This window comes from Lotus japonicus, chromosome 1 (assembly GCF_012489685.1).
Source record: "Lotus japonicus ecotype B-129 chromosome 1, LjGifu_v1.2".
Classification (NCBI taxonomy): Eukaryota; Viridiplantae; Streptophyta; class Magnoliopsida; order Fabales; family Fabaceae; genus Lotus; species Lotus japonicus.
The window spans coordinates 109,131,342-109,192,289 of NC_080041.1; the positions used below are offsets into that span (position 1 = coordinate 109,131,342).

At 36.2% G+C, this 60,948-nt stretch overlaps 4 protein-coding genes and 1 pseudogene across 6 annotated transcripts; 2 read left to right on the top strand and 3 right to left on the bottom strand.

Moving 5' to 3' along the window:
- The first annotated feature begins 11,488 nt into the window (after nucleotides 1-11,488).
- LOC130729077 (beta-galactosidase 13-like) lies at nucleotides 11,489-15,850 on the top strand. The gene is made up of 15 exons (XM_057580705.1): nucleotides 11,489-11,854; nucleotides 11,957-12,165; nucleotides 12,275-12,341; nucleotides 12,453-12,689; nucleotides 12,792-12,886; nucleotides 13,014-13,119; nucleotides 13,209-13,412; nucleotides 13,652-13,819; nucleotides 13,947-14,125; nucleotides 14,221-14,330; nucleotides 14,430-14,539; nucleotides 14,636-14,743; nucleotides 14,842-14,946; nucleotides 15,055-15,200; nucleotides 15,271-15,850. Exons 1-15 carry the CDS (start codon nucleotides 11,624-11,626, stop codon nucleotides 15,737-15,739), a joined length of 2,544 nt encoding a protein of 847 aa, XP_057436688.1. The 5' UTR covers nucleotides 11,489-11,623; the 3' UTR covers nucleotides 15,740-15,850.
- A 3,368-nt stretch (nucleotides 15,851-19,218) lies between these two features.
- On the top strand, nucleotides 19,219-44,901 carry LOC130729078 (beta-galactosidase 13-like; annotated as a pseudogene).
- Nucleotides 34,933-36,899, bottom strand: LOC130718376 (uncharacterized). The gene is made up of 3 exons (XM_057568965.1): nucleotides 36,379-36,899; nucleotides 35,799-36,276; nucleotides 34,933-35,712 (listed from the first exon to the last, which is right to left on the bottom strand). Exons 1-3 carry the CDS (start codon nucleotides 36,897-36,899, stop codon nucleotides 34,933-34,935), a joined length of 1,779 nt encoding a protein of 592 aa, XP_057424948.1.
- LOC130718386 (uncharacterized) lies at nucleotides 37,448-38,275 on the bottom strand. Its single transcript, XM_057568973.1, has one exon. The coding sequence runs from the start codon at nucleotides 38,273-38,275 to the stop codon at nucleotides 37,448-37,450; it is 828 nt and encodes a 275-aa protein (XP_057424956.1).
- Nucleotides 44,902-49,734: 4,833 nt separating the features above from the next.
- LOC130729079 (E3 ubiquitin-protein ligase UPL3-like) lies at nucleotides 49,735-60,483 on the bottom strand. 3 transcript variants are annotated; one of them, XR_009015854.1, is made up of 18 exons: nucleotides 59,367-60,483; nucleotides 59,038-59,148; nucleotides 58,801-58,917; nucleotides 58,535-58,705; nucleotides 58,155-58,316; nucleotides 57,758-58,006; nucleotides 57,523-57,644; nucleotides 56,015-57,443; nucleotides 54,546-54,641; nucleotides 52,438-53,988; nucleotides 52,115-52,339; nucleotides 51,927-52,031; nucleotides 51,194-51,274; nucleotides 51,027-51,095; nucleotides 50,803-50,931; nucleotides 50,521-50,643; nucleotides 50,086-50,305; nucleotides 49,735-49,962 (listed from the first exon to the last, which is right to left on the bottom strand). XR_009015854.1 is itself a non-coding variant. In XM_057580706.1 (17 exons), the coding sequence occupies exons 1-17, from the start codon at nucleotides 60,150-60,152 to the stop codon at nucleotides 50,240-50,242; spliced, it is 5,592 nt and encodes a 1,863-aa protein (XP_057436689.1). In that variant the 5' UTR covers nucleotides 60,153-60,483; the 3' UTR covers nucleotides 49,735-50,239. The 3 variants fall into 3 exon arrangements, 1 of the variants encoding a protein (XP_057436689.1); XR_009015853.1 differs by having other exon boundaries at nucleotides 50,061-50,305; XM_057580706.1 differs by having other exon boundaries at nucleotides 49,735-50,305.
- Between the last annotated feature and the right edge of the window lie 465 nt (nucleotides 60,484-60,948).

A 60,948-nucleotide genomic window follows, 5' to 3' on the forward strand; every position in this document is an offset into this window, starting at 1 on the left:
TCTCATCTTCAAAACCTGGGAGTTGATGAACATAGACTTCCTCTGAAATATAACCATTTAGGAAGGCACTCTTCACGTCCATCTGATGTAGAACTATGTTGTGATTTACTGAAAAAGAAATCAACAGTCTGATTGCCTCCAGTCTTGCTACTGGAGCAAATGTTTCAGTGTAGTCTATTCCTTCCTGTTGGCTGTAGCCTTGAGCAACTAGCCTTGCCTTGTTTCTGACTACATCTCCTTTCTCATTCAGCTTGTTTCTGAATACCCATTTCGTTCCAATAAAATGGACACTCTCAGGCTTCTTCACTAAGCTCCAAACATCGTTCTTGGAGAATTGATTCAATTCTTCTTCCATGGCCAGAATCCAATCCTTGTCCTGAAGAGCTTCATCTATGGACTTGGGTTCAATTAAGGACACCAATCCTTTCAGACTGAGCAAGGTCTCTTCAGAGGGTCTGAAGGCAGATCTGGTTCTGACTGGTTCGTCTTTGTTGCCCAAAATCAATTCCTTAGGGTGAGCTGCAGTGATTCTGCTCTTCTTCAGAGTTTGTGAGTTAGGGGGACCAGCTTCTTCCTCTGGTTCATCTTCCTCTGGCTCAACTTCCTCTGGAGCTTTGCCTTTGTCAGAAACATTAATGCTTAAATCTGCAAACTTTTCAACTAGCTTTGACTGGTCAGAGTCAAGCTTATCGTCAAATCTAACATGAATAGATTCTTCAATAGTCTTAGCATCAGTATTATAAAATCTAAAACCTTTAGATCTCTCAGAATAACCAAGTAATAGACATTTAGAAGACTTAGCATCAAATTTATGCAATTTATCCTTAGTATTGAGAACATAACAAACACAGCCAAAAGGATGAAAATAAGAAATGTTGGGTTTTATGTTCTTCCACAATTCATAAGGAGTCTTATTCAGAATTGGTCTCACAGAGATTCTGTTCTGAATGTAACATGCTGTATTTACTGCCTCTGCCCAAAAGTGCTTAGCCATGCCAGTTTCTTGGAGCATGGTTCTAGCCATCTCCTGAAGAGTTCTGTTCTTCCTCTCAACAACACCATTTTGTTGAGGAGTTCTGGGACAAGAGAAATCATGTGCAATTCCATAGGAATCAAACAGACTCTCAAACTTGTCATTCTCAAACTCTCCACCATGGTCACTTCTGACACGCACAATCCTACAAGCCTTCTCGTTTTGCACTTGAGCAATGAAGGTAGAGAACACAGCATGAGACTCATCCTTGCGGGTTAGAAACTTTACCCATGTCCAGCGGCTATAGTCATCAACGATAACCATCCCATATCTCTTGCCACCTATAGACTCAGTTTTCAATGGTCCAAAAAGGTCGATATGCAGAAGTTCCAACGGCCTTGAGGTTGAGACAACATTCTTTGCCTTGAAAGGGACTTTTGTGAATTTGCCTTTCTGACATGCTTCACAAAGAGCGTCTGAAGCGAACTTCAGATTGGTAAGCCCCTGACAAGGTTTAGCTTGCTCAGCTGAGAAATCTTTCTCATACTGGCATGCCCTAACCGTCTATGCCATACCCACTGCTCTTCATTAACAGACAAAAGGCACTTCACATTCTGAGCCTCCAACTCAGATAATCTGATCTTATAAATGTTGTTCTTCCTCTTGCTGTTAAACAGAACAGAGCCATCGATTTGACTTACAGCCCGGCAGGACTTTTGATTGAATATAACATCATAACCCTTGTCAGCTAATTGACTTATAGACAATAAGTTATGTGTTAAGCCGTCTACCAATAACACATTATCAATGCATGGACTACTATCTACATAAATAGTACCAGTACCAACAATTTTACCCTTTTCATTTCCTCCAAAGCCAACTTCGCCTCCAGGCTTAAGTTTTAGCTCTTGGAACATACGCCTTTCTCCCGTCATGTGACGCGAGCATCCACTGTCCAGATACCATGATTGGTGTTTCAGTGGAGCTATCAAGGATATCTGCAACATAGATAATCTTGTCCTTAGGTACCCACTTTCTGGGTCCTTTCTTGTTAGTTACCCCAGAGGTTCTGATCACCTTGGGTGTCTCAACATGATATTTTAAAGGAATATTTGCATGATATTTAGACATAGAGAAAGATCCATTTTTAAGAGGGTTTTTAGCAACTTTAGCAGGTAAAGGATCAGGCAATATGGTACCAGAGGGAACAAAGCATTCATACAAGGATTTAGCTTTAGACACAGAGGGCTCATTTCTAATTGGTTTAGAATAGCCAATGCCATGCATTCCATTTCTGCTTACGCCATAGATCATTGAAGCCATTAAGCTTCTATCCACGCTTTTAGCTAGGAATCTTTGAAAAGACTTTTCATACTTAGACTCATTTCTACAATCAGAGGCATCACAAGCAACAATTTCTTCTAACTTAGCAATCTGGTTCTTAAGCACAGAGTTAGAATTGATCAAAGCATGATTATCATTTTTCAAATCAGAAATAATTTTCTCATGTTCAGAAGGAGTCTTGGAAATAGCAGATAAGTCCTTTTTCAGCTTCTTATGCTTAGACAATAAAGAGTTATACTTATCCATGATATCAGACAATGCATGTTTCAGTTCAGAGGTAGAGAAAGAAGCGAATACCTCATTTTCATCGTCTGAGTTAGGATCTCCTTCTGATTCTGAGTCAGAGTCAACAGCTCCCTTTGACTCTGCTTCTTTGTCTTTGACAATAGCCATGAGTCCTTGGACTTCACCATCAGAGTCAACATCCTCTGACTCTGATTCATCAAATGTCACCATCAGACTCTTCTTTGTCTTGAAGTGCTTCTTTAGCTTCTTGTCCTTCTTCAACTTTGGACAGTCACTTTTGTAGTGCCCTGATTCTTTGCACTCAAAGCATGTGACTTCCTTAAGTGAGGACTTCTTCTGACATGAGGATTCAGACTTTCCTTTTGCCTTTCCAGAGCCTTTGTATTTGCTCTGCCTGTGCTTCCAGATGCGATTGAGTCTCTTGGAGATCAGAGTCAGCTCATCTTCATCAGAATCTTCTGATGCTTCTTCAGATTCCTCTTCTTCAGCTTGAAGAGCTTTTGACTTCTCAGCCTTAGCCTTTTCAGATTTAGATTTCAAGGCTATGGACTTTTTCCTCAGATCTTGCATCTCTGAGCGCTTCAGCTCATGGCATTTCAAAATGCTGATGAGTTCTTCTAAACTCATATTCTCAACATCTCTCGTGAGCTCTATTGAAGTCACTAAAGGCATCCAACTTTCAGGAAGACACCTGATGACCCTTATGACATGATCTTTTGTTGTGTAGCTCTTGTTGAGAGGTCGTATGCCAGCTACAAGCAACTGAAATCTGGAGAACATTTCTTCAATGGACTCATTTGGCACCATGATGAAGGATTCATACTTTTGGATTAAAGACAATGCCTTTGATTCTTTGACTTTCTTGTTTCCTTCATGAGACATCTTCAGAGATTCGAAAATGCCTTTCGCAAACTCACAATCTGTAATCTTCTGGTACTCTTCATAGGAAATAGCACTTAGAAGAATTGCTCTTGCTTTGTGATGTTGTGAGTACAGCTTCTTTTGATCTGCAGTCATCTCTGACCTTGGGATCTTCTTGCCATCTGCATCAACTGGACGCTCGTAGCCATCCACAATAATATCCCAGAGATCTGCATCGAAACCCAGAAAGAAACTTTCCAGTCTATCTTTCCAATATTCGAACCTTTGACCGTCGAACATAGGAGGCTTTGCATTGTAACCATCTCTTTGAGTTTCACTGGTGGTGGCAGCCATTGTTTTTCACACCGGCCCGGATCACTGAACACTGTTAGGTGTGGTAATCAGAACTTGCGCTCTGATACCAATTGAAGGTATGAAAAACGGTAGAAAGGGGGGGGGGGGTTTGAATAACGTTTTCAAGATAAAGCTTCCACCTTAAAGATTTTGACAAATCTTTCGAGAACTTAAGTGCTAAAGATAAGAGATAGAAAAGCACACAAGGATTTTATCCTGGTTCACTTGATAAATCACTCAAGCTACTCCAGTCCACCCGTTAAGGTGATTTCTTCCTTCTTAGAATGAAGGCAATCCACTAATCAGGTAAGAGTTACAACTGCACTTGAAACCTACAAGTGACTAACAATTACACTGACTTAGCTCACACTAAGATTCACTCTCTTAGTCTTCTCTAGGATCCGATCAACCTTGATCTCCTAAAGGAACTAAACAAACTGTTTATCAAAGAATTGTTTACAAGAGATTTGCTTCTAAAAAGCTAATAGTAAACTCAATGAATTTCAGATGAAAGAAAGCTTAGAAGAATTTGAATTTGTCTTGCGCGTATGTGAATGCTTCTAGCCGCTTCTTTCAGTCTTCAGCCTCTTTATATACTCCAAGGATTAGGGTTGAGCGTTGCATGGGAAATGCTACCGTTGGAGGGCAGTTCTGGAAAATCCAGCTTCTGCTGTGTCTGAGACTGTTAGGTAGGTCGTCAGGAAGGTACAGTTGCTTTTGTACTTGGATAGCGACTTGACCTTTAAACCTAGGAGACTTCTGATCAGGAGAAAGCTTCATGTTGGAACTTGTGAAGCCGGTTGATCAGAGTCAGAGGGAAAGCCCAGATCCTCTGACCATTGTTTCTTCTGATTCTGAACTCAGAGGGAAGTACATGGTCTTCAGAGTATCTTGCTTCTGGACATCAGAATTTCACTAATCAGCTTCTGGATCTTCAGAGTCTTCTACACCATCAGAATATCTGAGCCTTCAGTGTTTCTTGGTTATCAGACTTTCTGGATCTTCAGAACTTCTAGTGACTGAGTCCACATCAGAGTTTGTATAACTTCAGAACTTCTGAAGCTTTTCCACTGTTCATACTGAACATGGTGAATGCGAAAGCGTTGCTTGGGTCGCTCTTTATACACAGTGCTTCTGATTTGTGTGAGATTGAGTTGAGGTCAGAGCCTGTAAATAGCACACTCAGAAAAACACGTTAGAGTACCACAATTGTTCATATCAAAAGGTTAACTTGTAATCATCAAAACATAGAGTTGTACTACTAGATCAAAACTTGATCTTACAGGTCGGACCCTCATCTGACGCTCAGTCATCTAAACCTCCTCGACACCCTCCAAAAGATCACCCACAGAAGAACAAACCGAAGAAGAGAGGAAGCCAGAATCCCCCACACAACCGCCAACCGAAGAGACATAAAGGAGCACCCCTGCACACATTTATTATTAATTTATTTTTTAAAAAGGAATCACTCATTAATTTTAATTCTCAATACTTGTTTATATATACAAATATGGGTTAATCGTCATATTGGTCCTTGTCTTTGTCTCTCCGTCTGAAGTAAGTTCCTCCTCGAAAAATTTGTAAATCTTAGTCCTCTTGTTTCCAATTTGTGTGGAGCAAGTCCTCGTCGAAGCCCGGAGCTTCAGCGAGTGATGAATTGGCTAGCTGACTGGGTTAAAAGCGCTGACGTGGATTTAAAAAAACAAAATAAAAAAACAAAATTTCTTAACACATCAGAATTTTAATTTAATTAATAAAATAAAATTAACAAAAAACCTTCTTAATGATTAACTAAAAAAACTCTTCATTCCAAAATCAATTCCAGAAACATGCCCGCCTCAAAAACTAAAAACCAAAATACAAGATGAATTCATACATCTCCAGAAGAACAAGTAACGTATGACACAACAACCTGATATCATTAAGCTTGCCACCACAGACAGAATCCAACATCTCCTTCATCTTCTTCCCACTTAAAAAACAACCCAAACCCAAATCTAATTTCAAAGCATCTTCATCTTCCTCCTCTTTTAACACTTCACCGATTCAAGGGAGGATTCAAAGCCCTCAGTTTCGTTCCTTGCAACATCAATTGGACAAAGGTTTGGAGTGCTCTCTGATGCATCTTCTTCTCTTGAACTGGGACGGAGCAGATCGATGGAGATCAAGATCCACGCCTTTGCGGAGACACCGCACCAGAATTGTTTCGTTCTCCCTCTGTTTCTGCCATGAGCTTGGCCTCACCCCAACACCAGGCACCTTCGCAGCCATTCCTTTTCCTTCACAAATGGGGAGGGAGAACCAAGAGGAGTTTCAAGAACCCTCTCTTGATCATTCAGAGAAAGGAGGAGATCCAGGTCATCTTCGTGATTTGACATCGTAATTCGTATCGCTTCTACACTGCACTGGTTAGGGTTTTAGCTTTTGATTTTCGAGGAAGAAGAGAAGAGAACACAACATCAAATTTTTGGAGGGAACTAATATTTCTTCTCTCTCTTTCCAAATAACATTCACATTCAATTGTCATTTTTTTAATTACACTTCTAGTCCTTTTAGCTTTATCTTTGGGTGATTTTGATACTCTTACTTTACATTGCTTTATTTTAGTCAAAAGAGGTTTTATAAGTGTCACCCCCTTCCCATTTGGGGGTTCCACCCATGTTGTTGCTCGATCGCCGCTGGAGCTTCCGTCAACTTGTCACCGCATGTCACCATCGTTCGATTGTCCAAACACCTCCGACCATTGTTTACAGGATTTTCCGCACCCTCCACCACCCACGTTTGGGTTATCTCCTCTGAATGTTATAATGCAAGGCTCGGTTAAACAAGGTGTTTCCATGAAGCGTACTAGTAGAGCTACGCGACGCTAGTTTATCTTTATCAAGACAAAATGAGAAAATTTGAAGGCTTAAAAGCGCTTTTGGTCCCCCACGAATGCGATATGTGCAAACATAGTCCCTAAACTATAAAAATAGCATTTTTAGTCCCCAACGTTACCCTCTGTTAACAGTTTTGGTCATTCTGTTAATTTTTAACGTTTTTACTCCCACATGGCACATTTTAAATGACGTGGCACACATTTGTCGGGTACTAAAATTGCTATTTTTATTAAGTTCTTCAACATCTTCATCCTTTATTTTTTTTTTGAATTCCTTCAACATCTTCATCCTTAACAAATTGTGAGGAGTGAAATATAAATTGCAAATGATGATGAAGTTTATCGATACCTCCCATGTCTATGCAGCACAAAAGATCTGTTTTGGCTTTCTCTGGTTAGTATAAACTTGTTCTTCCTGAAATCAATAGAATAATAAATGATTCACACTTTCATCACAACACCTCAATTCACGCCAAAAACTGAAATGGGGATCCCAAAGGCCAGATAAAGTTCAATTCAGAAACAAGAAATCAAGAGAAGTTTATAAAAATGAAAGCTTTATCCCCATCTTCCCCAAGAAAACCCTAACCACCACCCACCAACCCAGCATCCCAGTCGCCTTTTCTTCTCCCCCTCTTCATTCTTTTCAACCACCAAACCGAAACCTCCAGCCACCAGAACAAATCTTCAAGCAGAGACTCAGATTTGGTTGATGGGTAACCAAAACCACCTTTATGGAACGGGTAATTTTGACAGAGACGGTGATGGGTCATCGTTGCTACGGTGGTGTGGATGTTCGGAGTTGAGGGATTGGAGGAGGACGAAGTATTCAGATATTGGGCAAGTGTTCAGATCTAGGGGAAGTTATACGAATCTGGGAGAATGAAAGGCTACAAAGCAAGGAGTGTGGTAATGGTTTTATGGGAGATGAGTGGTACTGGATCTCTTTGGGGTGGAAGGTGATTTGTTGTCACCGTAATGGAATTGTTAAAAAATTGTGTTTTTTATCTTATTTGTTTTGGGTTTGTTTGTAATGAGTGGAAGAATATAGACGAAGATTAGGATGAAAGATTATGATTTTTTTTTTCTGGGTTGTTTGGAAATAATGATGAAGATGATGGAAGAATACTTCAAGATGGTGAATCTTTTCTGGGTTTTCCAGAAAACGTTAATTTTTTAACGGAGAAAGGAAAAGGGACCAAAACTGTTAACGGAGGGTAACGTCGGGGACTAGGAATGCTATTTTTATAATTAAGGGACCATGGTTGCACATATCGCGTTCGTGGGGGACCAAAAGTGCTTTTAAGCGAAATTTGAAATATGCCGGCTGAAGATTTGGAGCATTTATACGTATTAGTTTTATTGGTGTTTTGTTGTTTTTTTTTCTATTCGATGTTAGGATTACTGCCATTTTTCATGATTAACTAGTTAACTTAGTTTCCTCTCACTTTGTTAAGTGATGGGATATCCAACCCGCATGCTTAGATTGTTCATTGTTTTTACTAAAATAAGCTTACTGAGAAGTTTGTAACTCGCCTTCGTCCTTACTATTAGGTCGGTCCAACCTTTCAATGAATTGTTATTGATCTTTGACAAAAAAAAAAGTTTATTTTCGTGAATTATTCTATCATAATATAAAAAATTAAATCATTAATTAAAAATCAAACTAAAATTGAACCATTTAAAAATAAAAATGAATGTAATGACAAAAAATAATATTAAATTACATGAGAAGTAATTGTTCTCAAGAAAATAATTAATTTTAAATTCAAATCTACTCATATCCAAAGAGAGATACAAACTAGGGAGAGCAATGATGTGACTCAATGACGGATCCGAGAATATTATGGTGTGGGGGCAACATATACATAAGTTTGTAATATTTATTAAAAATATAATATATTATATTATAACTTCTTTCAAATCTCTCTTAGCTTTCGTTATGTGTCAAACAACACTTGGCTTTGAATGATAAATTTAAGGCAAAGATTGTTAGAGACTTATGTTTTCATGGTTCAACATGATTATTTTTATTTTTTTGGATGCTCTGGTAAATGAATGGGTTGACAAAGAAGGAGTTTTAGGTTTATGTTCTGATTTTCTGGATTTTTAAAATGAAGATAATCCCACTAATTAATCATATTTTCTTAATTAATCCTTAAATAACTAAATTTTGTTAATAAATTAATTACATGGCATCTATGTGGCACCAAGTTAGCTGCCATGTCAATTAATGAGAGCCATGTCAGCAATTTCCGTTAACAATTGGATGTCAATTTAACGGAAGGATCTAATTTTCACAAATTAAAAATTTAGGGATCAAAATCACTCGTTTTAAACATGAGGGAGTTAAATTGCACAACCGTGATAGATTAGGGAGCAAAAGTGCAATTAAGTCATTTATGAGTTATACTTAATATTCTAACTATTTCTTACTACTCCACCGGTCCAAAAATATAAGTTGTTTAATGTTATGAACATTGTTTAAGAACTCATCATTTAATAAATATTTTTGATTGAAATACCCCTATTTAAAGTTGTGTGTTATATTAAGTAGCGATAAGTGTTATTATTGGTTAAAAGCATAGTGATAGTTGTGATAGGTGAAAATTAAAGTGGTAATTAAGATATATAGTATTAAATGATGGTATATAAGGAAGTTAGAGAGAAAAAATTCTTTGGGTTTGCAAAACAACTTATATTTGGAACATAGTATAAATGCTAAAACAATTTATATTTTGTAACTGAGGGAGTATACTTAATAAAAAAATTGTATAAGAAACTGAATTGTTGATAATGAATAGTTAATATAATTAATAACATAAGATAGTTATTAATAACTAAGTACTAGAAATAATACCCGTGCGTTGCACGGGTTTATTTACACTATTTTTTTGATATAATATAAAAATTATTATAGTGTAATTAAATTTCTTTGTATTAGCATTGAATTAATTTTAAAAACTTTGGTTTTAACCTATTCTATTGATTTGGGTTCTGTGTTTTTAGGTTTATTATTGTGGTTTCAATTGCAGATGGGCTGATTTATCATATATATCTGGTTGTAATCATTGATACTCAATTAGGGGAAATATTGTCCCCGTGTTTTATTCTATTTTTCAATCATAACTAATCTTTAAAAACGAATTTAATAATTTGAAAAATCCTTAAGTGAATTTGAAATATTTCAAATCAAGTAATATGGTTTTAATATCATTTATAATAACATATTTTTCATACACTTTTATCAATAATGAAATAATTTTAACTTAAAAATTATAATAAGTTATAATTTTAGTATCGTAAAATATTATTTAGTAAATTTAAGTTTATTTAAATTTTTCTTGTCATTATTTTTCTCTGTCATGCTTCCTCAAGTTATTTTTACTTCTATATAATAGATCAAAAATTGTATTTAAAGATTTTTTTTCAAATAATATATACATTCGATATAGTAATAATTATATCTTATAGAGACATTTTTTTTTAATTTTCAACTATTTCTTTGACATTATTTATCAATAAATATTTTTTATAAGTAAAAAATAGTAATAAATTTTATTTGTTATTTTTGTTTTAAATTTATCAACTTATGATTAATAAATATAAGATTTATAATTATTATCAACAATTAGTAAAGAATATAAACTAATTATTATGAACAATCTATTATTGTCATTAATGTAAATGTAGTCAATTTCAATTATTATTATTTTTTAAAAATTCACCTCAATTTGTAATGAATAATTAAAATTTAAATAATTTAAATATTTCATTTTAAATAAGATAAATTGAAATTTTTTAAATTTTAATATTTACTTTTAAATATGTGAAATTGAAAAGTTTAACAATTAATAATTAATATAATGAATAATAAAGTGGATTAGTTTTTATTTTAGTTTTCAATTTTTTATTTAATATTTTTAATTCAAAAGAAACTTACTATTTTTATATTTTTTTAATGCTATTTTTTCAAGTGTGCTTTACATATGTATACAGAAGATAGATACTTGTTTTTGGAAAAACCAAATATATATATATAATTACTTTGGGAAATAAGAGCCCCAAGTACAATATAGATAGATATATATTGAGAGAAATTTTTTTATTTTAAAAGTATTTTATCTAAATTATTTATTAATAAATATTATTTTGTTTTTTATTTTGATTTTTTAAATTTGTCAAATGCAAAGCTCAAGTCAATTTTAAGCCTATGAATGTTGTTGTTTAATATAAGTAGTTGAATAGTTTTTTATAATAATTTTTTTTTCAGTTTTTAATTTATTAAATTTTTTTATTTTTTAATGTATTTAATATAAAGGTATGTGAGCTTTTATGGTTTAATACATTAATTGCATGAAAAAAACACAAGTGTGCTTTACATATATATATATATCGTTAGTTAAAAAAAAAGTTATAACTTATTAAGACAAAACTCAAGTGCATTTTTCTCTTATATAATACTCATGAATCACTTATATTTGTTCTCTTCCTATCTCATAGTGGAATTTCATTTTTTCAATCTTTCCTTAGTGCACTTTTTTGTTTTTCAACTAAATATGGGGGTGTGGAGGAAGAAGTATTTTCTGTCTCCGGATGAGATGGGTCTGCATTCTCATGCAATCCAAGTGTTTTGTTAATGTTATTTCCAATAATAGTTGATTCAAATGTACCTGCGTAATATACGCATCAAACATAGAGAGAAAAGACAGAGGAAAGCGTCAGAGACATGATAAAAACAACCTCCACCAATCAATGGTAATGGAAACCCGAGGTTTTCTACATGCCATGACACTATGTTTAGCTTTTCCCCCCTATATCAATGACCCCCATGGAATGACGGAACTAGCTTCGGGACACATCCTCCATCTAGAGAAGGAGTGTGTCCCTGTTCAGGCTCATTTCAACCTTGTCAACCTTCCTCTCACTTGGAACCCACCAACGGGTTCCTATCAGGCCAAACAAACATGACGATGACGACTCGCAAAACCAACATCCTCTTTATCACCCTCCTTGTTACCATCATAATTGCATCTTCCATTTATCCTGCTTCTGCTCATGGCAAGAAGAAGAGGCTTGCTCATAATCGCATTAAGAACTTTCAAAATGTCACTTATGATGGCAAGTCTCTCTTCGTCAATGGAAGACGTGAGCTCCTCTTCTCTGGTTCCGTCCATTACACAAGAAGCACCCCAGATGTATGTAAAAAGATCCATCATTTCTTTATCATCCATCATTACAAGAAAGTACTCAATTAATTAATGGCATATCATACATGTTGTGTTGTTTGTTACGTGCAGATGTGGCCAGTGATTCTTGATAGAGCCAGACACGGAGGCCTGAATGTCATTCAAACTTACGTGTTTTGGAATGCTCATGAGCCTGAGCAAGGCAAGTTCAACTTCGAGGGAAACTATGATCTTGTGAAGTTCATCAGGCTTGTTCAAGAGAAAGGAATGTATGTAACCCTCAGGGTTGGACCTTTCATCCAAGCAGAATGGAATCACGGGTATGACAAGGATTTATAAATTTCTAGCAAACATATCTCAATCCAAACACTCTACATATATTTTTCTTGTTTATACAATCTTTTAAGTAACATTATCCTTCATTCTCAGAGGACTTCCATATTGGTTAAGAGAGGTTCCAGACATCATATTCCGCTCTGACAATGAACCTTATAAGGTAATTAACCAACTCTCCATATTATAATTTGCTGCAAGATTTTAATTTTAGGAGATTAATTTTTAATATGTGATATAAGAAGACTAATAAATTGTCATTTCTATTCTAAAGCAACACATGCAAGCATTTGTGACAAAGATTGTGCAAATGATGAAAGATGAGAAGCTCTTTGCTCCCCAAGGAGGCCCCATCATCTTGGCACAGATTGAGAACGAGTACAACCATATCCAACTTGCTTATGAAGAGAAGGGAGACAACTATGTCCAGTGGGCTGCAAATATGGCAGTAAAACTGTATGATGGAGTTCCATGGATCATGTGCAAGCAAAAGGATGCCCCTGATCCAGTTGTAAGTTTTAGGCATAACCTTTCAAATGACACATTTTATTTGAAGGTACCTTTTGTTGTGTTGTGTTATATATAGCTTGACTCTGGATGCTTGGTTTGGTAGATCAATGCATGCAATGGAAGACACTGTGGTGATACATTCTCAGGCCCAAACAAACCATACAAGCCTACCCTATGGACTGAGAACTGGACTGCTCAGTAAGTATACTTACTTTAGCATTCCTTAATGCCTAAAACTCGGTGAAAAGTTAATTATTTGGGTCCTAGCTAGATCAGAACAAACAAATCTAATGCATATATTTGTTGGTAATATTTGAAATTACAGGTACAGAGTATTTGGAGATCCAGTTTCCATTAGATCTGCAGAAGATATTGCTTTCTCAATTGCTCGCTTTTTCTCTAAGAATGGAAATTTAGTCAACTATTACATGGTATTGTCCTTATCATTCAAATTTATAAATAATGTAGCTGGTGGTTGCAGTTGTTTAACTTTATCTAACTCATTGTGATACTATTGTAGTACCATGGTGGAACAAATTTTGGAAGAACAAGCTCAGCCTTCACAACAACCCGTTATTACGATGAGGCACCTCTTGATGAGTATGGTCTGGAAAAAGAACCAAAATGGAGTCACTTGAGGGACGCTCACAAGGCATTGCTCTTGTGTAGGAGGGCTATACTAGGTGGTAAACCCAGTGTCACAAAGCTCAACCATTTTCATGAGGTAAGCATCTGACAACGAATCAAGTGTGGATAAATTTATTTACTTAGAATCAAGTATGGAGCTCAGAAGTTACATAATTAGTCTATTTATATAATTGATTTTAACTTTAGAACCAACTATAGAACAATTTTCAAAGATGCTACAATATTATTTACAACTTACAAGGACATTAGATTGCCTGTAAAAAAAAAACAAGGACATTAGATTAAACTATGCTGCTATTTTTATCTACTGTGCAGATTAGAATGTTTAAGAAGCCCGGAACTAAAATTTGTGCCGCTTTCATCACTAACAACCACACCAATGAGGCAGCTACCATTAATTTCAGAGGAAGGAACTACTTTTTGCCAGCACATTCCATCAGTGTCCTTCCCGATTGCAAGACTGTAGTCTACAACACTCAAAGCGTAATTTGTTAATCCCTTATATTCCAATCAACTACCAGAAAATTCACCTTATAGGGTTAATCCTTACTCCTTATAGTTATCTACCTCACATTGCCTCTAAATTGTTTTTTTCTTCAATAAAAAATAGATTGTTTCACAACACAATGCAAGGAAATATGTGAGGTCAGCTGTTGCGAACAATCACAAGTGGGAGGTGTTTTATGAGGCTATTCCATCATCCAAGAAATTGCAAACAAATGAAAAAACTCCTGCAGAGCTTTATAAGTTGCTTAAAGACACCACAGATTATGCATGGTACACCACCAGGTGTGTATACCTTATGGCAATTTGTGAGAAAAAGAGCATTCAGTTATTTTTATTTTCTTTGTTTTCTCATGTATCTTATACAATATTTACTGCAGCTTCGTGTTGAAGAAAGGAGACTTGCCAAAGAGGGGTGGGGCAACCCCAATTCTTCGTATTATGAGTCTCGGACATTCACTCCTTGCATTTGTAAATGGAAAATACGTTGGTAAGAACAAAATTTTCAATAATATTTCATTAGCCTTGTATGATTAGTGAAAAGCAAGGAAGGTATTAACTTTATTGTAATTCTCTTCATTATTGGAAGGAACTGCTCATGGTACCCACGAAGAGAAATCCTTTGAATTCGAGAAAGCTGTAAACTTTAAGGTTGGAACCAACCATATATCCATCTTGGCTAGCACAGTTGGACTACCGGTAAGAGGGACAATCTTCTTCTTCCAAGTTTGAAGAGCCTCAAGTTTTAATGGGGATAATAACATTTTGTAATCCCTTTATACGTTAAATATACAGGACAGTGGAGCCTACATGGAACACAGGTACGCAGGACCCAAGTCCATCAACATCCTTGGCCTCAGACGTGGAGAGCTTGATCTCACTCACAATGGTTGGGCTAACCGGGTAAACATCTGTCAACAAGACCTGCTTTGGATAAGAAACATGAAAGATGGCACGATAATGACTAACATGATTGAACTTATGCCTTTTTTAATTTGTAGGTTGGTCTCAAGGGTGAGGCCAATGGCATTTTCACTGAGGAGGGATCACAAAAGGTTAAATGGAGTCCACTTGCAGGACCTGGAAGGGCAATCTCCTGGTACAAGGTAAGAAATACTACCTATAAACCAAACCAGTTGACAAATATTGGAAACTTAAGAACTTCCAAGTTGTTTCCTTTTTCTTTTGTATGTTCTGAATTCAATTTTTCACAGACAAGATTTACCACCCCAGAGGGAAGAGGTCCGGTTGCCATCCGTATGACTGGTATGGGGAAGGGAATGATTTGGGTGAATGGTCGTAGCATTGGTCGACACTGGGTCAGCTTCCTCTCTCCTCTTGGACTACCTACCCAGGCAGAGTAAGCCAATCACTCACTCACTATGATTGTTGGCCTTGAAATCCAAGTTATTAATCTTTGTTTGTACCAGGTACCATATCCCAAGAGCTTACCTCAACCCAAAAGACAACTTGCTTGTTATATTGGAGGAGGACCAAGGAACTCCAGAGAAGATTGAGATCATGAATGTTAATAGAGATACAGTGTGCAGTATCATTGAGGAGAGCGATCCCCCCAATGTCAATTCATGGGTGTCTTCCCATGGACAGTTCCGTCCCAGAGTGAGCAATGTTGCAACACAAGCTTCCCTCAGCTGTGGAAGTGGCAAGAAGATTGTGGCGGTGGAGTTTGCAAGCTTTGGTAACCCTTCAGGTTCATGCGGAAAGTTGGTTTTGGGCGACTGTAATGCAGCTGCTACACAGCAGATTGTTGAGCAGCAATGCTTGGGAAAAGGATCTTGCAATGTCGATTTGAACCGTGCAACCTTCATCAAGAATGGCAAGGATGCTTGTCCTGGTTTAGTAAAGAAACTTGCTATCCAAGTCAAGTGCTCATACTAGAGTTGGTTGTTTCATTGATTGACCTTGTTATGTCCATAAACTCAAAATGTCATTGGTTTTTTTGTAAAGAATGATTTTGCTTTTGAATCAATGCTACATTTGAAAAGCTCATTTTTTCCCTTCTACTTCTATTTCTCTACACACACATACACGCATGGCAAGTTGGCAACAAGAGGGCTCTACATATTGATGTTGTTTGGATCATACTTACTCTTCATGGAAAGAACTGAGTATGGAGAACTGAAAGAGCATGTTAACGAGGAAGAGAGTGAATTTCGCCAATTTTGATAATTGAAAGTTTCAGAAATTTCATTAACTTCATTATTAATTTACTTAAAATATTAGAAAATGTTATCCTAATCATCTCAAATTCTCGATTAACTTCCATGTCAACAAATAAAAAAACACCTTATCAAAAACCATTAAGGGGAGTAAAATTAACAAATTATTAAATTAGGGATAAAAAGTGCAATTAAGCATTTTTTATTATTATATCTCAGTTGTTTTATTTCTTGTATTTTTTTACTGTATCCCGGTCGTTTTATATTTTTCCTTTTACATTGTAATGTAAGGAGTTATATCTTGGATAATATACTAAATAGCAATTACAATTTGATTAAAAATGAATTAGTAATAAATTTTGAAGTGATTTTTTTTTGAAAGCAAAAATAAAATTGATATATGTGGAAATAGTTAAAATATACACCATTCTCAAGGGAATTAAAAGTCAAAACAACCTAAAGAAGCCCTAAAAAGGGACCAAACCCAGTAAAAGGAAAACCAGCCCAGAAAAAAAAAATTAAGTGATATACCACATATGAGAATATATTAAATTTTATTAAAAAATCATTTGTAATTTCTTTCATTTTTTTATAGTTTTATATAATAAAAATTAGATATTTCCATGTCCTTTCCACCTTTTGACCATTACAAATGAATTACATTAAGCCATATGCAATTTTCTTAAAGAAAAGAATGCACAAAGAGAGAAGGTGATTGATTGGTTACCAGCTAAGGGGATACCTTGGTTAAGAAAAAAAATAAAGTGAAAAATAATGTTGTTATAAGAGATCGGAACGTGTTGATACGGTTGTTGTGGAGAAACCATAATACCTGATGAAGACACATATATAGGAGATGACCTCTTTAGTTGGTAATGATAGGCATAACAAATCCGCTAAATTATCACTTGAGCGAATTTATTGGATGTCTATGTCACCATTCTTTTGTAGATCGTGAGTGAAGAAGAGCTTTGGCAATATGTGCCCTTTGCTTTGGTCATCTTATTCATAAAACTTCCCCTGGATGACCATCTCTTAAGAATATGCCTCATTAAAACTTTACTAGGAAAATACCAGTGGGATAAAAACCTAAAAACCTAGTGAAGGAAAAAGAATATATCATTCTATAGCTCGTCTTTGTACATTGTCTCATTAAAAATCCTACCATGAAAAATCAAATGGAAAAAAAACATGGTTAAGGAAAAAAGAGTACAATGCATTTTAATTGAGATATTTCAGCCGACGAACTCCGATATTTCGCACAATTCTTTCAACAGTTGTTGCTGAAAAGAGCCTTCGTGAGTGATGAAGACTTCAAGTTGTATCATAACTCCTTTAAATATCTTTTTTTATCCTTGTGTTGTTTGCAAGGTGATGCATGAATCTCCGATGTAAAATTTCTCATATTCGTATTTGGGCAATGAAACCGAAACTGGTTAAATGCATTTCCATTTTGTCAATCAATGACCAATTCAGAACCAAACAACTATACAATATCCTTTTACACCTTTGAGATATAGACTTCAAGTCCAAAGACTCATATATTTTTTGCAAATGAATTGCTTCTTTCTTTTGTTAACATGCTCTAAATATCAATTTATTATAATATTATATCAAACAAAAGAAAACTTTGGAAAGCACATAGTCATTAGGGATGGCACCCGCGAGGGGCGGGGGCGGGGAGTGCCTCCCCCGTCCCCATCCCCGCGTCTCTTTCATGTCCCCATCCCCACTCCCCATCCCCGTGGCGGGGTGAATTTTCTCCCCATCCCCAATCCCCACCTCCCCACGGGTCCCCGCAGATCCCCATGGGGACCATTAACACAACATTAAAAATAAAATAAAACTAAATTAAATATAAAAATACTTAAATTTCCACGTGGACTACAAATAGTTAAATATGAAAATCACAAATGAGAATGGAACATGTCAAGTTCTATGAAAATATATAATGAAGTTCAAATAACATTTAATTTACTATTAAGGGTATTATTGATTTCTTACCTATGTATACAGGGCGGGGATTTCGCGGGGCGGGGAGGGTGATCCCCACCCCCATCCCCAAATTTATCTCGGGGGAATTTTTGTCCCCATCCCCATCCCCACAGGGAAAAATTCCCTAAGATCGGGGCCCCAAACGGGGCAGTCCCCACGGGGATCCCCATATGCAGGTAGAAATTGCCATCCCTAATAGTCATAAACGATAAATTTGAACAAGATATTTTTAAAGTAAAAGACTAATATAAAATATTATGAACAGAAATATATACAAGAGTAAGAGAGGATGATATAAATAAAATATAAAAATTAAGAATATAATAAATTATCTTAGGGTTTGTTTGGTATGTTGTATAATTTAAAGTATGAATGAATGTTGTATAGTTTAAAGTATGAATGAAACTATATAAGTTTTGATAGTATTAGACCTGATAGAGTAAAGTCTATGGTGGTGGTCGTTCAGGTGGCAGTGACGGTAGTGTTGGAAGATAATGGTGGTGGTGGTTGTGGATGATGGAGGTTATAATATCTACTAATAGAGCTGCTAATTTGGCCCCAAGACCTAGGGCGCCAGCCCCAAGCCCACCCATCTTGGCCCTAGCCCACAAAACCCCACCAATAAGTGTGGGCCATTAAGCCCCAGTCCATTCAGGCCCACAAATGATAGGGCCAGCCCTTGGGCCAGACTACTAGTGTGTTATTTATTATTTTAAAAATATTATTTTGATGGTAAAATATTTTTAATATTGACTAAATATATTATTATTATTATTATTATTATTATTATTTATTATAAATATAATGATTATTTAGAGATTGCAAGCTGACTTTCTAATATTCAACTGAATATAGTGCAATTTAATATATTTAATTAATTTTTCAAATAATGCGCACATTTTAAGAGTGAATATAAATAATACAGAGTGCCATTTAAAAATATTAAGTTTTAACTTTTAATCAATATATACAGATTCAATGTAAACAGCTTTACAACATTTATTCATTTTCATTTAAAATATTTTTTATAACTCGATGAAATGCTATTTATTATATGAGTTAAAAAATGAAATTTTTATTTTGAGACAGCTAGCCGTTGAGAAAAAAGAAAGAAAGAGTGTGGACAGTTGTCGCAGTGATGCTATATATAATAACATTGTTGCTTGTTGTCTCACTTTCTTTATTTCTCATTCTTGTCTCTTTCTTTCTTTCTTTCTTTCACTTCCAGTAGTGTTGTGTTGACTTCCCACTGCGATGCGGCGGCGGAGGAGAGTGTGGCGGCGTGCTCTGTTCTTGAAGGAGTTGGGGGAGAGAGACTCGCGCCATGTTCAGAACGCGGTTTCCTTCCTCTTTTCCTTTCCAACATCAAGAAATCAAACACATTCATCATTCCATTGAAGCCGTTAAAAAAGGTAATTGAAAGACGTTTGTTCCTTCTCGATTTCCTCCGTCACACACCAAAACACATTCATCATTCTCATGTAATGTTGGCTTCTTTTCTTGGAATTCTTGGAACTAATATTTCAATTTTTGAGTGCTGTTTGTTTAATTGTTCTCTCCTCTTCATGTGGCCCATTTTGCTCCTCTCTAGCTTCTGCCAGATTTGGTAGGGGAATAATATGGTATATGTTTTTGTACAGGTCGAGTAGATTTGACAGATGAAAAGTATCAAGTGTTGTATTTCACGGAAGAATGGTTGAGATTCATGTGTAGCACAGGAGATGCTAAGATGTCTTTGTTTCTGGTTGAGAATGAAAGTTACTACACTGATTCAAGGTTAGTATGTGTCATTTTTTTCATATCTTTTTTAAATTAAGAATGCATTTTAGACGATTTTGTTTAAGGATGATCGAACTTTAGGGTAGATGACATATTTATGTAGATCCTCATTGTGGGTGCTGGCTGGTTGAATAACATGTTAATGTAGATTCCCATTGTGGTGCTGGTTGGTTGAGTTCATACTTTGAATTGAAATTGATGGGACATTTAGATTAGATAACATGTTTATGTAGATCCCCATTATGGGTGCTGTCTGGTTGCATTCATGCTTTGAATTGAAATTGATGAAATATTAGGTTAGATACCATGTTTATGTAGCATATGTTCGCATCTAATCGCATCTAATTGCATTTTACATTTAATTGCATTGAAATAATTTTAGCATATGTTCGCATCTAATTGCATTGAAATCATTTTAGCGCATTGAAATCATTTTAGCATATGTTTACCTTGAAATCATATTGCATTGAAATCATTTTAGCATATGTTTACCTTGAAATCATGTTGCATTGAAATCATTTGGCATCTAATTGCATTGAAATTATTTTAGCATATATTTGCATTGAAATCATGTTAGCATATGTTTACACTTTATTGCATTGAAATCATTTTAGCATATGTTTGCATTGAAACAATTTTTGCCTATGCTTACTTTGAAATCTTGTTGCATTGAAATCCTTTTAACATATTTTTGCATTGAAATCATTTTTACTATTTGTTTACCTTGAAATTATTTTAGCATATGTTTACCTTTAAATCATTTTGCATTGAAATCCTTTTAGCATATGTTTGCATTGAAATCATTTCGCATATATTTGCATTGAAATCCTATTAGCATATGTTTACTTTGAAATTTTCGCATCTAATTGCATTGAAATCATTTTAGCATATATTTGCATTGAATATGTTTGCATTGAAATCATTTTAGCATACATACGTAGAAATCATGTTTGCATTGAAATCATTTTAGCAAATATTTACCTTGAAATCATGTTGCATTGAATTTTTTTTAGCATATATTTGCATTGAAATCGTTTCGCATGTAATTGCATTTAAATCCTTTTAGCATATATTAGAATTGAAATCAATTCGCATCTAGCTGCATGGAAATCATTTTAGCATATATTTGCATTGAAATTATTTTAGCATATGTTTACACTTTATTGCTTTGAAATCATTTTAACATATGTTTGCATTGAAATCATTTTTGCCTATGTTTACTTTGAAATCATGTTGCATTGAAATACTTTTAGGATATTTTTGCATTGAAATCATTTTACTATATGTTTACCTTGGAATCGTTTTGCATTAAAATCATTCTAGCACATGTTTGAATTAAAATACTTTTAACATATATTTGCATTAAAATCATTTCGCATCCAATTGGATTGAAATCATTTTAGCATATATTTGCATTGAAATCATTTTAGCATATGTTTACACTTTATTGCATTGAAATCATTTTAGCATATGTTTGAATTGAAATCATTTTAACATATGTTTACTATGAAATCATGTTGCATTGAAATCATTTCGCATCTAATTGCATTGAAATAATTTTAGCATATATTTGCATTGAAATCAATTTAGCATATGTTTGCTTTGAAATCATGTTGCATTGAAATTCTTTGAGCATATTTTTGCATTGAAATTATTTCGCATCTTATTGCATTGAAATCATTTTAGCATATATTTGCATCAAAATCATTTTAACAAATATTTGCATTGAAATCATTTTAGCATATGTTTCCTTGAAATCATTATGCATTGAAATCATTTTAGCATATGTTTGCATTAAAATCAATTTCCATTTAATTGCATTGAAATTATTTTAGCATATGTTTTGCATTGAAATCATTTTAGCATATGTTTACTTTGAAATCATTTGGCATTGAAATCCTTTTATTATCTTATTGCATTGAAATCATTTTAGCATATATTTACATCGAAATCATTTTAACATATATTTGCATTGAAATCATTTTAGCATATGTTTCCTAGAAATCATTTTGCATTGAAATCATTTTATCTTATGTTTGCATTGAAATCATTTTGCATTTAATTGCATTGAAATTATTTTAGCATATGTTTTGCATTGAAATCATTTTAGCATATGTTTACCTTGAAATCATTTTGCATTGAAATTCTTTGAGCATATGTTTGCATTGAAATAATTTTGCATTGAAATCCTTTTAGTATATGTTTGCATTGTAATCATTTTAGCATATATTTGCATTGAAATCCTTTTAGCATATGTTTACTTTGAAATCATTTGCATTGAAATCCTTTTAGCATATATTTGCATTGAAATCAATTTAGCATATGTTCACCTTGAAATAATTTTGCATTGAAATTCTTTTAGCATATATTTGCATTGAAATCATTTAGCATTGCAATCCTTTTAACATATGTTTGCATTGAAATCATTTCGCATCTAATGACATTGAAATCATTTTAGCATAGATTTGCATTGAAATCATTTTATCATATATTTACACTTTATTGCATTGAAATCATTTTAGAATTTGTTTGCATTGAAATCATTTTAGCATATGTATACCTTGAAATCATGTTGCATTGAAATCCTTTTAACATATATTTGCAATGGAATCGTTTCGCATGTAATTGCATTTAAATATTTTTAACACATATTTGCATTAAAATCATTTCGCATCTAGCTGCATTGAAATCAGTTTAGCATATGTTTGCATTGAAATTATTTTAGCATATGTTGACACTTTATTGCATTGAAATCATTTTTGTATATATTTGCATTGAAATCTTTTTTGCCTATGTTTACTTTGAAATCATGTTGCATTCAAATCCTCTTAGCATGTTTTTGCATTAAGTTCATTTTACTATATGTTTACCTTAAAATCATTTTAGAATATGTTTACCTTAAAATCATTTTGGATTGAAATTCTTTTAACATATGTTTGCATTGAAATCATGTTACCTTGAAATATTTTTAGCATACGTTTGCATTGAAATCATATCGCATATCTTTGCATTGAAATCATTTTAGCATATGTTTACTTTAAAATTTTCGCATCTATTTGCATTGAAATCATTTTAGCATATATTTGCATTGAAATCATTTTAACATATATTGTTTACCTTGAAATCATTTTGCATTGAAATCATTCTAGCATATGTTTACTATATGTGTACGTTGAAATCATTTTAGCATATGTTTACCTTGAAATCATTTTGCATTGAAATCCTTTTAGCATATGTTTACTTTGAAATTTTCCCATCTAATTGCATTAAAATCATTTTAGCATATATTTGCATTGAAATCATTTTAACATATATTTGCAAATAAATCATTTTAGCATATGTTTATCTTGAAATCATTTTGCATTGAAATCATTCTAGCATATGTTTGCATTGAAATCATTTCGCATCCAATTGGATTGAAATCATTTTGGCATATATTTGCATTGAAATTATTTTAGCATATGTTTACACTTTATTGCGTTGAAATCATTTTAGCATATGTTTGCATTGAAATCATTTTAGCATATGTTTACTATGAAATCATGTTGCACTTAAATCATTTCGCATCTAATTGCATTGAAATAATTTTAGCATATATTTGCAATTAAATCATTTTAGCATATGTTTGCTTTGAAATCATGTTGCATTGAAATCCTTTTAACATATTTTTGCATTGAAATCATTTCGCATCTTATTGCATTGAAATCATTTTAGCATATATTTGCATCGAAATCATTTTTACAAATATTTGCATCGAAATCATTTTTACAAATATTTGCATTGAAATCATTTTAGCATATGTTTACCTTAAAATCATTTTGCATTGAAATTCTTTGAGCATATATGTTTGCATTGAAATAATTTTGCATTGAAATCCTTTTAGTATATGTTTGCATTGAAATCATTTTAGCATATATTTGCATTAAATCTTTTTAGCATATGTTTACTTGGAAATCATGTTGCATTGAAATCCTTTTAGCATATATTTGCATTGAAATCCTTTTAGCATATATTTGCCTTGAAATCATTTTAGCATATGTTTACCTTGAAATCATTTTGCATTGAAATTCTTTAGGCATATGTTTGCATTGAAATTATTTAGCATTGAAATCCTTTTAACATATGTTTGCATTGAAATCATTTCGCATTGAAATCCTTTTAGCTTTGTTTACATTGAATTCATTTTAGCATATGTTTGCATTGAAATCATTTCGCATTCAATTACATAGAAATCATTTTAGCATATGTTTTGCATTGAAATCATTTCGCATTCAATTAAATTGAAATCATTTTAGCATATATTTTGCATTGAAATCATTTTGACATGTGTTTACTTTGAAATCATGTTGCATTGAAATCCTTTTAGCATATTTTTGCATTGAAATCATTTTAGCATATGTTAATCATTTTGCATTGAAATCCTTTTAACATATGTTTGCATTGAAATCATTTTTCATTAAAATCATTTTAGCATATGTTTTGCATTGAAATCCTTTTAGCATATATTTACCTTGAAATCATTTTGCATTGAAATCCTTTTAGCATATGTTTGCATCGAAATCGTTTCGCATCTAATTGCATTGAAATCATTTTAGCATATGTTTACATTTATGGCATTGAAATCATTTTAGCATATGTTTGCATTGAAATCATTTTGGCATATGTTTACATTGAAATCATGTTGCATTGAAATCCTTTTAGCATATTTTTGTATTGAAATCATTTTAGCATATGTTTACCTTGAAATCATTTCAGCATAAGTACCTTGAAATCATTTTGCATTGAAATTCCTTTAGCATATGTTTCCATTGAAATCATGTTACATTGAAATCATTTTAGCATATGTTTGCATTGAAATCATTTCTCATATATTTGCATTGAAATTCTTTAGCATATGTTTACTTTGAAATTTTCGCATCTAATTGCATTGAAATCATTTTAGCATATATTTGCATTAAAATCATTTTAGCATATATTTGCATTGAAATCATTTTAGCATATGTTTACCTTGAAATCATTGTGCATTGAAATCATTTTAGCATATGCTTGCATTGAAATTATTTCGCATTTAATTACATTGAAATCATTTTAACATATGTTTACCTTGAAATCATTTGGCATTGAAATCCTTTTAGCATATGTTTGCATTGAAATCATTTCACATTGAAATCCTTTTAGCTTATGTTCGCATTTAAATCATTTTCATCTAATTGCATTGAAATCATTTTAGCATATATTTGCATTGAAATCATTTTAACATATATTTGCATTGAAATCATTTTAGCACATGTTTACCTTGAAATCATTTTGCATTGAAATAATTCTAACATATGTTTGCATTGAAATCATATCGCATCCAATTGTATTGAAATCATTTTAGCATATATTTGCATTGAAATCATTTTAGCATATGTTTACACTTTATTGCATTGAAATTATTTTAGCATATGTTTGCATTGAAATCATTTTAGCATATGTTTACTATAAAATCATGTTGTATTGAAATCATTTCGCATCTAATTGCAATGAAATAATTATAGCATATATTTGCATTGAAATCATTGTAGCATATGTTTGCTTTGAAATCATGTTGCATTGAAATCCTTTTAGCATATTTTTGCATTGAAATCATTTCGCATCTTATTGCATTGAAATCATTTCACATTCAATTACATTGAAATCATTTTAGCATATGTTTTGCATTGAAATCATTTTAGCATATGCTTATCTTGAAATCATTTTGCATTGAAATCCTTTTAGCATATGTTTGCATCGAAATCGTTTCGCATCTAATTGCATTGAAATCATTTTAGCATATGTTTACATTTATTGCATTGAAATCATTTTAGCATATGTTTGCATTGAAATCATTTTGGCATATGTTTACTTTGAAATCATTTGCATTGAAATCCTTTTAGCATATTTTTGCATTGAAATCATTTTGGCATATGTTTACTTTGAAATCATATTGCATTGAAATCCTTTTAGCATATTTTTGCATTGAAATCATTTTAGCATATGTTTACCTTGAAATCATTTCAGCATAAGTTTACATTGAAATCATTTTAGCATATGTTTGCATTGAAATCATGTTATATTGAAATCATTTTAGCATATGTTTGCATTGAAATCATTTCGCATATATTTGCATTGAAACTCTTTTAGCATATGTTTACTTTGAAATTTTCGCATCTAATTGCATTGAAATCATTTTAGCATATATTTGCATTAAAATCATTTTAGCATATATTTGCGTTGAAATCATTTTAGCGTATGTTTACCTTGAAATCATTTTGCATTGAAATCATTTTAGCATATGCTTGCATTGAAATTATTTCGCATTTAATTACATTGAAATCCTTTTAGCACCTGTTTGCATTGAAATCATTTCGCATTGAAATCCTTTTAGCTTATGTTTGCATTTAAATCATTTCGAATCTAATTGCATTGAAATCATTTTAACATATATTTGCATTGAAATCATTTTAGCATACGTTTACCTTGAAATCATTTTGCATTTAAATCATTTTAACATATGTTTGCATTGAAATCATTTCGCATCCAATTGGATTGAAATCATTTTAGCATATATTTGCATTTAAATCATTTTAGCATATGTTTACACTTTATTGCATTGAAATCATTTTATCATATGTTTGCATTGAAATCATTTTAGCATATGTTTACTATGAAATCATGTTGCATTGAAATCATTTCGCATCTAATTGCATTGAAATAATTTTTGCATATATTTGCATTGAAATCATTTTAGCATATGTTTGCTTTGAAATCATGTTGCATTGAAATCCTTTTAGCATATTTTTACATTGAAATCATTTCGCATCTTATTGCATTGAAATCATTTTGCATTTAATTGCATCGAAATCATTTTAACATATATTTGCATTGAAATCATTTTAGCATATGTTTGTATTGAAATCATTTTGTATTTAATTGCATTGAAATTATTTTAGTATATGTTTTGCATTGAAATCATGTTAGCATATGTTTACCCTGAAATCATTTTGCATTGAAATTCTTTGAGCATATGTTTGCATTGAAATAATTTTGCATTGAAATCATTTTAGCATATATTTGCATTGAAATCCTTTTAGCATATGTTCTCTTTGAAATCTTGTTGCATTGAAATCCTTTTAGCATATATTTGCATTGAAATCAATTTAACATATGTTTACCTTGAAATCATTTTAGCATATGTTTACCTTGAAATCATTTTGCATTGAAATTCTTTTAGCGTATGTTTGCATTGAAATTATTTAGCATTGAAATCCTTTTAACAAATGTTTGCATTGAAATCATTTCGCATTGAAATCCTTTTAGCTTATGTTTGCATTGAAATCATTTTAGCATATGTTTTGCATTGAAATCATTTCGCATTTAATTACATTGAAATCATTTTAGCATATGTTTGCATTGAAATCATTTCGCATTTAACTACATTTTAGCATATGTTTATCTTGAAATCATTTTGCATTGAAATCATTTCGCATTGAAGTCCTTTTAGCATATGTTTGCATCGAAATCGTTTCGCATCTAATTGCATTGAAATAATTTTAGCATATGTTTGCATTGAAATCATTTTGACATATGTTTACTTTGAAATCATGTTTCATTGAAATCCTTTTAGCATATTTTTGCATTGAAATCATTTTAACATATGTTGACCTTGAAATCATTTCAGCATAAGTTTACCTTGAAATCATTTTGCATTGAAATCATTTTAGCATATGTTTGCATTGAAATCATGTTACATTGAAATCATTTCGCATATATTTGCATTGAAATTCTTTTAGCATATGTTTACTTTGAAATTTTCGTATCTAATTGCATTGAAATCATTTTAGCATATATTTGCATTAAAATCATTTTACCATATATTTGCGTTGAAATCATTTTAGCATATGTTTACCTTGAAATCATTTTGCATTGAAATCATTTTAGCATATGCTTGCAATGAAATTATTCCGCATTTAATTACATTGAAATCATTTTAGCATATGTTTACCTTGAAATCATTTGGCATTGAAATCCTTTTAGCATATGTTTCCATTGAAATCATTTCGCATTGAAATTATTTTAGCATATGTTTGCATTGAAATCATTTTAGCATATGTTTACTTTGAAATCATGTTGCATTGAAATCCTTTTATCATATTTTTGCTTTGAAATCAATTTAGCATATGTTTACCTTGAAATCATTTTAGCATATGTTTACCTTGAAATCATTTTGCATTAAAATCCTTTTAGCATATGCTTGCATTGATATCATTTAGCATTGAAATCATTTTAACATATGTTTGCATTGAAATCATTTCGCATCTAACTGCATTGAAATCATTTTAGCATATATTTGCGTTAAAATCATTTTAGTATATATTTACACTTCGTTGCATTGAAATCATTTTAGAATATGTTTGCATTGAAATCATTTTAGCATATGTTTACCTTGAAATCATGTTGCATTGAAATCATTTTAGTATATGTTTACCTTGAAATCATGTTGCATTGATATCCTTTTAGCATATATTTGCATTGAAATCGTTTCGCATGTAATTGCATTTAAATCCTTGTAGCATATGTTTGCATTGAAATCATTTGACATCTAATTGAATTGAAATCACTTTAGCATATATTTGCATTGAAATCACTTTAGTATATGTTTACACTTTATTGCATTGGAATCATTTTAGCATATGTTTACTTTTAAATCATGTTGCATTGAATTCATTTTGCATCCAATTGCATTGAAATCATTTTTGCATATATTTGCATTGAAATCATTTTAGCATATGTTTACCTTGAAATCATTTTGCATTGAAATCATTTTAGCATATATTTGCATTGAAATCATTTCGCATTTAATTACATTGAAATCATTTTAGCATATGTTTTGCATTGAAATCATTTTAGCATATGTTTGCATTGAAATCATTTTGCATTTAATTGCATTGAAATCATTTTAGCATATATTTGCATTGAAATCATTTTAGCATATGTTTTGATTTGAAATAATTTTAGCATATGTTTTCCATTTGATGGTCTTGCAAAAATTCAACAAGGGAGTATCTTTGATTCTTATTTTGAGGAATTTGAGTATGTGCCCTCTGAAGTCCCTAAGATTTCTGAACAACAATTTATGGCTTACTTAATTAATGCTTGGTGCTCTTGTCATATTTAGAGAAAGGTTAGGATACTTAAGCCTACTAATAGCCTATTCACAATGGGGTGGGTGGTTATGGGAGTTGGGGACAACCATTATCATGCTCAGTTTCCAAATTTGTTGTACAAAGTATATTTCAGGTTCAAAGAATAGTGGAAATCAGGCTGGAGGGGAAAATGATTAATTTCATTTGGGGAAGTAGGTTCTTTGGGACTGGATTATGGGCATACATGATACATCACTATCGTAACAGAAAGATGATACACGGAAGCTGTAAAAGGGTAGTGGATGAGCGGGAAGGATTGAAAATATTTTTTGTTACCTTTGTTTTTAATATGGAAGAAGTTAATTTGATATTGGGAATTGATTTGGCCTCTTTGGGTGAGGTGAGTATTGATTGGAAACACAGGTTATTGGGTTGAAGAGAGATGACAATTATGGGTGTATCAAATAAATTGCTTGATGTGGCCGACACATTATAAGGGTTGATGGGTGTAGACAAGAAGGAATAACACACAAGAACCAGAGTTAGAGTTGCAGCTTCTCCTGTGCAATTTTTCAGAAGTGTTTTTGGAGCCTCATTATTTACCTCTCAAAAGGACTAGGGAGCACATGATCAACTTGAAGCAGGAAGCAAGTCCCATCAATGTAAGGACTTATGGATAGAGGAACAAGTGAATGAGATGTTATTAGGCCAAGTTCAAATGCCTATCCTAGTCCATTAATATTGGTTAGAGAGAAAGATAATACATGTTAGTGATGATTTTTACTCAATGGATTAAGAGGGTCCCAGCAATTCTGACTGGTATGGTTGATGGACATAGTTCTTAGCTTCTTCAGCGCCGATAGCTTTATGCTGGTCCCATGTCTTGCTCATGATCTGCTGAGTGGCTTAGCTTGAAGATGTTTTATTAGTGGAGGTGAGACCTTGAAGCACAATGGTGTTCTTATTCAATTTAAGGTTATAAGCTGGCATCTCAGTACTGTCAGAATTTAGTGTCTAATACACACACGCACATTAATCTGTCTCAGTTATTTTCCTCTGAATTTCATTTTAATAGATTTCTTACACAAAATATTGATAAATTTTGGGCTTAGATTTAACAACGTATAACTCTACAGATTATGAGGGAGACTTTATTTCTTGTCTGACCTTGATCTTGAAGATCCTGTGTTTGGAAAACCTACAGTAGAAGAAATAAGAAACAGGCTAGGGTTGCAGGGCAAAATTGGGATTAGAAGTGGGAAGTGAGAGATCCCACGCTTTCACTTTTAGATGCTTTTTTACTCAAGTCTTTGATTGTAATTTTTTTCCATGTTTTATACATGTGTTTACATTTTGAGAGAGGAAAATAGAGAGAAAGAGAGATTGAATCTCTGAAAATGTAACTGTATATTTCATTATTCTGTTGAGAGTTGAGCAATTACAGCATTTTAGTCTAGCAATAGAATGCTAGAGAGGCTAACAGAATTCTAACACTGTTCAGTTAATTACTTGTACTAACTAAAGCCTCATACATATATCCTAATAATATGATTGTGTTTGCACATATTTAAGTAATATTCTCTTATTGTAGATTGCTGGCATGGTTCATGCAGAGTCTGATGCCCACAAGAGAGATGAATATCTTAGCCATTGATGTAGCACCCAAATCAGGTTCTTTGCTAGCTTTAGAAGTCATGTAAGTTACTAAATCTTTTTCATACTATGCACGTGAATTATTTTTAATGGCAAGTATCGTAATGCCTTTGACTTTCCACTTCTTTCCTTGCAGAAATATATGAAAGTTATAGGCATGCACATTAAAATGTTGAGTTTTTGAAGGAACAAGATATAATCCAGACTGTACTTAATATATTGCAGGTATAGCTTTGTAATTTTTCATTCAATTTTAGTGTCATTTTGATGTATGTTGTTTAGTTTTACTTTCTGAACGCTATGAGACCATTTGAATTTAGAATTTTCATTTAATGTTTTATTCAAGATCATTCTGCAGTACAAAGCTGCAAAGGTTGAAGATGCACCTCGCATTTTTTCAGTGCACTCTAGAGGTAGTTTTGGAGGATATTCAGATATGATGTAGATACTCTAGTTTTCAGTGCACTCCAAAGGCTGAAGATCATCCTCAAATTGGAAACAATTTGTACCACCAATGATGGATCCTGTTCTTGGAGATTATGCGAGGTATGTCCCTAATGCGAGAGAATCAGACTCTTTGTCACAATTTGTACCACCAATGATGGATCCTATTCTTCTTTTCCGTGTTTCCTTTATTTTATTGATTTTTGTGTTGTGCTTTGAAATCCTATTGCATATATGTCTTCTATTATTTACTGATTGGAGTGTTTAGGTTCTTTACTATTTAATTACACATAATACTCATTCATCTCTCTCTCTTACTTCCAGATATAAAGCTGTCATGATTGAAGCTGTAACCTGCATATTTGAAGCTGTTTTTCAGTGCACTCTAGAGGTAGTTTTGGAGGATATTCAGGTATGATGTGAATGCTCTAGGTTACTATTATTCTGTGATTGTGGGCGTGGCACTTGTGCCTGATTGACATCCAGCTTACCAACCAAATGCTCTTTTATTTTTTAAGAATTTTACTTTTGCAATATAATAGTTCAGTCTTATTTCTAGATCAGCATTTTTGTATTATCATCAACTGAAATGTCAATTTACTGTACTTGTACGGAGATGCATGTAGAAGTTCTGCTTCTGCTAATGGTGTTCTGTTTAAGTTTTTAAGTTCTAATTTTTAATAACTGCGATGACAGATAATTACTAGGTATCCTGAGATAATATCCACTGGTTTATTTTCTTTTATTCTATCTCGCCGATGATTACAACAAATTTGGAAGACTACCCAGAGCATAGGCTTAAATTATTTTTGCCTTGCATTAATCTGCTTGTTAAGCCAGGTTGTGTTTCTTGCTCCCTCTCTTTCCATAGCAAATCAGTGTTATCTCACTTTATTTGGCTTTGTCTGATTGTTACATATATTCTTTTTTGTGATGTGTCAGCAACTGAAGCTTGTTTTGGATTGGGAATTTCAGCATACAAAACGGATACATTGCTGAAACCTGTTATTGGAGATGTTCAAAAAGTTTCAGGTGCGATCCATACTTTTTCCTACTTCCGGATATGTTATTAGCATTCTGATATTTCCAGCAGGCACACATATTTTTCTCTTATTATTTATTCTAGATGGTAATTTCTTATTCTCATATAGTCCAAAGTTTGTTAAATTTAGAAGTCTTGGAAATATCTTCTACCAATTTTTTTTTTTTGAACTACCAATTTATTTTCATCCAGTCATGTTTTATGTGATTGATGGATTTCATTCATTTCATAGTGTAAAGCATTTCTTGCACTTTATTTGACATGATAATCCGCTGTCATTTATGTTTGCCATATTCATAGTGTACGCATATTGCAATGCATATTTTCATAGTGTAACACTCAATGAATAGTTTGATTTAGTTCTTTATGATTGATATAAATGCTAAACTAGGTCTAAAAGTCTTTCATTGATATAAAGTCTTTCATTGATATAAAGTCTTTCATTGATATAAATTGTACTATTCATTGATATAAAGTCTAAAAGGAGTACAATTTAGTCATGCCATTAACGCATAAATCAATGTTTCAATTTCCAAATCAAATGACATTGGTATTTGATTACAAGTCATGGACTGGGAGACCAAATGGCTGGCAACCCAAGGTCATGGTTGCTTTCTTATTCCTGTATCAATTACTGAAGTTATTCCCAGAAAACTTGAATCCCAGATTTCTTATTTAGACTGAGCCTAGCAATTTCACTGGCTAATCTAGTTAAACTCATTTCTCTGCCTAGAAATTTCACTGGATATATCTTTTGTACAACTACTACTTTGTTTTTCATGATTTTCCATTTTCTTTTTCAATGCAAGTAGGTCTTCATGTGAAGTACCATGCAATGAGAGCAAGAACTGATGGAGAGGTTGTTTCCATTAGAGTCTCTCAGCAGCTCCTGTGATTCATCTGTAACCCTGGTACTTCTTTTAGACTTTAAAATGCCTTCTTGATATTGTTATACAGCACATTCTCTTAAAACAGAAAACAATTGCTTCACATCCCTTTATTTCCTACATGTAGATCGGGTTAAAACATGGAAGGATGATAGTACATTCTATTTCCAAATGAGAAGTAGCAAAATGGTAATTACAAAGCACTCTTTTGCGGTCTCAGGGTTATTGTGTGCAAGACAACGTTAAACCTGGAATCTGGATAGTTGGTAAACTGCCAAATTGACTTTTACCCTAGGATCATCTTTGAAATGAATCAAGTCAGCTAATGATTTCACTTGTGTTTAATTCATTTGTTTGATATGGTTGATTTTTCAGATCTGCAGCTTGTATGATGTCCAGTTTGTGACCTCAATACATGCAATGGTAATTTCAATATAATCCCTCGATCCCTTCATATCCCTTAATACTGTGATTATGATAGCACTGGCAAATCAAAAGCTAACAAAGATCGCAGAAACTCAGTGGAAAACGCAGAACTGGAACAATATCTGTATATGAAAGCTTGGTAGAAGAAGAATCCTGAGGAAGAAGAAGATAACAGAAACAGAGAAGCTCAACTGAATCGGATTCAGTTGAAGCTCTGTAACTACCTTACAACAACCCAACAATATGCAAAAGCTAACAACCTATGAACCATGGGTTCTTATTTATAGTCTCTCTAACCACAAGGTTTATTAAGCACTAAGCTAATTATTAAGCACTAAGCTAGTTCCCCTTATTGGGTCTAACATAGACTTGACTGATAAGAGGCTTCTGCATCCTCTTGACCCTATCAGATTACCTTTTAATTTGAACAAGACAACTGAAATTGCATTGAATAATGCATCCTTGGCCACTGTTTTACAGCAAGGGTTATCCATTAGCGTGAGGCTAGATTAAACTTACTTACATTGACAGGTTTCTCCTACTTATACAGGAACAATGCAGACATTAGATGCAAGGCATATAGAACTATTCCTCTGTGAAGACTACCAGAATGGGAGCTGGGACTTGGGAGTACCAGCTTGTTGGATCTCATGATATCAAAAAGCGAGCAGATGGGGCTGCTGACGCAATTTTTTATATCAAACACCTGGAGGATCCTTCCACTTCTGGTAAATCTTGACCCTTCTACTCAACTTACAAGTAGTCGGTAACCATGTCAATTTTTTTAGAATAGCCACATGTCAGTTCTTAAAGCGATCACATGTTTAGCATAATAAAACCAGAAGTATACATAAATTGTGTTTTTTTTTTTTTTGAATATTTTCAGTAACAGATAGGCTATTTAACTCATTGGAAGAGTGAATTCGTAGAGTAGGCCCAAGAATGTTTGTGGTGGAGTCGCTCTCTTATGTGCTACCAAAGTCTTGGAGAACCTTGAAACTAAAGGTTCAGAGCGCACTTAAGGTTCTACCCCTTGCTGCACTCTACTTTTCTTTTTGTCACAGTAATCTCTGCATTATGTGTTTGATAATCTTTTTTGCGATGTGTCAGCAAAAAGCTTGTTAAGGATTCAATGTTTTGGAATTTTGGCAAACACAAAGGATATTGGGATACTGCTGAAATTTGGCTAAACCTATTGTTGGAGATGCTGAAAATGTTTCAGGTACGGCCCTTGTGTATTGTTCTTTCTTTTGTCTCTCTACGTTTTCCTACATCTAGATTTGTTATTAGCTTTCTGTTATTTGCAACATGTACTCATTTTTTTTCTTATTAGTTATTGTTGGTGGTGGTTTCATTTTGTCATTTTTGTCTTTAGTTTTGTAAAATTTAAGTTCTGGAAATGTCTTCTACCAATTTATTTTTATCCAGTTCGTTTTATGTGATGGATTTCATTCTTTTCACAGTGTAAATTGTAAAAGATTTCTTGCACTTTAACTTTGTGAAATAATTTTCTCTAACATTAAGTTGGCGAATTGTTTTCCTCTAACATTAAACTATGAGCAAGACGCTTCAAGCACAACACAAAAAGATAAGGTGATAAAGGGTCACCTTGTCGAAGACCCCTAGTGGCACTAAACGCCGGAAGACGGTTCCCATTCCAAAGGAGCGTAACGGAAGAGGAAGTAGCACAATGCATAATCAAGTCAACAGTAGAGAGCGGGAAACCAAACTCCACCAGAGTAGAACGAAGGAAAGACCAGCTCACCTGATCATAGGCTTTCTCCAAGTCCAACTTAAATAAGACATTCCTGCTCCTCCTCTTCTTACTCATCATAAAATGGGCCACCTCTTGGAGAATAATGGCATTGTCCGAGGTGCCCCGCTCAGGGATGAAACTGCTCTGAAGAGGCCCCACAATCTCCTGGAGACAAGTCCTGAGGCGAAGAACCAAGACTTTCGTAATGATCTTGTACATCACATTGCACAAGCTGATAGGCCGCAACTCACGGAAGTAGGTCGGGACATCAACCTTCGGAATGAGAGCCACCAAGGTTTCTGAGATAGCCCCATCAAAAGAACCTGTGGCAAAAGCTTCCCTGACAACCTTGTAGGCACTATCCCCCACAATGTGCCAGAAGGACTTGAAGAAGATGGGTTGAAAGCCGTCAGGACTAGGGGCCTTAAAGGATCCCATGGTGGAAACTGCCTCCCAAAATTCCTGAGGAGTCACCTCCGCAACAATCTGAAGACCATGAGCCTGAGACAACATAGGGCAAGGATATCGACCCTCCTCCAGGGGCTGAGACACAGCTAAAGAGCAAAATAGACCCTTGAAGAAATGAAGGGCTTCCCGTTGGAGGGTTGGCTCGTCAAAACACAACTCACCAGAGGGGAGGGTGAGAGATAGGATTTTGTTGCGCCGCCGCCAAATGAGATTTTTGTATGGAAGTACCGTGTGTTACGACCCCCGAACATAGCTTCCTGCTCCCTGGACTTCTGGAACCAAAGTAACTCCTCCTGTGCAAGCGTGTGATGGAGCTCCACCGGGAGCTGATCATGCAACAATGAGAGGGATGCAGAATCCACTTTGTCAAGTCTCAACTGGACCCCCCTTATCCGTGCTTCCAAAGTATGTTTCCGTCGCAAGATATCACCAAACACCTCTCGATTAAACACCAAAGAATGCTCCTGGACTGTGCGCGGGTTGGCAGTGAGATTCTCCTGGGGTACCCAAGCTGATGCCACAACCTGCTCATACTCAGAATGGGAGAGCCATGCAGCTTCAAAACGAAAGGGCCTAGCACCACGAAACACATGCCGACCCCCACATCTAACCAGGACCGGTGAGTGATCTGAGTGGAATCTGGGAAGATTTTCAACGATCGTGTATGGGAACCAGAAATTCCAATATGGGTCGCTCAAGCGCCAATCAAGTTTCTTGTTCATAACAGACACCCCACCTCACCTCCGCACCCAAGAGAACCGCAAACCAATCGTGTGGAGGGGAATGAAGCTACAATCATGAATCATACCGGCAAAGAGGTTAGCCCTCGTCTGAGAGAACACACCGCCTCGTTGATCAGAGCTGAGCAAAGAATCATTAAAATCCCCCACAATCATCCAAGGTTGAGAGATTCGTTGTCGGAGTCCAACCAAGTAGTGCCAGCACAATTCCCGAGAGGAAGGCACTGGGCTAGCATACACGTCAGTACCCACCCAAGAAAGAGTAGCTGACCGGACCTCCACCGTAACAGCCTGATCAAACGCCTCAACTAGAGAGTAGCAAGAGATACAGTGGGATGAAGCTAAACACCACAAACCACCCGAGTGTCCCTGAGCCTCAACAATATGTACAGGCAAGAAACCCAAACTCTCCCAATACTTGCGCATAGTGTCAAACAAGAGGTCACGAAGGTATTGTTTTACCTCTCTACTCGCCGCACCACGAATGTTCCACGAAAAAATAGTGCAATCCTTGCCAACCATTATGGGTAACATTAAAAGGTGGTGGCGGTCCAATGAGGGAAGCCCCTCAAAGACCACTTGCGTCTGGGGGCTCCCCGACCGCGAGCACCTCACCCTCTTCAAGTTCACGAGCATCACTCACTTGCTGCACAACAGGTCCTGCATGGCCATCATTCCCCTCAGCCTGGAAAACGAAACATGCATTCTCCCCCTCCTTGAACAGCCCCCGCAGGATAGCTTGTCCATTCCGTTGTTGAGTCATCGACGTTGAGTTCCTTCCTGCAACATGCTTATGAGTATGCACCTTCTTTGGCGTAACTGAATTCTGCTGCCGCGATCCTCCGTCGCCACCTTCACCACCGCTTCACCACGCCGGTGTTTGAGCGACTTATGGGGACAAGAGAGATCTGCAGGTTGTTGTTTGGGTCTTGGCGCCAATATCTTTTTTCTGGCTGAGCACTTGTATCTCCATTATTCTCATTAATGGTAATACCTTTATTCTTGGCAACAAATTTCTGCACTAATTTCCCTGATTTACCGTTACCATAATTACCACCTTTAGTGCCTGATTATATGCCTTGTAACAGTTTTTTTGATTTTGAATTATTTCCCTTTACGGGAATCCAATCTTCCTCCGCCGCCGGCGTAGCGTTGTCGGCGACGACCACCGCCTTTCCTTTGCCATACGCTGCAGCACCTTGCTTCACGGGGTCCCTGGCTTCAAGTGCATCACCCTCTATCGGAGTGCCCATGTTCCTCTCACAATTCCTGCCAAGGTGGCCAAAACAACCACACTTATCACAAATCATATGGCGCCCTCGTAAACCACGGTTATCCATTGATCCGGAACCAAATCTTCGTGATGGCACGTTTGCAAACGTCCAGCTCAATGCAGACCCGTGCATACCGTCCCCGATGCAGCTGCATGGTGTTACATCCACCTTGACAGGTTTCCCAAACGCCCCCGCAATTGCCCTAAGGAAGCTCTCCTCGTAGTATGTCGGGTTCAAACTTGGGAAGCGCAGCCATACAAGTGTCTTCACTGAGGATGCTGTCGCCGAGACAAAGTTAGGGCTCCAGAGGGCAACAACAACACAATGATCGAAGATCATCCACGGTCCGCCATGTAGCACCTTGTCTCGATCCTCTTCTCTGTCAAACTTCACCATGTAGAAACCATGGTCGATAACGATGATATCGAAACCTCTTGCTGGCTTCCACAACGCACGAAGCCGTGATTTCATCATGTTATACCCCAGGTTGTTCCCAATCAGCTTCACGACTAACGCATCCTTCCATGGGAGACTCAATTCCTCAACTACTGAATCAACAACAAAGACCTTGGGGAAGCCATCCTCATTGTGTTCTATGCGCACCAGTTTCTCCACCATCCCCATCAGATCGCCCTAGCACCATGTCCCGAAATGATGGCCTTGGTGCATTGCCGCTGCGCGCCGCCGTCTCCTTCCTCGGAGAAGAAGCCATCTCTCAAAACTTGGAGCGAGTTATTGCGTGTTTGAATTGTTCGCTCATATGATTCATCAGGAGGAGCTTTTTGGGCGTTAGAAGCCAGTTCAGATTAGTCAAGACGGTCCAGGTATCTCTCATCTTTTCTTTGCTGATGATGTGCTTTTGTTTGCCAAGGCAGAGGTTGCACAAATAAGAAATGTTTATCGGGTCCTGGAAGAGTTTTGTGGTGTTTGTGGTCTTAAAGTTAATCTTGCAAAGTTCAGGGCTATGGCTTCTTGGTGTGTGGACGGAGCTCTTAAGGATCGGATTGCTGCCATTACTTCCATTTCGTTCACAACCAGCATTAGCAAATATCTTGGGTTTCCCATTTATCTTGGTCGGGTTCGCAAGGATGACTTTGGTTTCATTGTTGATAGGGTGACGAGTCGTCTGGCCTCTTGGAAGGCTAATTTGCTAAATAAACCGGCCTCTTGGAAGGTTAATTTGCTAAATAAACCGGCGCGTATTATTCTTGCCAAGTCTGTCCTATCGCTTATCCCGGTATATGTCATGCAATTAAGCCTCAAGCTACTTGTGATAAGTTGGATGCGGTTGTTCGTCGGTTCATTTGGGGCAATGGACATTCGAATGGTCTCCCTCTGGTTTCTTGGGACAAGGTGACTCGAGCCAAGAAGCATGGTGGCTTGGGCCTGCGAAGTGAGCGTATGAATAATGTCGCCATGTTAGGTAAACAGGTCTGGGGTTTGGTGCAGCAGGATAATAAGTTCTGGGTGAGTGTTGTTCATGCTCATCATGTGGCTGGTCCTGCGTTGCTTTCTTGTGCCTCTAGTGATGGGTCTTATTTCTGGCGCTCCTTGCTTAAAGCCCGCGACTTGCTCAAAGATGGTTTTGGTGTTCGTATTGGGGACGGTAGCTCCTCTTTCTGGTTTTCTAACTGGTCGTCGTTGGGCCGGTTGTGTGATAAGGTCCTTGCTGTGGATATTCATGATATGGATTTAACCTTGAAGATGTGTTCCCTGATGGTACTTTCAACATGTCGCTCATGTACACCCCTCTGCCTCCTAAAGTTAGCAATTTTTTGTTCACTTTGAAGCACATCTTCTTCGACCCAGGGACTCGGGATTGTTTGGTTTGGCAGCAAAATTTGAATGGTGATTATACGGTTAAAGATGGCTTCAATTGGTTAACTGAGCATGGTGATGCTGCAGCAGGTTCTGAGCTAGTTGGGGAGCGATGGTCCTCGGTTTGGAAGCTCCGTGTGCCTGAGAACATTCGTGTTTTTTCTCTGGCAGGTTCTGCACGATGAACTGCCCACCTTCTCCTTGTTGTTGCGGCGTCATCTGGCGGTAAACCTCACGTGCCCTCGGTGCAGCGGTGGTGAGGAGACTATCCTCCATTGCATTCGGGATTATGCTGCTGTGAGGCTCATTTAGCGTGGGACGGGTTTTGTCTTGCCACACTCTTTCTTTTCACTGCAGAATTTCGGGGACGTGCTTCAGATGTTCGACGGTTTTGGCTTGGTTGTTATCTTGGCCACGACATGGATAATTTGGAAGGAGCGGTGTCGTTATGTCTTTTCTGCACATCCGCTTGTGGTTCACAGGGTGGTTCGTGAGGCTCGTGATTTATGGCTGGTCATTGCTGATGTGTATCATCGTGATACTTCTTCGCCGGTAATGCGCTGGCTCCGGTGGCAACCTCCTCGGGAGGGTTTCGTTGCCCTCAACACTGATGGGAGCTCGTTGGGGAATCCAGGCGCTTCGGGTATTGGTGGTGTTGTGCGCGATGGGGATGGCAATTGGATATTTGGTTTTGCAGGCCATATTGAGGAATTAGATAGCTTGTGTGCTGAGTTATTAGCTATTCTTCGTGGCTTGTCGTTGTGCTGGGAGCGTGGATTCAGGTTCATTGATTTGTTCTCTGATTCATTGATAGCCTTGGGGATGATCACGGAGAAGCATTCCGCTTTCCATTTGTATGCGTCTGTTATTGGCCAAATCAAAGGCTTGATTCAGCGGCAGTGGCAGGTTCGTTGTCAGCATATTCTTCGGGAAGGTAACGCTGTGGCGGATTACTTAGCGAAGCATGAAGCCTCTTCTATGTCTGAGCTTCTGGTTTGGGATACACCCATTCAAGGAGCTATGTCTTTACTGAGAGAGGACCAAATGGGCACTTTGTTCATGAGGGTTTAACCCTCTCTCTTTTTTCTTTTGTTTTGTTTTGTAAGCTCTTGGTATAAAAAAAAACTATGTAAAGTAGTCTTGTCTAACATAAACATTGTGAAATGATTTTCTCTAAGATTAACTTTGTGAAATATTTTCTCTAACATTAACTTAGTGAAGTGGTTTTCTCTAATTTTAACTTTTGGAAATAATTTTCTCTAACATTAAAATTGCGAAATAGGTTTCTTTAACAATAACTTTGTGAAACTGTTTTCTCTAACTTTAACATTTTCAAATGATATTCTCTAGAACATATGGTTTTGATTGGTGTTCTCGCTGCCAGGTAATTTTTTTATCATCACTTGTTTCAATTGGGATTGAACATCATTTGAAATTTGTATATAATTTTCGTGGTCTTTTTTCATGCTTAAAGAAACTTGAAATATATTTGAAATTTTTTACAGGGTTGTAAATAGCGGCGGAGCGTGGCGGATCGGCGGTTGGTCGCGACTCTGGAGGCCATAGCGGCGGTAGCAAATGCGACTGCGACCAAAATCGTGTCTGGAGCGGCGCAATTGCGACGCGAGGAAGAAGGATAAAAGACCCTAAACTCCAAGTGAAAACCTCAAATTTCTCAGATTTGAACATTGGGTTGTCAATAGCGCGCTATAGCGACGGAGCGTGCTGGATCGGCGGTTGGTCGCGACACTAGAGGTCATAACAGCGCGGAAATTACGTAGTGGTGTTAGCGAACGCGATTGCAACCAAAATAGCATCTGGAGCGACGCAATTGTGGCGCGAGGAAGAAAGAAGGATAAAAAACCCCTAAATTTCGAGTGAAAACCCCAAATTGTCCCCATATTTAAACACTAGGTTCAACTTTTTGAGGGCTTTTTTGGTATTTTCCTACCATTAAGTGGAACGATGCGTTTCACTCCCTGAAGCCTCTACAATAAAAAAAAAAGCATACTCATCCGAGCGAAAACCCCAAATTACACCTAGATTTTAACACTAGGTCAAACTTTTTAAGGGCATTTTGGGGTTTTCTTTCAATTTAATGAAATGTTGAGTTTCATCCTTCTTCAACCTGGAGTCTCAGTGATCTCATTTTTTTTTTTCTCAATGAAGCGTTGTGTTTCCTCCTTCCAGCCTCCTTCCTTCTTCCTCCTCCTTCTTCAGTGTAGCGGCCATATCGCTACACGCTATAGCGTTATTTGGGTTTGCCGCTAGGCAATGCTGTCCGCCATTAACAAAACTGGTTTTTTATTTTTTTGCATAAGTGATAATTAATATGTCTGCTCATGAGTATAATAATTAATATTGAGAAAATAGGCATAAGGAAGAAGGGTCTTGTTGACGTTTCTAGTGGGTTTCATCCAGCGGAGAGTGTAAATATTAAGCCTGAAGGGAGCGAGCTGATGTTTTTGCCGCTGAAGCTTTTAGAGCATCAGGGTGTTTAGACTAGGACGTGGAGTGCCATGTTAATGGGAAAACATTTAGGCATGGTGTATGATTGTTCAAATGTTTTTTCCCTATGTTAGAAGTTTTACAATGACATAAATAGCATGGTATCAGAGTATGTCCTAGATTTGACCTAGATTACTGCGTGTAGGAAGCCATAACTGTTTTTTGGGTTTTGGGTCTATTTTGAGGCTTTTTAGATGTTGTTTTCATTCTGGGGCCTTTTTTGTCGTGATGTGGTTGTTGTTGTTTTGGTTGTATGGTTTGGCTTTGGGGTTGTTGTTGTTTCGGTTACTATTTCTCTAGTTTCGAAAAAAACTTACAATCAAAATTACAGTCTACAACACCCCTAGTCTTTTTGAACCATGAAATCTGGCTGAGCTGGTTTATGAGGCAGCAGGGGTAGCAATCTCTATGTCTGTAGCATTCTGTTGTGTTTGCTGCTTCGCAAGGGCCGTAACGAATTGGATGCAAACCTTGATGCAAATATGGTGGCTACAAAGTTTGGTCAGGACCCTCCCTCACTCTCAAAAACATCTAGCCTTTCTTTTGCTTCAGGTAATACCCTCTCAATCTTGAATGATGCATCGATTCATGGACCAATTTGATCATGCACCCCTGCCTTTATCTTCTTTATTATTATTTTACTATCCTAGGGGGAACATATCCTCTCAACTTTTCTCTCTATCTCAATTTTATGCAGTGGACATTTGTGGCGGTTTCTAGGAACAGCCACAAGTGTCAAGAAACTCCCACACATGTTGCCATATTTTGCAGCAAAATTTGTGGCGGTCTAGTAACATTTTGTGGCGTCTGAAAACCGCCACAAATATCCACTGCAAAAAATTGAGAGAGAAAAAAATTGAGAGGATCCCCACCCCACAATTTTCCACATTATAGAAAAAAAATTGTGAGTATTTAAAATAATCTTCACAATTTGCAAGAAACTTGTCTGTAATCCAACACACAATTACATTTGCTAGATGGACTAGTTTTTTTTTTGTATAGGCAATAAAATTATATTGAAGTGAAGTACAAGGGGTACTTCAACCCAATATAAATATGAGAAAATAAAAATACATCTAGATAAAGGATAATTACAACAAAAAGATTTACTGGCTTCCTGTACTGGGAATGAGACTGGTTCATGGTTTGAGAAGGGAATAAGTAGGAGAATTGGAGATGGAAGTGATACACTTTTTTGGTTAGAGGACTGGCACGGTAAGGGTAAATTCATGATGCTATTTGACAGCTTGTTCCAAATCTCTGAACAGCAGGATTGCTAGATGGACTAGTTAGCTTGTGTTTCTTTTTCTACCCATTTTCTACGCTAGACAATCCCAATCTCAATACCATTTGCTAGTTTTTTGTGGTTAAATCATTAGACGGGTCAAAGGGAGGAAGGAGGGGAAATCACTATCATAATTCATATCCAAGTCAAATAATAATTCCAAGATAAAGGTAGAAAGATCCTATAACCTGTCTAGGAGCGGTTGAAGAAAGGGACAAATGTGGGGTTACCATTTTGAAGCCATCATCCTTCTTAATTTTTGAACTAAAATAGCCAAATAGTAATTAATCAGTTCAAATTCAAGAATATGTTTTCCATCTCTGTGTAAATCATTATCTTTTGATTCTAATGCTCGTTCTTTTCAGATAAGTTAATTTAAGCCGTATTTACAACATGTATTCATTTTCATTTAAAATATTTTTTTATTCAAATTTAGTTATAACTGGATAAAATACTATTTATTATGAGTTAAAAAATGAAATTTTTATTTTGAGATAGCTACCCGTTGAGAAAAAAAAAAGTGTGGACAGCTGTCCCAGTCACGACACTACAGCGTAAGACTCATGCATGAGATGATGCTATATATAACAACATTGTTGCTTGCTGTCTCACTTTCTTTATTTCTCATTCTTGTCTCTTTCTTTCTTTCACTTCCGGTGTTTGTGTTGACTTCCCACTCATCACCGCATCGAAGTGATGAAGAAGAGCTTGAGCGAATTATCACTTGAGTAAATTTGTTGGATGTCTATGTCACTATAATAAATAAGTCGAACCAGTTGACAAATATTGGAAACTTAAGAACTTCCAAGTTGTTTCCTTTTTCTTTTGTATGTTCTGAATTCAATTCAATTTTTCACAGACAAGATTTACCACCCCAGAGGGAAGAGGTCATGTTGCCATCCTTATGACTGGTATGGGGAAGGGAATGATTTGGGTGAATGGTCGTAGCATTGGTCAACACTGGGTCAGCTTCCTCTCTCCTCTTGGACTACCTACTCATGCAGAGTAAGCCAATCACTCACTCACTATGATTTTTGGCCTTGAGGAGAGCAAGGAACTCCAGAGAAGATTGAGATCATGAATGTTAATAGAGATACAGTGTGCAGTATCATTGAGGAGAGCGATCCCCCCAATGTCAATTCATGGGTGTCTTCCCATGGACAGTTCCGTCCCAGAGTGAGCAATGTTGCAACACAAGCTTCCCTCAGCTGTGGAAGTGGCAAGAAGATTGTGGCGGTGGAGTTTGCAAGCTTTGGTAACCCTCCAGGTTCATGCGGAAAGTTGGTTTTGGGCGACTGTAATGCAGCTGCGCGCAACACAACAGATTGTTGAGCAGCAATGCTTGGGAAAAGGATCTTGCAATGTCGATTTGAACCGTGCAACCTTCATCAAGAATGGCAAGGATGCTTGTACTGGTTTAGTAAAGAAACTTGCTATCCAAGTCAAGTGCTCATACTAGAGTTGGTTGTTTGATTGATTGGCCTTGTTAAGTCCATAAACTCAAAATGTCATTGGGTTTTTTGTAAAGAATGATTTTGCTTTTGAATCAATGCTACATTTGAAAAGCTCATTTTTTCCCTCTACGTACACATACACGCATGGCAACAGAGGGTTCTACATATTGATGTTGTTTGGATCATACTTACTCTTCATGGAAAGAACTGAGTATGGAGAACTGAAAGAGCATGTTAACAAGGAAGAGAGTGAATTTCGCCAATTTTGATAATGGTAAGTTTCAGAAACTTCATTATTAATTTGATTAAAATATTAGAAAATGTTATCCTAATCATCTCAAATTCTCGATTAAATTCCATGTCAACAAATAAATAAAAAAACACCTTATAAAAAACCATTAAGTTATGGATGGAAAGTTAACGGTGGACAAAAAATGATTAATTTAAAAACTATGGTACTAAAATTGCAAAAATAAATTAAGGGGAGTAAAATTAACAAATTATTAAATTAGGGATAAAAAGTGCAGTTAAGCATTTTTTTATTATTATATCTCAGTTGTTTTATTTCTTGTATTTTTTTTTACTGTATCCCGGTCGTTTTATTTTTTTCCTTTTACATTGTAATGTAAGGAGTTATATCTTGGATAATATTTTTTTTTGGTTACATATCTTGGATAATATACTAAATAGCAATTACAATTTGATTAGTAATAAATTAGTAATAAATTTTGAAGTTATTTTTTTTGAAAGCAAAAATAGAATTGATATATGAGAAAATAGTCAAAATATACACCATTCTCAAGGGGATTAAAAATCAAAACAACCTAAAGAAGCCCTAAAAAGGGACCAAACCCAGTAAAAGGAAAACCAGCCCAGAAAAAAAAAATTAAGTGATATACCAAATATGAGAATGTATTAAATTTTATAAAAAAAAATCATTCTTTATTTTTTTTTATAGTTTTATATAATAAAAATTAGATATTTCCATGTCTTTTTCACCTTTTGGCCATTACAAATGAATTACATCAAGCCATATGTAATTTTCTTAAAGAAAAGAATGCACAAAGAGAGAAGGTGATTGATTGGTTACCAGCTAAGGGGATACCTTGGTTAAGAAAAAAAAGAAAGTGAAAAATAATGTTGTTATAAGAGATTGGAACGTGTTGATACGATTGTTGTGGAGAAACCATAATACCCAGTGAAGATACATATATAAGAGATGACCTCTTTAGTTGGTAATGATAGGCATAATAAGAGACAAGTTGTAAAGAGAGTTGAGTTTTGACTTAACCACTTATCTCTGCTTGAGTTATCGGAGCTAGTGTATTGCTCACTGTCGTTGTAGGTCGAGGTCCTGTTGTGTACTGAGGATCTCGCTTGTTGGGTCAAAGTTGACAAACTCTTGGGCCATGTATTAGGCCCATGAGGTCGGCCCGGAACAATAATCAACTTATATTTTATGGTCATTAACTCTATGTTTTGGAAAGGATAAAAGTTAGAAACAAGGTGAGAGGAAAGAAAGAGAATAATTGTATTATTCATATGGTTTTAGATTTTTGATGTAAAAAGAAGAAATTAGATTTTTTTTCTCTAATTGTTTAGTTAAATAGAAAATGATGAGAGGAAATCAAATTTATTTTGAAATAAACAAGAACGAAAAAAAAAGTATTTTTAGATACTAATAGAGTTATATAAATGAAACCAGGGGTGGCAAATGGATGGATTGGATGGATATGGATATGGATTGTAGTGGATGGATCCAAATAATCCATTAGGATCCACTAAAACCCTAAAGTTGGCTAAAAACTCAAAAATCGGCCCATACTAAAAAATCGACCCTAGTCTCAAAAATTGGACCGTAAACTGAAAAAGCGGCCAAAAACCCTAAAGTCGGCTAAAAACTCAAAAATCGGCCCTAAACTCAAAAATCGACCCTAGACTCAAAAATCAGTTCGTAAACTAAAAAATCGGCTCCAAACACTGAAGTCGGCTAAAAAATAAAAAAATCGACCCTAAACTCAAAAATCGACCCTAGACTAAAAAATTGGATCGTAAACTAAAAAATCGACCCTAAACCCTAAAATCGGTCCTTAAACTATAAAATCGGCAAAAAACACAAAATTTGACACTAAACCCAAAAATCGGCCCCAAGTTAGGTTTTTCAGCCGATTTTCAGTTTTAGGGCCGATTTTAGGGTTTTCGGAAAATTTTAAGGTTCAAGTTGAGTTTAGTTTTGATTTTAGGGTTTATGGTTGATTTAAGGTTTTTCAGCCGATTTTAGGCTTTTCGGCCGATTTTAAGGTTTAGGTTGGGTTAAGTGTTGGTTTTGGGGTTTAGGTTGATTTTAGGTATTTTGGCCGATTTTAAGGTTCAAGTTGGGTTTAGTGTAGATTTTAGGGTTTTTTTTGGTCAATTTTAGGTTTTTCGACCGACTTTAGGGTTTTTGGCCGATTTTAAGGTTCAAGTTGGGTTTAGTGTCGATTTTAGGGTTTATGGTCGATTTTAGGTTTTTCGGCCGACTTTAGGGTTTTCAGCCGATTTTAAGGTTCAAGTTATGTTTAGTATCGATTTTAGGGTTTATGGTTGATTTTAGGTTTTTCGGCCGACTTTAGGGTTTTCAGCCGATTTTAGGGTTTTTGGCCGATTTTAAGGTTCAAGTTGGGTTTAGTGTCGATTTTAGGGTTTATGGTTGATTTTAGGTTTTTTCGGCCGACTTTAGGGTTTTCAACCGATTTTAAGGTTCAAGTTGGGTTTATTATCGATTTTAGTGTTTATGGTTGATTTTAGGGTTTTCGGCCGATTTTAAGGTTCTAGTTTAGTATAGTGTTAATTTTAGGGTTTATGGTTGATTTTAGGTTTTTCCGCCGATTTTAGGTTATTTAGTCGATTATAGGATTTTCGGCCGACCTTAGGGTTTTTGGCCGATTTTAAGGTTCAAGTTGGGTTTAGTACCGATTTTAGGGTTTATTGTCGATTTTAGATTTTTCGGCAGACTTTAGGGTTTTCAGCCGATTTTAAGGTTCAAGTTGAGTTTAGTATCAATTTTAGTGTTTATGGTTGATTTTAGGGTTTTCGGCCGATTTTAAGGTTCTAGTTGAGTATAGTGTTAATTTTAGGGTTTATGGTTGATTTTAGGTTTTTCCGCCGATTTTAGGTTATTTAGTCGATTTTAGGTTTTTCGGCCGACTTTAGGGTTTTCAGCCGATTTTAAGGTTCAAGTTGTGTATAGTATCGATTTTAGGGTTTATGGGTGATTTTAGGTTTTTCGGTTGATTTTAGGTTTTTCGGCCAACTTTAGGGGTTTCAGCCGATTTTAGGGTTTTTGGCCGATTTTGAGGTTCAAGTTGGGTTTAGTGTCAATTTTAGGGTTTATGGTTGATTTTAGGTTTTTCGGCAGACTTTAGGGTTTTCAACCGATTTTAAGGTTCAAGTTGGGTTTAGTATCGATTTGAGTGTTTATGGTTGATTTTAGGGTTTTCGGCCGATTTTAAAGTTTTAGTTGAGTATAGTGTTAATTTTAGGGTTTATGGTTGATTTTAGGTTATTTAGTCGATTTTAGGTTTTTCGGCCGACCTTAGGGGTTTTGACCGATTTTAAGGTTCAAGTTGGGTTTAGTATCGATTTTAGGGTATATGGTCGATTTTAGATTTTTCGGTTGACTTTAGGGTTTTCGGCCGATTTTAAGGTTCTAGTTGAGTATAGTGTTAATTTTAGGGTTTATGGTTGATTTTAGGTTTTTCCGCAGATTTTAGGTTATTTAGTCGATTTTAGGTTTTTCGGCCAATTTTAGGATTTTAGACCGATTTTAAGGTTTTGGGGTTAATTTAGGTTTTTTGGTCTATTTTTGTAATCCAATAGGATTTTATGTCAATCCATTAAAATATGTGAAATCCATTAGTGATCCATCAAATTCTAATGTATGGATTAAATGGATTTGAATTTTAAATGAGTGGATTATGGATATCCAATGGATTTAAGTTGATGGATATAAATCATTTTTTTATGTGGATGGATATGGATGGATTTTGTAATGGATGGATTGGATGAATATGGACTAATGGATTATTTTGCCACCCCTAAATGGAACCATTTGTCTCTTCACTCTCATATTAGGAAAACAAAGAAAGAGAACACAATTTACCACATGATTGAAAACATATCAACTCAAGCAGAGTACAATAAAGTTTGGCGTCGTCACCTCCCTCCCTTCCCCCCTTGGAGTTTCGGGAGTCGGTTCCTCTCCTTTGGGGTCTTCCTACCAAATTCAGAAAAGTTTCGTCTCTTCTAATTTGTGGGGGCCGCCTTTATCTTTATCCCCATGTAGGATTTTAATTATTTTTGCTTTTTTCTTTAATTTGTTTTCTACTTATCCTCTTCATACTACCATCAGCTCCTCTATTCCTCCTCCTTCTTTCCCACCTCCTTCTTTCCCTCCCTGTTAACCATCACTATTACCAGCAAGGAGAGCTCCAACATGTGGCTATATGTGGGGATTAGAGAGTAGGTCTAGTAGCTTCAAGGAGTGTTGGTTGGCAATGGTGGTTGTTTTCTGTGCGATATATAACGACAGTTATTATGTATCGTGGCTATTTTCCATGTAGGTTAAAGATATGGCCTATAACACTCTTGGCTTGCTGTTTTGGTGCAATCTTCGAAGGTGGAACTGCCAACCCTTTCACTGTGTAAGGCTTCGCATGGCAATGTTGTTGACATGCTTCTCCGAGAACCAAGACGTCAATGATGGTGGTGGAATCTATGCCAGAGCATTGGAGAAGGCATGCTGCTCTTGGGGTTTGCCGCTGTAATCTGGTGCGCTGGTAGTTATGGACTTTGGGACTGAGACTAAACCGGTTCAAACTGATTTTGGCCAGTTTTACCAACTTTAACCGGTTTTCATCAAGGCTGATTATAGAAGAGGACTGAACCGACCAAGGTTCTGGTCGGATCGGCCAATCTGGTCTGATTCTAACGACACCAGGGAATCAATAAGAGCTTCCAACAGTACTTAACATCAGGACTAAAGGAACATATAATGAGATCATAGAGCATATTATTTTAAATTATTCTTTGTCGATGTCATATTTTCTTACATAGTGCCAACAATTTGACTTATAGACAGAATAATGAAAAATAAAACAAAAATCAAAATTTCAAGATTCCTATTTTATTTACACGTTCTAACAGCTTAAGTTAAAAAGAGCTCCGTGAATTCCCTTAACCCTTGAAAATGTGGCGACCGGATTCAACTATCATTTATGGAAAAAAAGAAAAGAAAGAAAGAAATAATGAGAGAAGAGCCTACAACTTATCTAGAACATAGTTATATTCATATATCAGAACAGACCTTATGGACAAAAATGTCAGCTCACCAGAACTAAGCCACAACTTTCCATTGAGCACCGAATATGAGACCATTATTTGAGAAGCGAGGACAGTACACGCGACCAATAATTAACTGAGCCTCGAGCAAAGACCTTGATTCATCTATTACCATGCAGGGTTAGGTCGATCAGTTTAAGAAACTCATGATAAATCAAAGGACCCCTGGCCTTCGCTGATTGCATAGAGTAGCTTCTTGTACATGATTTCCTGTTTTAAATAACGGATTAAAGATTAGTACCAAAGGACAACTTAACGATTTTATGCCGCAATAACGTTATTTGCACATCACCTTTTTGGATAATAAAACAAGAGAAACTAAGAAAAACACCTTCCAACTCTTTTTATACCCCAAAGAAGGAGTAAGCAATGGGGTGAAAGCATTGTGCGCAAAAATCATTTCCCTTCATGCAATATTACAGTACCTTGGTAGAGTAAGGAGGAAGCTTTAGGTAATTAGCACATGTCATCACACTGGGTAAGTCATCATCTGCTGATTCTGAAGGTCCATTTCCATTAGATGAAGTATTAACTGCAGTAGACGAAAGCTGCACCCAGACATGAAAAATGCCATGAATTAGTGTGCATCGATAACTATGCAAAAAGGAAAAACAAAACACAAGATAAAAATATCAAGCTCAAAATCACACCAAGCTGTGCATAAGCTATAACAAAGATATCAAGTTATCCAAAAAAAATCCCAATACCTTCCTCACAATCGTTAATTTTGGATTAAGAACAGCCAGCCCACCAGGTGGCAGCCTAGGTGCACCAGTAACAAATTGACAGAAGGCACGCTGCTGCTCGGGTGTGAACTCTCCCATAATTTCTAGTAACTGAAATTGGCACCAAACAGGACAAACATCAAATATAACTAGGCTGAATTTACAGTAATACACTATAGTGATTGTAATTAGGAAAATAACCATACATTAACAATGGCAGGGCTCTTTGCCGTGTACCCATGGTCGAATTTTATATGATCAGCAAGTGTCTCTGCCTGCAGAGATATTTCAACAGAAAATTTATGATTATGGTGGCTTGTTCTGAGATTGTTAATTATTGTCAAAAGCAATAATAAAATTGGGTCAAAATCACCTCCCACTGCTCTCTGCGGCCACAAAGCAAATTGTCCAGTTCTTGAGGAGTGAAAATTTGTAAAGATGAAATGTCAAAAACCTGCATTAACAGCACAAGTGTGCAAGTGACAGATGTTTAGTTTTGAACTCAATACAAATGATCCAATTTCTAACTTCTCCCAACAATAATATTCTCTTCATTTACACAAGAGAGTCTAGCAGAACCATCCTCATCCACTCACTTTCCAAATTATATCTTCAAAATGTCAAAATTTGATACCGAATAACAGAATATTGCAAACTCTTTTTCAAACAGGGAGGTAGGGTTGGAGGTTCGGAGCCATCATAAGTAATACATTTTATAATATCCCAATTGAAATATTTAAGAATGAGATCAAGGCATAGATGTTTACTACGCCATTTAAGATATCACTAAATACCTATTGACTTTTATTGAAACAGACCACCCCCTAAGAATCAAATACATGTAAACAAACTAGTCCATGTACCAGGTAAACTCAAAAGCTCTAATTCAAAACTCAGCAACTAAAGCAGAAGGATAACAGCTCTGTAATCAAATTATACCCCACAAGTATACTTTCACTGAAATTGTATAGGAGAGAAATGTTGCTGCTAGATACTCTCAGCTGGAAAAAAGTGGGGGTGTGTGAGAGTTGGGGGAGGCAATTTTTAAGAAAAGAAAAACTTCATCATCAAACATAGTGCAAGCTAAAATAAGACCATCACACAACCTGGTTAAACCCTGCCCTAAATGCTTCTATTTGACGCACGATGCCAGTTTTGACAGTTGCATCAACCACCAAAGATATGTACTCCTCCAAACTGTTGATATCAACCTGAGAATTTGACAGAAAGTTAAAACAGATTTCCACAACATGAAAACCAAAGCTATAGACTTGCTAAAGGTTTAATTGCATACAAATTCATCTCCTGGTTTCAGGATATATTCAGGATAACCAGGAAGTGTAAAATCCAAATAGAGATCTTCAATTGGGGTGCCACGAAAAAGTAAGTTGGCCTTTGTATCAGTAAAGCTACCACCAATAGATTCTATATAATGATTCCGGTAAACAAGAGCATTCAACTCAAGCAAAGTCTTCCCAAGCTCAGCATCAACGTAAAGAATGTCATGCAAATCAAGATCCTGCAACAAAACAAAAGGTTAGATATATAGACTAGAATAAATTGGCCTTCAGATTAAACATGCATGTGAATATGGTTAACTCAACAACATTATCATACTTGACCGAGAACAAGCTTGTAAAATGCAACTGACAATGGAAGATCCAATAGCCGTCCATCTTGAAGAGCTTTAGCCATAACACGGCCTAGCAGGCGAAAATACTCAACCACTTTTGAAAACTTGCTACTGTCTGATGTATCAGCATTTGCAGGCCAAGGCCGAGGAAACAACCCCAGAGGAGCTTGAACAAGTTCTCCATCTCCAGCCAAATTACGCCCTTCATTGATTTTCATTTTCTTCTCATCTCCATCAACTTCCATGTGATGTTTATCTGAAGAATAAGATCTCCACATTTGCAGTCCAAGCTTTTGCAAGTCATGACTTAGAATTGTATAAAACTCAAGGGTAGGACCAAGGCCAGTGCCAACTTCACCAAAATATTCTACCTCAAGTACAGCTTTCTGGCTAGAGTACATCTCCATAACTTTTGCAGCAGAATCCAAAACACGATTTCGTGAGACACGAACCTTTTGACGCTGTAATCTCCCAACTCTCATCTCTCTTTCAGTTGTTGATCCCAGACCATCAGCACCTTGCTGCTGCTGAAGTCGATAGAGGGCACGAGATAACCCAAAGGCAGTTGAGTAAAAATACTGCCGTCGAGTCTCAAAAGGAAACAAGAAAGGGCATGCTTTAGTCAACTGGTAACACCATAAGGGAAGACTCCCACTGCATAGGGCAAGGGCATCTTGTATTTGCCTTGCCAATTTTGGAGTAAGCTTGCTACTTGTGAATTCCTCTACAAGCACCCTAGCACCAGTTGTAACACCTAGCTCATCTAAATCCAAGATTTTTCCCTGAGCAAAGCTATCAGAAACCATTTGGGCCCTTAAACGAGGTGCAAGTTGGTTCAAACCCTCCAGCACACGCAGTAGTGCCAAAATATTGTAGGTAGGATTTGATTTGTCTAGATCACAGGGCAATTCTCCCTGCAATATACTGTCTAGTACTGATGTCTGATGCAACTTAGCTTCAGAACTGGATTTGGCAGACTTTGAAATGTTTGAATTTGATCCTCCAGTAAGGGCCCTGTCTGTCTGGTTTTCTGCTCTCTGATAAGTGATGGTGTAAATATCACCCCACAGACCACTTCCATCACTGGATATATGGTCACTTCCAGCAAACCTCTCATCATCATCTTCATCTAATACAAGCTGTCTTTGAACTGCCTGATATATAGTCAAATTTCTACTAAGCTGCTTCCCACCGGCACTAAAAAACAACTTTGGAGGGTCATTGGAACTGCCAAATACCAGACGCCCGTGCCGATCTCTGCCACCCCTGAAACCTCTGCCATTAGCATATCCAAGTCCAGCCATAGCAGCAGCAGCAAATGACATTGCACCCCTTGAGTTAGATGAATAGCCACTCCTAAAATCAGCAGAGTCAGATCCCCTAGCTGTACAAGCTTTGCTGCTAGAACCTGAGGCTGCATTAGTCTGGCTACTTCTTGTTGCCGAAGCAACAGTACTCTCCTCAACTGAGTCACCCAATTTAACATCATGCACCCTGTCAGTGGAGCAAACAGGAAGAGAATCATCCCTCAGCACCTGCATAAGAGAATTAAAAAAAGCTGAGGTTGCATTATGGTGGTTATTCAAATCTAAACTGAGAAACAATAGTTGCATTTCAGTTTGATAAATTTCAACTGCAAGTATGGACACAACTGAGGTTGCATTAATGATGATCAGAAAGTATTTATTAAAATATTTTTGAGAAGCAAAAATAGATTTCTGTTTGGTAAATCTCAATTGTGAGAATGGACGCAGTGAACTAAATGACATTTTTAAATCTCGGCAACAACAACTAATGGTTGATAACCATGACTGTTAAAATCTATAATTACAATAGTAGCATTTACAAAACTAATGGTAAAATATTTAAATAATGATAAGAATAAGATAGAACTGCAGTTAGTAGATATAATGACAAATTACAAAGACATACAGAAATTTGACAAATCGAAAGTCGCACTAGATGTGAAGAAGAGGAAATAGAAAGCTCAGAAATGCAAAGAACTTTACAAAACTAACTGTGTAAATGAGACGCTGATATAAGAATAACTATGGCAGTAAGATAAATCTTAGCACAAAAAGAAGAAACGAACATCTTCATGGTCGTCATCATCATCATCAGAAATATCATCATCTTCGATCACCAAAGCCTCGTCAATCTCAACAGGAGGTATATCAAACTCTTCATCCTAGCACAAAAAAAGTGGAAAATAATGTCAAAGGATATGCCATGAACCAACTATCTAAAAAACTGAAGTGTGTTCAAAAGTTGGAAAAAAGAGAAAGCACATTCAATCAATCCATGTTCTGTTAGCTATTTTGCGTCGTAATTCGTGCAAATATACATTAGGAACGTTCTCAACAGCAAAACAAACAGCCTTAAGTGCATGTTTGGTCTCAAGTTGAACCCAACAGAACCCAAACAGAGGTCCAAGGTCTCTTTCACGTTTTGGGCATTAGGAGGCCTCGTACCGCGCAGTCTCAAATTTCAATCCACCGAATGTGGTTTTCAACTGAAAACCAAACATGCCCTAAACTGTTGGGTGAAGACACATGAATGATTTTATATTATATTTTTAACACGTCCCCTCATGCAAGAGCCCAATGGGCTTGAAGCATGGACTAAGCACAAATCACCTACCTTGTGCAGAAATGCAACTTTTTAATAGAATCACGGGGCCAACAAGGATTAAAACCTAGACTACTAGCTTAAAGAAGCTCCTATAGCAGGTTTTGAACCAACTATCTTAAAAACTTAAGTTGTTGGGTGAAGAAATACAAAGGTTATTTTATTATTTCTCTAAATGGATAGAAGAGGACCTAGCAATCCATGCCACCACTACTAATAAGATACAACAGGAGTAACATCAATTTAAAGCATTAACCAGTAAAAGCCCCCTATCAAATATATGCATCAACAAAAAAACTTAAATAAGGGCATAGGCTAAATTTTTCAGATAAAGGATGTACACAAGTTATGTGACTATAACTAACAGAAATTTATAAAACTAAATGGCAGATGGAAACAATGAGCAGGGCATAGCAACAATAATATCTAGTAATAATATTTTCTGAAAAATCCTAACTGCAGAAACTCCCCTTCAGGTGGAAATATCCAGTACCCCTCCATTATCTTTCACATTGAAAGTTATTGCAAAGAAATGGAAATATCCACAAAAAGATCTTCCATTCCATCTACTGTTCTACTCCCTTCACAAGTGGTCGAAGTAAGCAAAAACCAACCCTCCCAAAAGAACATGAATGTTTTTAAATCTAAAATGCCACCTCACCAATAGTACTTTGGGCTTAAAGTATGCCCCCCTAAACAGGTTCACCCTATCTTGTCACAGAGGTTCTAGTTCCATGTTAAGAACCAACAACCCGAAAGCTCAAACTACTAGAGGACGACTCATGAATGGTTTTTAAATCTAGACAAGAGGAAGTAAGGAGCATAAGCATAAGCACGTGCAGAATCAATTAACAATTAAATATTTCAATGTTATAAACAAATATGGACTAAAACTATTTAATTATGACTCATTCCGAAAACACAGCAGCATACCTCAGAAGTTGAGTCACCATTTGCAGGTTTCATTTGATTATCTTGGTCATGAGCTGCTATGCGGCGTGCAGCATTCCTTGTTTGGGGCCCTCTTGTTTCCTCCTGTGCAGGCTTTAATACAGCTTTGCCCTTGCCTTTAGATGAGCTCATGCTTTTATCTTGAGATATTTCTTTTCTAGGTGCATCTCCTATGTTAACAGATGATCTGGATCTAGTAGAATGACGACGAGCAGTGGAGGGTGTACAAGTGGAAGGAGATGAAGCACCTGCTCCTGCAGGAGTTGTTTCAGATTCAGAATTCTCAGCAGCTACAGTAGACTTTTGACCAGCATCACCACGCTGGACACGAGGCCAAAGAAATTCCTCGATGGCTGCTAAACTTGCTAATGGATCAATCAGTACAACATTGGATGAATAATCCTTAAGAGACTTTTCACCCTGCGCTCTGCAGAGGCGCAACTTGAAAGGCTGAGATAATGCACTTAATCCAGAGGAGAGTCGTGCACTACCATTAGATGACCGAGCTGAATGACTAAGCACAACAGGAAAACGTTCCAAGGAGGACAAAGCATTTTGTAGTTTCTGGACCAAGATAGTCATAGGAGCAACACCGCCATTGTCTGTGTCGGAAGGTAGTGCAACGGCAACAAATGACTTAAACCTCATAAGTGCTAGTTGGCGAAGCTTTGGCAGATTAGTTTCTGAGATTTGATCTTTAGAGAAGTAACCACAAGAAAAATAATTCAGCAAAGCTGCCACAACACCGCTACCAATAAATTCAAAAGTAGATACACCATCTCCTTTACCAAGTTCCCTAAGCATTTCAGATATCAACTCCATCAAATACTCTTCCGTATTAGCAGAATTATCATCCAGACCAAAACCAGAAGCTTTAACTTTTCCCTTTGCCTTAGTTCTTTGGTCATCAAGACCAGTGTTCAACCTCATGCAAAGATTTTTCAAGTGCAAAAGATCATCACTAACACCCACTTCAGCAGTCCCAGAATCAGAACGAAAGTACTTCTCTTTAAAAGCTTTAGCAGTTGAGCTAACAGATGCACGAGTACTTGAATTAATTGTTGGAGTATCCACAGAACTTGGTGGCATACCAACATTTACTGTAGCTGGACTCTTCAAATCATCCAAGGGATTTGTATCAGGATTTGAGTTACCACTGCGAAGGCGATAGCGCCTGGAGCGAGATGATGTTCCGGATACAGAACCATTATCCTTCTCTGCAGATGATGCCTGTGTAGTGATATTGGTTGACTTTCCAGCCAAAATAAGTTGGTCAACAGCATGGACCACACCTTCTCGAACAAAAATCTTAGAGAAAGTTCCAGGAAGCTTTTCCATTAGAATTTCAGCAATTTGTAAGGCAGGAACCAAAACATGAGGATCTTTCCATGCCAACACACCAGCTAAGAAACTATATCATTAAAGTGACAATGCATAAGTTGTCTACTCATGATACAAAGTGATAGCAACACAATTAAAGTACTGGATACCTTGATATATTAGTCACACTCAACAAAGACTGGATCATCTCAGCTGTGCTGAAATACATCAGTTTTCCTATGACAGAGAGACATTTGTGGCGAACAGGACCATTGACGCTGGAACCATGTATCTATTTCAGAAGCAAGCCAATACTATATAAATCAGTCACGGATGAGTATATATATATATATAAAGAGAGAGAGAGAGAGCCTTTTAACAATGAAGCAAATTTAAACATTTAACCTGCATTAAAACTGGGAGGAGATCCATCCCAAATTGCTGAAGTAGCTCAGGCTGATCATTTAATAACTTCTCACGAGCTGATATCTCGTGAACATTTCCATTTGTGTCTTCCTGCATCCCAGAACTGGTAGCAGGAGACTTTTTGACAACCGATACTTTCACAAACAAGTTGGAGCTGACTGGAAGTGAAATGGTTCCTTGAGGCAGTGGAGGCAGAAGCTCATTTGCCAGGTTCACAATCTCAAATATCTATACATTAAAAAAGAGAATTGGAATAACTTCATCTCACAAAAAAAGCTGAAAAAATCTCAACGATTTGGACAATCAATTTGATTTCACGATCTGTTAAACAAACCATAGAGAGATAAAATTACATGTAATTGACCAAACACTATACCTGCTCTGCTGGCCTACTCAATGCAGGTGAAACAGAGGCATTAGAAGATACTCCAGAACCAGATAGTATATCTTTAAGAATGCCACTAATTCCAAGGAGAAGCAGTGTTTTAGCTCCAAGAGGGGACCCACTTGCGCATGTGGAAAGAAGTCGGATTAAACCCTGCATAAGCCAATCATGTCAAAGGTACAGCGCACCACAGATAAACCATATGTTAGTGTACAGGCTGAAAGTGAATATGAACAGATGTTCTCTGAGATGGAGCAAATTATTGCTTCTGAGTTTGCCACATTGTGAAGTGCGTGAATGCACGTTTTTATCATCTCAAAGGATTTCCAAACATACCCAAAAAAAATTGTGATAGCAAAGACTACACTTACGGTATATGTTGGTGTGCTGAGAGAAGACTGTCCACCTCCAGAATTGCTGGTAGAAATGAGGGAGGCAGCTTGTGTTACCAGTCCATGATTGCACAAGTCATCTAATTTGTCTGGAGATGATGCAAAAGCTTCAGCTATTCGAGTCAAACAAACAGAGGCATGCTCAAGGACCTATAAATATGGGAATTGAAAATTGTAAAGCTGCGAGTTAATAATTGACAACATCAGCTCAAGTGATCATGATTTCACCAATAAAACTTCCTTACCTTGGCATCATGGTACTGAAGGAGGTTTGTCAAAAGAGGAACAGCTTCCATCACAAAGTCAGCTGCATCAGAAGGGAGCTTTTTGCACATATTTGCTGCCGTAGACAATGCCACCCGCTGAAGCATATAATTATGTCAGTACAGACTTGCCGGATATGGGCAGTAAGCACAAAATGAATAATGACAGCTGAATGTTAAAACCATGCACTAGATGTAGGGATTTCATTGGTGAGTTACCTGAACTCCTGTTGAGAAGAAGTCCAAATAAGAAAGCACCGCCATCAGAGCACCTGCTCGAAGACAGGCCGTCGGGTGCTCCTGAGAAATCTTTTTCAGGGCTTGAAGAGACTGTTCATGTCAACAATCACTCATATCAGACCTAAGTAACAACAACCTCAGTTCAAGACCGATAGGTCATGTATAAACTCACTTGAACAAACACATAGCCTTTGACAAATTAGGAACCTCGTAAGACATTAGTTTTAAAAATAACTCGCGACATTTATCCTACATTCCCAATACATTAATTAATCATGTGGAGTAAAAGTGATTGACTGAGAAACAACCTGCTCAGCTAAGTCCATGTACTCTATGGTAAGCAATCTGGCGCAGAAGATTGGCACCGCACCATAGTGCACAACGGCAGCACACGACAAAGGGAGCACATCGCAGAGATGAGTCAGCGCCCTGGCAGCGAGAAGCATGATATCAGGGTTGCTCTCGTGATTAAGCAGTCCTACAAGCACGGGAGCGAAGGAATCAACGGAGAAGGTACTGAGGGATTCTTCAGTGGCAATGGAAAGCATGTCACAGAGCTGCGTGAGCGCCTCAACCTGGCGACCTTCTTCCCCATCTGCTCGCAAACCAGACAACATTTTCTTGAGCCTGCCGGTCAGGTGAGATGAGGATGCAGAACCACCCGGAAGCAGATCATCCAAACCGGCACCGAGCTTACGAAGAAGGCCTTGAAGAGCACTGCTTGCAGAAGTCAAATTGTGATGCAGAATTCCAACTCCAGCCTCACTGTCGTTATCATCATCGTCGTCGTGGTCCATGTTTAACCCCAAGGCTCGGTCTCGGTCTGCATCCCTATCTCTAAGGCTGAGAGCATCATGTTCTTTCTCTTTTCCTTTATCGGAATTGTCCCGGTCAGGATTTCTGGCACGGCGAGGATCACGGCGTGAGGCAGAGGATTCGTTGGTGGGGTCCATGGGAGGAGAAGTCTTGGATGAGCGAGAACGAGAGCGAGTTTTAACAGCAGCAGTGGTGGAAGAAGAAGAAAGACGAGGTTGCTTGGTGGTTGAAGGGGCAGGTGAGGAAGCCTCCGCCCGCTTCCGGCTACGAGTTTCCATACAAGGAGTCAGCCTTTTTCTCGTCGATGATCCATGAATCTGAGTCTGTGATTTGAATTTCAGCCCCAATTGTTGTAATTGAAATGAGTGAAAACCCTAATTGGAATCCCAAATTGGTAGTAGTAACCCTTTGCCTTAGCTAATTAATTGAAGCAGGCATAATCAATGTAAGACGTTGTAGTTCACTCCACAGCAGCACAGAGCGAGCGAGCGAGCGTTGCTTGCAAGAATGGGAATGGGAATGGGAATGGGAATGGAAAGTAAACCCTAATAAGTAGTAATAATCAAAGGAACAAGAAGACACAACAGACAAGGAAGTGAATTACACCCTTCTCCTTTTATACGTAACTTTCTTTCTTTGCCATTTTTTTATGTTTCCTTCCTCTGTGATCACTCGTCTCGTCGCTAAATTGAAACGCTGACTCAACTCGCTACCTCACCCCTCCACGTCGTTTTCACATGAAACAAAATATTAATTAAATATATGTATATGTCACTCACACCGAATAAGACTTTTTGCAAGTTATAAGTAATTTATGCAGATTTTCCTCCAAGTAGATTTCTTATTTTACTTTTTGTTAGGTCTCAGAATATCTCATATATTTATATTATTTCAAGGTCATGATACAATTCAAAATCATGAATAAAAAAAATATGATTTTTTAGAAAAAAAAAACAAGAAAAAAAAGAATAAACAATTGTTGCTTATTTAAGCAACATTGCTAAAATTTAAGCAACAAAAACAGTCATTTTATTATTATTTTTTTTATTTCTGATATGGGGGTGTGGTTAGTAA

Coding starts and splice junctions, on each gene's coding strand:
- LOC130729079 (XM_057580706.1), bottom strand. CDS start 60,152: ATGGAAACTCGTAGCCGGAAGCGGGCGGAGGCTTCCTCACCTGCCCCT. Junction 57,645..57,757: donor TCCTCCCAGTTTTAATGCAG/GTTAAATGTTTA, acceptor CTTCTGAAATAG/ATACATGGTTCCAGCGTCAA. Junction 50,644..50,802: donor AATTAACGATTGTGAGGAAG/GTATTGGGATTT, acceptor GTCTGGGTGCAG/CTTTCGTCTACTGCAGTTAA.
- LOC130729077 (XM_057580705.1), top strand. CDS start 11,624: ATGACGATGACGACTCGCAAAACCAACATCCTCTTTATCACCCTCCTT. Junction 14,331..14,429: donor TGTAAATGGAAAATACGTTG/GTAAGAACAAAA, acceptor CATTATTGGAAG/GAACTGCTCATGGTACCCAC. Junction 14,744..14,841: donor ACAATGGTTGGGCTAACCGG/GTAAACATCTGT, acceptor TTTAATTTGTAG/GTTGGTCTCAAGGGTGAGGC.
- LOC130718376 (XM_057568965.1), bottom strand. CDS start 36,899: ATGGTTGGCAAGGATTGCACTATTTTTTCGTGGAACATTCGTGGTGCG. Junction 36,277..36,378: donor CGGTTCTCTTGGGTGCGGAG/GTGAGGTGGGGT, acceptor AAATCTTCCCAG/ATTCCACTCAGATCACTCAC. Junction 35,713..35,798: donor ATCTCTCACCCTCCCCTCTG/GTGAGTTGTGTT, acceptor GCTGTGTCTCAG/CCCCTGGAGGAGGGTCGATA.
- LOC130718386 (XM_057568973.1), bottom strand. CDS start 38,275: ATGGGGATGGTGGAGAAACTGGTGCGCATAGAACACAATGAGGATGGC.